This window comes from Enhydra lutris, unplaced genomic scaffold (genome assembly GCF_002288905.1).
Source record: "Enhydra lutris kenyoni isolate GAN:26980312 unplaced genomic scaffold, ASM228890v2 scaffoldscaffold38, whole genome shotgun sequence".
NCBI classification, from domain to species: domain Eukaryota; kingdom Metazoa; phylum Chordata; class Mammalia; order Carnivora; family Mustelidae; genus Enhydra; species Enhydra lutris.
The window spans coordinates 669,970-740,820 of NW_019154122.1; the positions used below are offsets into that span (position 1 = coordinate 669,970).

At 48.7% G+C, this 70,851-nt stretch overlaps 1 protein-coding gene across 1 annotated transcript; it reads left to right on the plus strand.

The window, feature by feature from the left end:
- The first annotated feature begins 15,431 nt into the window (after positions 1 to 15,431).
- On the plus strand, positions 15,432 to 46,866 carry LOC111154717 (platelet activating factor acetylhydrolase 2). The gene is made up of 11 exons (XM_022514577.1): positions 15,432 to 15,463; positions 22,338 to 22,478; positions 23,431 to 23,584; positions 24,141 to 24,237; positions 29,499 to 29,567; positions 29,945 to 30,086; positions 31,047 to 31,160; positions 34,729 to 34,820; positions 36,599 to 36,769; positions 38,534 to 38,688; positions 45,167 to 46,866. Exons 2-11 carry the CDS (start codon positions 22,389 to 22,391, stop codon positions 45,259 to 45,261), a joined length of 1,179 nt encoding a protein of 392 aa, XP_022370285.1. The 5' UTR covers positions 15,432 to 15,463; positions 22,338 to 22,388; the 3' UTR covers positions 45,262 to 46,866.
- Positions 46,867 to 70,851: the final 23,985 nt, after the last annotated feature.

Below are 70,851 nucleotides of genomic sequence, written 5' to 3' on the forward strand. Positions count from 1 at the left end.
CTGGACCAGGCTGACAAGAGCAAACTCTGCCTCTTCCTCTCAGCTGGATGAAGTGGGACCTCTGTCCCCTCATCTCCACGTGAGGTGATCTTTACCGTGAGAAGGTTGTCAGGTTAAATCCAGGCCTATCCCATGGGGTCCCCCAACAAGCGGCAACCTCCTTTCCTTGCTTGCCTTGCCCTGATCTCAGAGGGCCACAGATCTGACCAGGGAGAATGTTTTGCCCTCCGTGGGAATGTTTTGTCGTCCATGGGCAGCAGGTCTGAGGGAAAAGCACAGTTCATTTACCCAAGAATGTCCTCAAAATGGCCAGCACAGGGAAAACCTGGCCTCTTCGCCAACAGTGTCCATCACTGAGTCCTGGACTGACTTTTCCTGCACGAACCAGGCTTTCCCAAGGGGAGAGGGGCCTTTGCACTTGCTGTTTGCTGCTCCCGACATTCACCTTGCTCAGCGAACCCCCCCATCGCCCCGCCATAGGTCAGGAATCATCTCCCCTCCTACAAGAAGCCTTCCTGACTCTCCTCGGGCTGGGGCTGGGCCCTCCTCTAGGTTCTCATGCCACTTCTTCATCCTTCTATCCCTGTCCTCATTCATTCATTCATTCATTCATCCAACAAGTACTTACTAAGTACTCAGTGTGGGCCGGGTTTTGTGCCAGGCCCTGGAGATACGACCCTGAAGAACAATGACAGCTACCTTTCTTTTTACACTTACTATGTCCCACATACAACTCCCAAGTGCAAGTGTATTAGTTCATTGGGTCCTCTCCTGGGTGGACTCTGAGGAAGGTATTGTTATTATCCCCATCTTATAGACAGGAAAACAGAGGTCCAGGCAATTTAGGTAAGTTGCCTAAATTCCCAAATGTTAGCCAGGATTTGGACCCGGGCAGTCCATTCCGTCACCCATTGCACCATCCTGTCCCCTGAGTGAGACAGATACACCCCATTCTTTTTTTTTTTTTTTTAAGATTTTATTTATTTATTTGAGAGAGAGAATGAGAGAGAGCATGAGAGGGGAGAGGACCAGAGGGGGAAGCAGACTCCTTGCTGAGCTGGGAGCCCAATGCGGGACTTGATCCTGGGAATCCAGGATCATGACCTGAGCCGAAGGCAATCGCTTAACCAACTGAGCAACCCAGGCACCCCCTTTTTTAAAAAAAAATATTTTATTTAGGTACACCCTCATTCTTGTAGAAGGCAGCATCCCTGAGGAACACCAGGATCCAGGAAATTACAGGACAAGGTGGGAGGGGAGGATGGGAGTTCCCCAAAGGGCTGCCTCATGTAGTCACACCTGCCCTAACACTTGAAGGACACAGTATGTTTTTTAGAACCACTGTGGCTACCTATGTGGAGCAGACAGGAAACGGCAGAAGTGGAGGCAGGGACTGCCTTTTTTTAATGACTGCCGCCCCCACAAGTCATTCATTCCCTCATTCCACGACTCTCCTTCCTGAGCCCGTACTGTGGGCCAGGTGGGTTCTCAGGGAAGGAAACAAAGCAGACAAAACCTTGCCCTCATGGAGTTCACATTCCCGGGCGGGGAGATCGGCAATGAGCAAAATGTAAATAAATTATCTCATGTTATTTGGCAAGAAAGGCTGTGGAGAAGGGGAGGAGCTGCAGTGTTAGATGGGACAAGTCTGGAGGGACGAGGGGCACACTGAGGGATGCACAGAGAAGCTGACATTGGAGGTGAGGGAGTGTGTGTGTGTGTGTGTGTGTGCAAGGTCAGGTCACTTCAGTAGGGTGGGGAGAAGCCAGGGCACAGGTTCTGGGGGGCTGTGGATGTGTGACAATGTGGGAGACAGGACCTGACTTGTTTTTGAGGCTCGGCTCAGATTCCAGGGAAGAAGTTGCTGCAGAGACAGAGAGAGAAGGGGGGAGCCCTGTTGGCCCAGGGGAGCCATGTCAGGGAGCCCTGATGGTGCCTAGGACCAGGGTGGCAGGGCGAAAGGGGTGAGAAGTCATTGGATTGTGGGTATGTTCTGAGCTAGGGCAAAAGGAGAGATTTGCTGCTGGACTGGATGAGAAGTTCGGCCTGAGCCACAGGACGCTGCATCCATTGAGATGGGGAACCGGAGTGGGGAACCGGGGTTGGGAACCGGGGTTGGGAACCGGGGTGGGGAACCGAGGTGGGGGAGAAGGTCAGGGGTCCGGTTCTGAGACTAGGAATTTTGTCTCATTCACCCTTCTCATCCCAGCACTAGGGTAATAAATGGCCAACAAATACTTGTTGAATGACTGAATGAGCTGACTGGTGGACAAACCTGGGAGGGCTAGGAGGCCAAGGCCAGCCGGTGAGGGGCTTGGCAGGGGACTCCTGCTCCTGCTCCCCCAGCCCTGGGCACCCTGGCTGGCTCCTGCCCGTGTCCACACTTGCATACACACAAGCCAGCTCCTACCTTCAGCCCTGCCTGGGGAGGCTCCTGGGCCCTGGGTTTGTCTGGTCTGTGATTCACAGGGTCGTCCTGTGGCTTGGATGGAGGAAGAGAAGGCAGGCCGTCCTGGCAGTCAGGACTGAGCAGGGCTCATTCTAAAAATTCATCGCCAGGCTCTGCCAAAACTCCCGGGCCTCCATTGTGGAGCTCTTCAGGGCTCATCAAAGCCTCCCCGAGCTCCCATGCTACGCCTGGGCTGGGATCAATGGCCGGCCCAGTAACCCACACTCTGGAGAGAGGAGGTTGAGATAGGGCAGGGAGGAAAGGACCGCAGGGAGAGGGAGGAGGAGGAGGAGAAGGCCAAGGCCAGGGCTCTGGTTCACAGCAGGGAGGCTTCTGGGAGAAGTCAGCCCTCTTGTTTCCCGCAGGGCAGGGTTGAAGCCGCCCATGAGTGGATTGGACACCAGGAGGTGCTCTGGACGGCATCCCTGGAGCTGGAGCACTGCAGTGTCTGCTTTGGGGCTACGGTGTGTCCCACTGCCCGGGGCGGGGGTGCTGCCTGGGCCGGGGGTGCTCCCTGCCTGAGGTGCCAGGTCTCGTGTTGGCAAGGTGCCCAGGCAGAAAATGGGGACTAACACCACTGTGTTTGATCTGGAGTGTTCCCTCTTTGCACCCTGGTTCTGCCTCCCTCCTGTCTTTCCTTCTCTGGAATGGGACTGAAATTTCTAGAAGGAATGTATCCAGTCTTCCAAGAGAAAGGGACCTGGAGCATTAACTCAGGTGCTCTTAAAGCTGTGTGTTCCTGTGCAAGTTACTTCACCTCTCTGTGCTGCTGTTTCCGCCTCTACAAAATGCTGAGTGTAGCACATTCCTGCAACACTTTCTAGGAAGAGGATTCAGTGAGATCATGAAGGGACAACCTTCAACCTCCCATGCCTGGCACAAAGCCAGCACCTGACGAATGCATCCTCTGTCCTCCTCGGACCCCCGGGGAGGTGAGCCGGCCTGCCCCAAGCTGTCCATATGGGGTAGATCAGGGCGCAGATTTGGACTTTCTCCCCAGTGCCCATGTTCCTCCTGCTGCACCTCCATTGCTGTTCTGAAAGAAAGACACTTGGCGCTCCAGGAGGTAATCACCATGGCAACCATCTGCTGCTTCTCATCTGCTGCTGTTTTTTCCTCTAGCTCTGAGCTTTCTGGGTGTCTCACTGCAGAATTCACATGTGTGGGGGGCTGGAGGTCATGGAAGGCTCCAGGGTCTCAACTCTCACTTGCCTGAGCACTGATGACCCCCAAGCGGCGGCACATCCCCACAGGGCTGTATGATAGCGACCCAGCTCCAAAGTGAGTCTCCTCCTGAGGCCTGCCCCCCCACCCCCCACACACACAATGCAGAGCGATTCCTGGCCATAGCGGAGAACTCGCACCTGGAACACAGACCTGGGGCAGACCCAGGGAAGCCACCCAGGGGCCCCGGGGATGGGAGTCAGGGAATGCAGATCTGGCCTCTGCAACTCCCCTAGGTATAGCTGTGTGACCTTGGACAAGTCACATCCTTTTCCTGGACCTTCAGTTTCTCTCCATCACCCTAATATAGTAGTAGGACTAGGGTTTTCAAGCAAAAAGATCTGGAATTCTTATTGAGAAGTGATTCTGACAGTTTGGAAGCCCAATCCTTCCCTTTCTCATCCTGAGAGCACTTGACTTTGTCAGGAGCTGGTCCCCTGAACCAGCTCTGTCATCCTATAGTTTCCTAATGAATGAGAGAAATACAACTTCGACAGGCACTCGCTATGCAGCTGTACGATCATTTTCTTTAAAAAGTTGGAAGAGGGCGCCTGGGTGGCTCAGTGGGTTAAGCCTCTGCCTTGGGCTCAGGTCATGGTCTCAGGGCCCTGGGATGGAGCCCCGCATTGGGATCTCTGCTCAGCAGAGAGCCTGCATTCCCCCCCCGCCCCCGCCTGCCTCTCTGCCTACTTGTGATCTCTCTGTCAAATAAATAAATAAAATATTAAAAAAAAATAAAAACTTGGAAGATTATAATATGATACCTCAGTGAACCTCATTTTCCTCTTCGGTAAAATTCAAGAGAGGAATTCAAGGGAATTTAAGGGAGGGGCCGGGACATTTGATCCCAGTGCCAGGCACGGATGGAACCATGATTCCATTTAAGCATCACGGTAAAATCGCCCGCATGAGTATCTGTTGTGCCCATCGAACAGGTGAGATTAGTGAGGTTCCGAGAGGTGACATGATTGCCCCAGGGCTACACAGCTGGTGAGTAACAGGGCCTAGATTTGAGCCGCTCCCTCCTGCTTGGGAAGTTTATTGCGAAGCTGATTGAAGGAGACAATGCATGGGAAAGGTCTTGGCCAACTGGAAGGGCACACGCACGTGTAAATAATTATTGTCAGCCAAGGCTACCTTCTAACCAGCCATACCTAGACATAGCCCAGGCCTGGGTCCCCACCCCGGGGAGGTGGGTCTCTGCTTCTTACACAGTAGGTGTCTCGAAGCTGGAGAAAGCCAGAAGGGATTTGGGTGAGCAGGCATTGCTGGGCCAACCTCTCACCAGCAGGGCACCATCCTTGCCTGAAACTGCAGGCTGAGCTTTTGGCCCTGGCCATTCCTTTGGGGCCTGTATTCCTGGGACAGGGGTCTCAGGGTGGACTCTGGAGGATGGCAGGACCAGACTGGTCAAATAAAGTACATTTCAAACCCTGGTCAGAGTCATTCTCTTCCCTCCTCCTGAATGTTTCCCTTGAATTAGTCCCTCTCCGAAGGCTCCAAAGCCGGGCTCAGCTTCCTCAAGTTCCTCGAGGGTCCCAGATCAGCCCACACCCAGACTCCTCGACCTCAGCCCTGGGTGCCAAGGGGTTAACCGACAGGCCAGCTTGGCAAGTGTTTACATAGCAGTGGAACCCCAGGTAATTAACAGCCTGCTTTTCAAAGCCAAGGCAGGAGGATTTGTTTCTCCTCTCCTCCCTCCCTAGGGATGCCACTTGGCAGAGTAAACACAGCTTTCTGTTGGCTCTTTGAGGAGATACCCAGCAGAGGAGTGAGAGCTAGGGGCAGGATCAGGCTAGAGGTGGGCTTCAAGGAGGAGATGAAGGGGGCTCAGTCCCATTTCTCTGGGAGTCTTGGCCCCACCTCCAAAGCCTGGCTCAGCTGACATTCCTAAAGATACGATGATTATGGCTGTAATGGATGGGAGCCCGTAAAGACATGGAGACACTGCCTCATTCAATCCCTGCAATCACATTTTCTATTTTCTCACAGCAGTCAGAGGATCTTGTTAAAGTGTAAACCCCATCCCTCCTTGGTAACTCTGTATTAACCATGTCTTTTTATTTTCTGTATTTTGATGCTTTGACATGGGCGACTTGCTGACCCTGGAGGGACTGCCCCTCCCAAGGCTAGCCGGTTCCTGAAGATAATAAGCAAGTGACTCTTGAGCTTGCCTTGAGGCAAGCCGACCAATCCAGGGCCCATATCCCCAAACACCTCCTGGAGAGCTCAGGGCCACTCTCCGCCTACCCTATTCACCCCAGGAACGGTGCTAGACAACAGGGGGGACCGCCCCTCTGTCTCAGAGCCTGCTGACGTTATTCACACCTTCCCCTACCTTATCCATTCCTCCCACAGAAACTGCAATAAAGGCTCTTGCCCAGGCTTTCCCCCTTGCTCCCTCTGCCTCCTGACGGAGCTGGTGCTTTCCCACGTGATCCCCTGGAGCATGGTATGGCCCCTCCTCTTGGGATCTGTGAATCTGTTGGCTTTGTCATACCTCAATAATAAAACCTTTTTTAGAACAACCCCCCCACCACCCCGTGGTTCGCATCACACAGAATAAAATCAGAGCTTCCTTCCACGGCCTAGAATAGGCCGTGTGTGATGTCGTCACTGCCACCCTCCAGGACCTTGTCTCCGGCCCGTATCTTGGACTCCTTACACTCCAGCCCATGGCCTGATTGCTACTTCTCAGACCCAGCAAAGCCACTTCCCACCTTGGGACCTTTCCTTCGCTCTTCTCTCTGCCTCGAACATTCTTCTCCCAGGGTTTAGCAGGGGCTCCCCCATCCAGGGCTCTGTGTACATGTCGCCTTCATGGAGAAGCCTTCTCTGAATCCTGGCCATCACGGAATCATAACAGTAGCACGTCTTGGGTGTTTCCCACGTGCCAGATACCATTTCACACTTCCCGTGTTTTCACTCTTTGAATCCTCATGACAAGCCTCTGAAGGGAGGTGTTATTATTATTTCCATTTTGCAAGTGAGGTCACAGGCTCAGAGAGGTTAAGTGACAGGACCCAAGTCTCACAACTAACAGGCAGGAGGGCTGGGACCCGAACCTGGCAGCCCATTTCCAGAGTTCTGGTGCCCTGAACCACGGCAACTTATTTCCTGGGGCGGAGTCAGTTTGTAATTAGTCGTTATTGTTGCCATTGTTAACAGATGCTGAATTTCATGCTCCAATTTTCTTTTTCTTTTTTTTTTCCACATATGTATTTTTTTAAAGATTTCAAAAAAGTTTTAAAAATTTTTTATTAACATATAATGTATTATTAGCCCCAGGGGTACAGGTCTGTGAATCGCCAGGTTTACACACTTCATAGCACTCACCATAGCACATACCCTCCCCAATGTCCATAACCCCACCACCCTCTCTCTCCTCCTCCCCCCAGCAACTCTCAGTAAAGATTTTATTTAAGTACTTAGAGAGTAGGAGAGAGAGCAAGAGAAAGCACAAGGTGGGGCAGGGGCAGAGAGAGAGGGAGAAGCAGGCTCCCCACTGAGCAGGCCTCCATCCCAGGACTCCAAGATCATGAGCTGAGCATGACCCGAGCTGAAGGCAGACACGTAACCAACTGAGCCACTTGGGTGCCCCCCCTTTTTTTTGTTTTTAAGTATTTATTTGTTTGAGAGAGCAAGCCTGAGCGTGCGAGTGGCAGGATGGGCAGAGGGCGAGAAAGAGAGAGAAGCAGACCCTGCTAAGCGTGGAGCCCAGCGTGGGGCTCCATCTCACAGCCCTGAGATCATGACTTGAGCTGAAATCAAGAGTCCGAGGCTCAACCAACTGAGCCACCCAGGCGTCCCTCTCCTATTTCCTTCCATGGAATTCAAATTCCTTTAGGCAAATCACTCTGTCCAGTTTGCCACCATCATTCCCATTCCACAGCGTCTTACACCAATTCGTTTGACTTGCATGGACCCCGAAGTCATTCGTGTTTCCAACCCCCTGCTCTGGGTGTCTCTTAATCATTCGCTCATTCTCTTAAACAACACCTACTGTGCCCAGTGCTGTGCTAGGCCTCCAGAGAGGAATAAGAGGGCATCCTTGTCCTCAAGGAGCCCATGGCCATGTGAGGACACAGACCTGTCATGGGGATGTCGATGCGTGTTTGGGAGGCACCGAAGATCACAGGAGGGCTCAATCAGGATCCCCCAAAGAAAGTGATATTTGTCTCTGCTGGGTTTGGAAGGCTGGACAGGAAGCAGATAGGACTGGTGCAGTAGGCACAAATGGAAACAGCATTAATCACATGGAGGTGGCTGAGCACATGCAAGTCTAGGAAGCAGGCAGTCCCTTTGCAGGAGAAGGAAGGGTGAATCTGACTGGCTGAAGGAAATTACTCAGATCTTGAAGGGCTTCTGGGCTTTCTGGTGAGGATGCTGGGCTTAGTCATGGAGGCAGAAAGCAGTCCTAGAAGAATTTTGAGCAGGGACTGACAGGGCATTACTTATGTTAGTAAGGGATCCATCCCTATGCACTCCCATTTTCCCAAAGCTGCCAAGAACTTGGTCCTCACCAGGCCAGCTCGTGTTCTGCAGGCTGGCCAGCCTTTACCAGACATTTGATGGGCTTGATGATAACAAGGCTGGGGGCCAGGAAGAATAGATTGAAAGTGGGAAGTTAGGACCTCCTTGACCTCTGGGCTTCCCTGAACTGGGCTAGCCTCCAAGAATCATTTTTGATGAGAGGTTCTGGGAAGCAGGCCATTGCCAAGGCCAAGTAAACACCTGAAGGCATAGAAGGAGCCAGGAAATTGAAAGGGTAATGCCTTCACCAGTTTTCCCCTCCCAGGTAGGGGTGGGCAAGATGTCGAGCTTCTTCCTTTACAGGAAATCCCCTCAGCCTGGCCTCCTTCCTCTGGGCTCCACAGTCCCTGCCCCTCTCAGCCGGCAGTCTAGCCACTGCCTTGGGGGCTGTCCCCTTAGCTGCAGAGTTAGGTCTGATAGAGGGGAAATGTCGGAACAACCTCAGAGACCCCAATGCCTACCCGTTCCCTCCAGCCAGGTACCATGCATAGGAGCCGAACAGGTAGATCTGGGTTTTGGTCCTGGCTTTGCCAGTCATTAACTGTAAGACCTTGGGAAAATCATCCCGCCTCTGTGAACCCTGTTTCCTGATCGGCCAACCGACAATGGCATTACAGACCTCTCAGAATGATTGTGTCAGTGGAATGAGATCATTATGTGGCACTTGGCACAGATGTGATTCTTGCCAGCACTGGACACTCACAGCTGGAGTTCATCAGGTGGAGGGCGCAGGGATGGGTGAAGATGGACATTAGATGGACCACAATGGGTGGCCATGGCAGAGGACACAGCACTTGCAAAGACAAAGAGGGTGACAGGGTGTGGCCGGATTGGGGAATGCGATGTCCCCCAAGCAGTTTGCTGTGCCCGGAACAAGAGGTGGCTGAGAACAAGGAGATTGGACAGGAGCAGGGAAGTTCGGGATGGGAGGGGTGTCGGGTGGGGTTAAAGGGGCTTGGGTCCCATCTTCAGGCTCATTGAAGACTGTGGAATGTGATCCACGTGAACCTGAATTCCAATTCCAGTTCTGCCACTTGGTTGGGTGGTCTTGGGCAAATCACTTAGGCTCTGTCTTAGCTTGAGTCCCCTCAAAAGCAGACCCCTGGGACTTAGGTGCTTGTAGTCTACCTGGGAGGTGATTTCAAGAAGCAGAAATAAAGGCATGGAGAAGATGAGGCCGGGAGAGGAGCTAATACGGGCGGGGCACAATCGTGGGAAGCTTGCTGCCATCAGGCACTGGGTTCAGTCCCCCTGGGGACTCTCTGAGACACAGTGTGAAATGCACCTCAAAATCACCTTGGCTCAGGATGGGGAAGCACAGATTTCCTTGATGGCTGAAGGTCGCCCTTGAGGTGTGGAACATGACACCCTCTCACCCTTCCTGGTTCACAGATGCCCAAGGAAGCCCTTGGGGCAAGGAAGCAAGCAGAAGGAGGAGCTCGAGTGGATGGGCCCTCAGCTTGCTGGAAAGTACCACATTGGCAAGGGACCTCAGAGAATGGATGAGGGGAAAAAAGAGGCAGGCATCAACACTCCTATTACCTTTTGAGCCTCTGTTTTTTTTGTCTGAAAAAACAGAAAGACTATGCCATACTTCCCAGAGGGATTAAATGAAGTAAAGTATTCAAAACTTCCTAACGACATGTCTGACACATAGTAGATAGTTAAGAAATGGTAGGTGTGGTTGGGCTCAGCATAAATGTCAGCTCTTCATAGAATCCTTCCTGGACCATTGTTCTCCATCAAAGCATCCTGTCTGTTTCCTGTAGAGCACTTAATGTAGCGTGTAATTATCTTGGTCTGCTGAGCAGGGAGCCCAATGTGGGGCTCAATCCCAGGACCCTGGGATCATGACCTGAGCCAAAGGCAGAGGCTTTAACCCTCTAAGCCACCCAGGCGCCCCTCAATATCTTTTTGAATGGGAAAAGAATCATTATATTAACAATAAGAGAGAAGGACAGTTACTATTGTTGACCTTTATGAAGCATATACTCCATCTGTTTACAAGACGTTAGACCTTGCTGGATTCATTCAGACTCCAGCTAGGGCCCAAGGCTGAAAAGAGTAGATGTGGCTGTATTCAAAGCAGGACCCTTCAATTCCTCCTACACTAGCCCACTAACTTCCAGCCTGTAAGACAAGAAAGAGCTAAGAGTATTCAAGCAGATCTCAGCCAGGACACGGGTATTTGGAGAGAGCTTGTTTGACGGCAGTGATTTGAAAAGAATGAAGCTATTGCATAATTTTGCCTCTTCCCAAGGTCAGAGTTGTAGAGAATGTAATGAAGTTTAAGCTTTCAAGTCATTTCTGAGGCCCTGGTAGGGGGTCCAGCAATGTGTGCACGTGGCCACATGTTTTACAATGTTCGAAAAAGTACGACATTGAAAATTCTTTTTTTGTTTAAAGGGGGTCTCCCCAAATTGGATAAACACCAAGCCTCACAAAACCTGGATCCTCTTCTGACCCCATCAGTTCCAAGCCATTTAAGTAACCAGTAATCCATGCATGAGCTCACTTGATCCTTGCGTCAACTCTATAATGTAGATGCTATTGTTGTCCTCATTTACAGATGAGCGAACTGAGGCCCAGAACTCAGTTAGTGAGTGGCACATCTGGGATTTAAAGTTCGTAGCCAGGGCACCCAGGTGGTTCAATGGGTTAAGCGTCCAGCTCTTGATTTTGGCTCAGGTCATGATCAAGCCCTGCATCGGGCTCTGCACTCAGCGGGGAGTCTGCTTGAGGATTCTGCCTCTCCCCCTTCTCCCCACTCTCGCATTCTTACTCTTTCTCTCTAAAATAAATAAATAAGTCTTAAGAAAAAAAAAGCTTCATAGCCTATCTCCAGGGCTCAGACCCTTAACTACAGCGCTTTCCAGTGGTCTGTATTTGTTCTCTTGCCCATTTTTCCTACCAGCCATGAGGTCCCTAAGGACACGATGGCAAGTAATTTCTATACACCAGCACACAGCCCAGAGCAGACATCAACAAATGTTGGTATATAAGAAAGAAGCCCCTGACCTCCAGGAGCTGGCCTGGGACTCACAGTTCTGTTCCTAAGCTGAATGGAAACAATTTCACAGAACATTGACATCAGTGGGACCACTATGTCTGTGATGGGTCAAGATACAATCAGGACCTTGGCACCTGGGTGGCTCAGTCAGTTACGTGGCTGACTTCAGCTCATGATCCCGGGGTCCTGGGATCGAGCCCCACATCAGGTTCCCTGTTCAACGGGGAGTCTGCTTCTCCTTCTCCTTCAGCTGCTCCCCCTGCTTGTGCTTGTTCTCTCTGTCAAATAAATAAAATCTTTTTAAAAAGATGCAAACAGGACAATTCCATAATCACCTCTGAATATAGACAAAATGAACATTGAACATTGTCCAAGCTACAAGAAACACCAACCATCCCCTATCCTGGGTAATAAAAGAGACTATTGCTTCTTACTAACGACAGCTGTCACCTTAGTGAATTCTTCCCTCCTTCTAGATAAAATTAAGATCCCCAGTCATAGAACTACCCCTAATTTTGCATAGCACCCAATCCAGAGCAAAGCCCTGCTTCCTTCAACAGTCCCTGAAATCATCTAACAAAAGCCCCAATTCCAAGTCTTTTCTGATACCCTCTTTGTGAGATGGCCCACAGTTCTCGATCATGTCTGCTTTCCCTCACTACAATGAGTACGCAATTTATTCAATTACAGCTCTGTTTCCGGTGTTCTTTTACTGCAGTGGCGTTAACACAAGTATCACCCATTGAGGGGTCATTGAGTGTAAAACATCACTGTCAGAAGTTCCAAAGTGTTGCTCACCCAAAACTAGTTGATAACGATAGGAAAAGAGTGGCTCCCTCTGGGGGATGAGCGGTTATTAACAGGGAAGGGACATGAGGAAACCATTCAAAGTACTCGAAACGTTCCACATTTCAAACTAAGTGATGATTACACCTGTTTTTTGGTTTTTTTTTTAGATTTATTTATTTGAGAGAGAGAGAGTGCCAGGACAAGGAATGGCAGAGGGAGAGGGGGAGAGAGAGAGGGAACCTCAAGCAGACTGCCCACTGAGCATGGATTCCTGACTCTCTTTGGGGGCTCAATCCCAGGAGTCCCAGATCATGGTCCAAGTCGGAACCAAGAGGTGGATACTAACCAACTGAGCCATCCAGGTGCCCCTATTTATTTATTTGAGAGAGAGAGAGAGCTTGTGTGTATGTGAGGGGGGAAGGGGCGGAGGGAGAGAAAGAGGGACAAGCCGACTCCAAGCTGAGTGCAGAGCTTAACTTGGGGTTCAATCTCATGACCCTGAGATCATGACCTCAACTGAAACCAAGAATCAGACACCCAACTGACTGTGCCATCCAGGTGTCCCAACCTACGTCAAATATTTTTTTAAAAAAGATTAAGCTGTCCACTTACTAGTAGTGCACTTTACACACTTTATTGTATATATATATATTACAGTTTGATTTTAAAAAGTATTGTCCAACAATTTTGGCAGGTAGTGCAGAGAACAGGAGATCCAAACTAGTCACTTAAATATCAAGTTAGTAACTTAGCAACAAGGAGAAGGCTGGAGTGGGATGGTAGCCAACTGGAAGGGAACCTTGGGCTGTTGGAGGGCAGGATTTATGCTGAAAGCCTGGAACATCAGCTGCTTGCTAAAAATTTAAAGCATTTGGGATGTTTATCCCCAAAAAAGACGAGACTGGAAGGAAATGCAATTGAACTCGAGCATTCTATTTTGCAACAGGAGTTTGGGCCCAAGACAGATCTTCAATGACAAAGTGACAAAGTCAGTGACAAAGGAGGCTGTGATGTCCCTGTCCCTGGGAAGCTTAAAAGGCAGTTGCCCAGCAAATACCCGCATCATAGGCTGGTCTGGGAGTAGGAGACAGAGGAATGACCCCAGCTGCTCCTTTCATGACTGGGGACTCTGGTTGATCCTTGGTGTTCTGGGCCAGGTGCACAGCACCAATTAATTAATGCCAAAGAGAGCATTCTCCGATGTGTGCTACGCTTTTCTCATTCTGCTGTCACCGCCACTAACCATAGCTTTAATTAAATCCGGGGCTTAATTACCACAGTGCAGTGCGCCGTCACTCTTTCCTGATGACTTTATCGTGGCTCCTGGAAGGATGGTGGCATTGACAGAGTCAGCAGCAGGGGTGAACCTAAAAAAGACCAAAACAGGGACTCTGGACACTTGAGGGTATGTGAGGTGGGGGTGGGTGGGGATCACCTGTAGGACTCAGCACCTGACCTCGGAGACTCACAATTTCTTGCTAAGCCCCTACATGAAAGGTGCGCACAAATATCCCAGCAACTGGCCGGGGCAGAGGTCCTTTGAGACGAGAGGAATCAGGGAAGCTTCATGGGGAGGAGCGCCTAACAGGATCAGACCGGCCACCTGGCAGCATCTAGTGGAGGGAAGAGCATGAGTGAAGGCGTGGAGGTAACAACAAAACCCAAATCCATCTCGAAAATGACGAGGAGGTGAAGGTAGCTAGAGGCAGAGCAGAAGAGAGGACATCCCTGTCAGAGTGAGCGACAATTCTGGGGAAGTAGTGGGGGGCCAGGTTGAGGAGGATCTCCAATGCCAAGCCGAGGCACGGAAACCGAAGGGACCCCATGAGAGAAAAAGCTGTTTTTTGTTTTTGTTTTTCTTCCTTTGTTCCTTTTTGGGCTTCTATTCTTGCTAGACCTGCACCCCTGCCCTACACATGCCTTATTGTATGTATGTCCTCCTTGTAAGGGACATACATACTTTGTCCCTTGTAAGGGACAAAGAGTTAATGATATCTTTGGAGCCTTCCAGCACAATAGATAATATCTAAGGAACTACTAGGCAGAGCCATCTTGTGCATATTCCAAACCCCTGGTGCTAGAAATCTCAACACCAAGACCCCTAGCTCCGAGAATGCGTGACCTGGGATGGACATCTGGACCTTGTCCTTGTTTTGACCAGTTCCTGGATGCCTGAGAGGACACGTGCATGGTACCATGATTGTCAGCAAATCCCCCAGACCCCAAGCAAAGATGAGACTCACGTTCTTTCCCTTTCTGAGTCTCCCAGACGCTTTGCCTGTATCTGCTGTTTCTATAACCTCAACAAACCTCGTTTGTTGTTGAAATTGGGACCTCGTTCGGTAGGTAGTTGGAAGGTGTTGAAAGTTTTTAAGTCGCTTGAATGATCCAAATGTCTTACAGAAGCTTACAAGACTCGAGGACGTGGCTCTACCTACCTCCTCAGGTGTCTCTCCACTCCCTCCCTCACACTCCTGTGCTCCATCCCTCCTGAATATAAGGCATTCTTCACAATCCCCTTCCTGGCTAAGTCTTATTCCCTCAACTCTCAATTTTAGTGTCTCTCTAAGATCTCTAAGAAGCTTTCTGTCACTGTTCCATTTCCCCGAAGCCTGCGCGGGTGCCTCCTTTCAGGGTTCCCACAAACCCCTCTGTTTCCCCTATTAGAGCACGTATCGCTGGTGGTGTAGTTCTTCATCTGTCGGAATCCTCCGCTAGATTGTGATTTCATTTGAGGCTAGGGACAGTATCTTGTTCACCACCGTGTCCCTAAGAACCAGCATAGGGGCTGCAAACGGATGACGGCTGAAAGGGCTGGGCTGGAGGGGGTGGGGGCAGTGATCCCTCCGGGTCCTCCCTGTTCTCTGTCGGTGAGTTTCTGAAGAAGGACAATGGAAAATCCCAAGTGTCAACAAGTATCGGTTGGTAGAAAATGTGCGCTTAACTTGAATGATCAGTTTCATATTCTCACAGAGTGCAAAGTAGGGGTAAATCAAAAAAGGATCATAACTTCCCTCAAACCCCGCACTCCCTGAGAATAAGACGAAGCCATGGGCATTTGTAGGCACGCCCGGGAATTATTTGAGGAATGGTGAGGCGGAGGGTTACTAACCGGAACTATAAACGGTAACCCTCCGCTCGAGTCTTGTAATCGTGGAGGTAACTCCTCAGACCACCAGGGGGAGGAATCGCGCGGCACCCCGAGACTTGGGCGGTATCATTCAACAATGAGGGGACGCGTGGAACTCTGGGGATTGTAGTTTTAAGGATCGCAATGCGCAATCTTGCGCGATGCACCTCGGAAGTTGTAGTTCCAGGCAGAGCGGAGGGGAGTGCTTTTAAGGGTCAATGATGAGTTCTGAAAACTACACCTACCAAAGGGCCACGGGGTTCGGAGTAGTTTCTGGTTTCGGTGGAGTTGACCTTCTCGGTTACTTCTGAGGGTTCAACTTGGCTGGGTAAGTTGGCTTGGAGAAAGCTCTTGTTCTGACCTGAGCTATCAACTGGTTTTTTCATCCTCCAGCCGGGTTTGGGGGCTACTTGTCTCAATCCCAGTAACTCCGCATTAATCCTTCATCCTTTCCTGTTTCCTCTTCAGACACTTCCAGTATCTACCCTCACCCTTAATGCTCCCACTATCATCTCGCGCCTTCACTCCCGGCGCCCCTGGAATCCCACCCTGAGCTCTGGTGGTAGGACCCAGACCCCACAGCCCCACCCGGAGCACACAACGTGACGTCCCTGAAACCTGGGCGTCTTTATGCCCCACGCCCCCCGTGTGCTTCTCTCTTCCCTTCACTTCCCGCTGTTTCATGCTAGTAGAAGAAGGGTCGCCATTCGTTCTTGTCACTGTGGAAGAGCCCTGGACTCAGCAGACCTAGGATCTGCCCGCCCTCCCGCAGCTCACTCGCTTTGTGACCTTGGATCTTGGGCAAATCAAGCAATCTCCCTGGGACTCCGTTCTTCGTTTACAAAATGGAAATGGCAATTGCTCTGTCAGTCTTAGGCTGAGGCTCTTCGGTGGAGCCAATAAGCTAATATGTGTGAAAGGGCTTTTTAAACTGTAAAGCTTCCACAAGCCAGAGAGGTTATTTTTATTAGAATTATTAATGCTCTGGAACACTCTTATCTTGGTGTGTGTGTGTGTGTGTGTGGTTTTTTTTTTTTTAATATTTTATTTATTTATTTGACAGAGATCACAGGTAGGCAGAGAGGCAGGCAGAGAGAGAGAGGAAGGGAAGCAGGCTCCCTGCTGAGCAGAGAGCCCAATGCTGGGCTGGATCCCAGGACTCTGGGATCATGACCTAAGCCAAACGCAGATGCTTTAACCCACTGAGCCCAGGCGTCCCTTTATCTTGGGTTCTTTTCTCTCTCTGCCCACTTGTTGCTCAAGCTAACCCCTTGAATGCTTGGTGTCTCCATTCTCTAAGAGCAGGATATTTCCTCACTTCCTCCAGAGACCAAAGGTCAGAGGAGCTTTAAGTCCCCAGAGAGCTTTGTCTGAAAGGAAGCCCCAGAGAAGTGCTTCTCTTGGACTTTGTCTTGAAATAGCCAGTAATGGAAAGTCCACACAGTTGGCAAAAGGGTGGCTGGTTTCTGCTCGCTGGAAACAGGATCCCGGCAGGAGATGGGACAGCTGCATTGTAGGTACTGTCCATCTCCTGGGCTCTTGTGGGCCTTTTTAGTACACTCTGATTTTTGCTGGGGTGTTTCAGACTCAAGAAGGCTGGGAGAAAGGTTCCACTTTGCCAAAGGGTTTAATACAGAAAAGATGAAAGAGACCTTGGCCCCTTGGCCAGGTATGATGAAATAGCATTGTTAATTAATTTTTAACATTTTGTGAGCACTTAAAATGTACCAAGCCTTAGGCAATATAGCACTTTTCTTATTTATGTATTTTTTCCAAGTTTTATATATTTTCTCAATTTTCTTATTTAAATTTAACTTTTGAAGTGGCTTCATTTTACTTATAAAGAACTTAGGCTTAGAGAGGGCATGCTGTAGTAATTACTGTAGTTAGAGTTACTATCTCTGGTTATAGTGCCTTCTACGTGTCAGGTGTTTTCTATTCATTATTTAATCATCGACAACCTCATGAGTGCTGTTATTTCTGCCGTATGGATAAATTCTCAGAGGCTTAGAATTTAAGGATCTTGCTCAAGATCACAGCCATTTAAGAACTGGAATTCAGACTGTCACCAAAGCCTTTCTTTTTACACTATGCCGTATAGCCTTATTTTTGGATTAAAAAAAAAGGAGAATTGAGAGGATTTAAATCAAAGCCAAGTAAAGGAGCATTTAGTGGGTCCTTACTACATAAGGAAAGCATGAGGGTAGATGGTTCGGCCTACAAAGAAGTATAAAACACAACCTTTGTATAGTATGTGTATCCAAAGAAATGAGGCATAAGTTGTGTAAAAATTAAATCAGATTCATTGAATAAGTTAATTATTGAGACCAGTTTTATGCAGGGCACTACATTAAGCCTTGTGATTGGCAGGAACATGGTTCTAGGTAGCCACGGGGATTGAACCCAGTGAAATCCATCTTCATTTCATTACCATAAAATGGTGGGCTGGAACATCGTATACTCCAGCAGGTGTTTGTTGCGTGGGTGCATCTCTGAATAAAAAGTCCTATGTGTCCTCTGGGCCAGAGGTTCTCAAACCTTGCTGGTGAGAAACATGGCAAGTTTTCAAAAACTGACCTCTGGGGGCACCTGGGTGGCTCAGTCAATAAGCGTCTGCCTTCGGCTTGGGTCATGATCCCAGGGTTCTGGGATCGTTGCTCAGCGGGGAGCCTGCTTCTCCCTCTCCCACTCCCCCTGCTTGTATTCCCTCTCTCACTGTCCCTCTCTCTGTGTCAAATAAATAAAATCTTAAAAAAACAAACAAACTGACCTCTGGGAATGAGGACCCTAAAATCTGTATCTTTGAAAGTTTCCCAGGTGACCGTGACAGTAGACTCAGGAACCTCTGAACTAGGTTCTACTTGGGCCACTTGTAGGCAAGTCACTGATTGAAAACTGCTAGAATAGGTAATTACCCAAGAGCTATCTTAAGGCAGCCGGTGATTGGTTAGCAGGTGAGGGATTCGGACAGTGCTTAGAGTGGAGAGGAGGGCAGGTGGAAGGACTTGTTAAAGCACCGAGATCCAGAGATTTCTGTGGGCCCTCATGAATGGGGCAGGCTTGCATGGGTGGAGAGACTTCTAGACAGGCACCACCATGAATTGTGTGGCTGAGCTGAGCAAAAGAAGGTAGACACACCTGGGCCGATTTCCTTGGAAAATTACATGACATTTATTAGAAAGGACTCTGGATACTGTGGGTGTGTGTCTCTTGGGCAAAATAGGATTTTCCCGTCTCCCTACTTCCTTGGGCATCAGTTAATGTGAGCCCAGAGAAAGCAGATTCATTTTTGTGTAACTCTGGCCAGTTAGCTTTAGTTTGTATTTATTTCCAAACTTAGTTAAGATTCTCCCAAAAACTTTCCAGGACTACTAGAGAGTCTAGTCCTTTCTGTTCAGCAGTTTTAAACTCCACTCATCCTGATTTCTATCCGAAGCACTCTTCTCTATATGGGATAAGACTGAAATGTCTTCACAGAAGAAGTTACTATCATTCTGGTCACCCAGTCCTGAAACCTGACTCCTCTTTGGCTCGTCCATCTCCCTTGCCTTGCCAAATCCACTCATTTGCCAGATCCGTTGTTTCTACTTTCCACTCAGTCAACAAGTACTTCCTGGATACTTCGAGAGAGCCAGGTACTATTGAGGTATTCTAAATGCATTATTTCATTTCACCTCCCTAGCAACCCTACGAGGATGGATAGTTTTCCATTGTACCCATGGGGAATCAGACTCGGTGAGATCAGAGGATCTGCCCAAAGTAAAAAACCTATGCAGCAAAGGAGCTGGGCTCAAACTTGGCTCCTTCAGACTTAATATCACTCATTTGAGGAGTAGATTCAAGCTCCTTGTCTAGCACTAGAGAGACCGCTAGCCTCCATGTCCGTTGTACCTTTTTCTTCTCCCATGTGCTTTCTTACCCCTGTGCCTTGGCTCACGCACTTTCTTCTACTTGAAAAGTCAACCTTTGCCATCTTCCTCTGCCCTCCGCTGCCAAGCTACAGAAGTGTGCTTTTTTTCTCAGAACTCCTGCATCAGATCCTCTTTTCTGCCCCTCTTTTTTGGCAGCTAGAACTCGGAGCTGCTTCATTGTCATGTGCCCTGTGTCATGCGCCCCTGCCTATGTCTTCCGTGTGTGTGCCCTCAGCAGCAAGGGGGAAAAGGTCAGGGTGTGAGACTAAGTAGCACATACTCAGCTTCTCTGGCTAGCCAGTCCACTGACTGCATCCGGACCTCAGTTCCTTCCTTCTTTTCTTTCTTTCTTTTTTAAGATTTTATTTATTTGAGAGAGGGCAAGAGAGCACAAGCAGAGGGAGAGGGAGAAGCAGGCTCCCTGCTTAGCAAGGAGCCCGATGCGGGGCTTGATCCCAGGGTCCTGGGGTCGTGACCCAAGTCTAAGGCAGATGCTTAACCCACTGAGCCACCCCAGCGCCCTGAGCTTAGTTTCTTTTTAAAAAGAACTGCATTGGGACGCCTGGGTGGCTCAGTTGGTTGGGCTGCTGCCTTTGGCTCAGGTCATGACCCTGAGTCCTGGGATTGAGTCCTGCCTTGGGCTCCTTGCTTGGCAGGGAGCCTGCTTCCTCTTCTCTCTCTGCCTGCCTCTCTGCCTGCTTGTATGTACTCTCTCTCTCTGACAAATAAAATCTTAAAAAAAAAAAAAAAAAAGAACTGCATTCTACTACTACTGAGTAGTAGAAAGAAAATCATTTGTTATATTCCTATGTTAAACAGAATGACATACAGATTTTTGGTTATTTGGGGTTTGCCATTGGACCAGACATTTGGAAGTTGGCAGCCAGGAGTTGAATGTGTGATAATAGTTCTGCTTGTGATGTGCAGCTCACTTAACTTCTGAGGACCTGTATGTAGTGGGGGTGGGGGTTGGAGATGATTGTGGCAAGGATTGATAGAAGTGGCTTATAAGGTCTCTTCTTGCCCAGACACACTTGGATTTGAACTTTCTGATCCATTCCAGAACATCTTAAAAAAAGCAGAATAGTGTAGTGACAAAAAATGTGAGTCTGGGACTCAGTGTATTGGTTTAGATGCTTTTGGTTCAGGCAATCGAAATCTAAAGTCATTTGGTTTTATCAAAAAAGGGACTTACTGACTCATGTAACTAGAAAGTCCAGAAGCCGGTCAGGTTTTTCAGGTAGTGTCTGATCTAGAGATTCTTAATGTCTTCACAGATATGACTCCATTTGTCTGATTCTCTCTGCGCTGCTGTCCTCCGTGGGTAGCTCCATCCTCGAGGTAGCAAAGCAGCTGCAACATTTCAAGGCTTCATACCTGCTTATCACTGTAGTTCAGAACAAGAAAGAACATTTCCATCTTCAACCATCAAGGTCCTGGGCTTTACTCTGAATGGACCAATTATGTTATGTGCCCACTCTTCATCCAGAGACGGACCAGGGGACACCAAGGGCTGATCGGTTCAGGTCAACTAAGGCCCAAATCTAGAAGTTAGGGAAGGGGTGTCAGACCCACCCAAGCCACAGGGATACTGCATAGGAGGGCAGGATAGAATGGATATGGAGAAGTTTGGCCATATTCTCCACTGTTAACAGCCACATTGCCCCTGATCAAATTCTGGCTCTGTTAGCTAGATGTTCTTGGAGAAGTTACCGAACTTTGCCAAGCATTGGTTTCCTCATCTCAGTTTTTCAATTAATGATGTATTAAAGAACATAATGTAATTCCTGGGACTCCGTAAGTGTCGTGAGGATGATGATGCTGGGGATGATTAGATTGAAGAGGGAGAGAGCAACGGCATTGACCCCAATTTAGGGAGCAGCCGAGTTATAGGAATGTTTGCTAGTTAGGAACACGCACACCTGCTTGATGAGGCTGCTGCCTGATCTGCTGCCTCATCCTGCTCTTCTCCATCTCTGCCCTTCTGTCCTGTGTAGGAATGCTTTCCTTCCTCTCCCCTGCCTCTAAATCTACCTCAAGGCACAGCCCAAGTGCTACTTTTTTTTTTTTAAAGATTTTATTTTTTTGATAGAGACCTCACAAGCAGGCAGAGAGAGGGAAGGAAGCAGGCTCCCCGCTGAGCAGAGAGCCCGATGCGGGGCTCAATCCCAGGACCCTGAGATCATGACCTGAGACGAAGGCAGAGGCTTAACCCACTGAGCCACCGGGGTACCCTCCAAGTGCTACTTTTATAGTAGTTTGGGTCTGTGTTTGTGTAGACAGGTAACTGAGTCTCCCCCATGAGCAGGATCAGTAGATCCAAGTAGACCTAAGAGCTTAGGTCTGGATTAGACAGACCTGGTTTTGCGGCCGGGAAGCAGGATCACATGGGAGAGTTATTCAGCCAGTTTCCTCATCTGTAAACAGGGTCTTCACAGGCCCTTCTTCAGAGAGTTGTGGAGAGAATGAAATAACGTACTGTATGGAAGGAGCTTAGCTTAGTGCTGACACAGAGCGAGTAATGCACCTTATCCTGGCCTCATGAGGTCACAGTCTGGGTTACAGTCTCTGAAGAAGTTACTGCCATGCTGGGCACGTGGTAGGTGCTAAGTAAACACTTGGCAGTGGGTTTTGTTGTTGTTGTTTTTTTAAGAATTTTTATTTATTTGAGAGCTAGAGTGCGAGTGAGGGGAGGGACCGGGGAGAGGGAGAGAATCTTATTTATTTATTTATTTGACAGACAGAGATCACAAGTAGGCAGAGAGGGAGGCAGAGAGGGAGGGGGAAAAGCAGGTTCCTCGCTGAGCAGAGAGCCAGATGTAGGGCTCGATCCCAGGACTCTGGGATCATGACCTGAGCTGAAGGCAGAGGCTTTAACCCAGTGAGCCACCCAGGTGCCCCGAGGGAGAGAATTTAAGCAGACTCCCTGCTGAGTGTGGAGCCTGACACGAGGCTTAATCTCATGACCCTGGGACTATGACCTGAGCTGAAACCAAGAGTCGGACCCTCCCGTGACTGAGCCACCCAGGCGTCCCTTTGCGAGTAGGTTTTGGGGAGCATGGGGGCTCTTTTTCCCCAACTGTCCATTCACCCTGCTCCTAGCAACAACAAAGCAGCCCTTAAACCTTGGCAAAGTCAATGTAGCAAAGTAGATGACGTGGAAGACGGAGTGAGTCCCTGGCAGGGAGATGGGGTGATAAGGAGCATGGGACACGGGTGACAGATAACACATAGAAGCAACAGGAAGCTAAAAGGAAACCAGCAAGAGGCTGTTCTGTGTTCCGCCCTCAGCCATCAAGTCCGGCTCTGCCCAGGTCGTTGTTTGTTTCAACTGGTGATAAAATGGGGGTGAACCAGTCCGTGGGCTTCCCGCCTGTCACAGGACCCCACCTCGTGGGCTGCGGGGATGTGATGGAGGGACAGGGTCGCCAGGTAAGTGCTTCAGGTCCATCACCTCACATCTCCCCCGCAGCTTCTGTGCCCTGTCAGTAGCCAACCTAACAGGTGTGGTTCTCTGAGTTAGAGCTGGATTTGCTGATAGAGCCCCCAGGTCTGTCTTTCCTGACCTTTTTCTTTCTCTTTCCCATTAGAAACCTCTCAGTAGCCAGAGATGGATTCTTTTGCCATCTAGGAGGAAGGCAGGGGCTCCAGCTCCAAAGGCAGCTCTCAGATCCCCTGCCCAGTCTTGAGAGCAGATGCCCAATCTGGAAAGGTTTCCAGTCTCGTCCCAACCTGAGGGTGTGAGGGGGGAGCAGTGGACCGTGTGCTTGTTGGCCTTTTACTCTCCAAACTGGGTAGGAAGACCTGCTCCTCCTCCTCTTCTCCTACCTTTATCCATTTTCCCTCCTGCTTTGGTTCTGGACTTTCCCTCCACCAGTTCCCAAGTGCTTCTCTGCCGGCCCTTGGACTCCCCCTCTCCCTTGTGAGAGGCACATACTTCCTGTTGACCTGTCACCCACTCCCATGTGAAATGAGTGTGTTGCTGCTTCCTAAGGGCCAGCCTCGAGAACGGGTCTGGGTGACCTCAGATGCTGCCCCACCAGCATGAGGGCTAATCTCATTCCCAGGGCTCCTCCAGGCCTGGGCTCAGGGCCAGATTTAAATCTCTCTGATCCAAGCACTGAAAATATTTCAGTGCCCCCCAGATGTCATTGAAAATACAGTCGGCTGTTTGAAATAACATAAGCCTTACATGTATGCTAAAAATAAAATTGCTGCTTTCCGGATTTTCTGGATGTAAAATTCAGGTATATGAACGGACGCTTAAGTGCCCCATTTTGCTGGCTTGCTTTGCTGGTAGCCCACATACCCCGAGTGTGCCTGTTGAGAAATCTTACCAGGCTTGGGTTCTTGCTCTGAGCAGTTGCTCTCTTCTTTCCTACAGGGAAGTTTCTTTCGACTCTTCTACCCCTGCCAAGAGGCAGAAGAGACCCCAGAGCAGCCGCTTTGGATTCCCCGCTATGAGTACTGCATGGGCCTGGCCAATTACCTGCGCTTTAACAAGCGCTGGGGGGGGTTGCTGTTCAGCTTGGCTGTGGGTAAGTGCTCCCCCCGCCACTCCACATTCCCAGCTTTTTAGTTCTGTTCCTGGGAGATCCCTAGGCAGGCACAGTAAAGCTGGCATCGTCCAGCCCTCTTGTAGTGGGACATGCGTGAGCTGGTGTGGTGTGGAGAGTTAGGAGAGGATTACATACATTGGTTACAGAGCTATGTTGTCCTGGGTTCAAATCCACACTTCATCATTGAAAGTTTCTCCTTAGCTCTCCTCTCTCTGGGTAAAGGCACGTTGAATCATCCACTTCCCCCAAAGGCCCCACCATGAGGAACGCTAGTCAACTGCCTTGGCATCTCAGGGGTTTACCCCATAGTTGTTTGGTACTTCTTTGCATTTATCTTCCCATATTCTATCATATTTGTACTTTCTAAGGAAGAAAGGGGGAAAGTAAAGGTGATTGATTGTCCTGGACTGCTCAGGGGTAAAAGGTGCTTCTCCAGTGTGGAGGGCACATGTCCCCACCCATGCCTTTGCCCAGACTACCCCTGGGATTCCGGCTTCAGGGCAGCCGGAGATAATATAGGACCTGTCTCTGCTAGGATCTTGTCGCCTGCCTGTTAGCTGGAATGGCCCCTTTAAGACAAAGGACTCCGGATACCCTCTGATCATCTTCTCCCATGGCATGGGAGCCTTCAGGTAAGAGCTTCTGTCCCTCAGACCTTGTCATAGCCCTTAACTCATGGCAGCTGCTGAGTCTTCACTTACTCTCAGAGGGCAGAGAGACAGACATTTCCATCTGCCAGCACTGGGTCCACCATCCCATGAAGGCCGTCCCTAAGCCTCTGTCACCTGGTGGGGTCTTTCCAGGGTCTTCCCATCCTTCATGTCTCATGTTCCTGCATGGATAAATGAATAAGCAGACCTAATTGATTACATGTTTATATTATATTTAAAAATAAAAAAACATTTATAAATAAATACTTCTAGCTCTCTTCCCATATAAACAGCACAGAGTCTTAGAAGGAGCTGGAGTATTACAGCCAGACTCGTTCCCTCAGTGCCTGTGGAGGAACAGCTCTGCCATGGCGCCAACGTAGTGGTGACACGGGCCCACTCCCTGCACGCCTGCAGTGCAGGGCCCAACCTGGGAGGCTGTACCCCATGGGAGCACAGGACAGCCGTATAACTCTTGGGGCCTAGATATCCTCTGCGTGGTGTGTGAGGGTTCAGTTAGGCTGGCACCTAGCAAGCGTGTACACACAGTGCTCGCTCTCTGCGTGGAGGACACAGGCTGGGGAACTGTAAGGTCTCTTTTACCAGACTTCGGGAAACTCTGCCTGATGTTTGTAAGGCGGTATCCATTCAGAAGTCTTCCTGTGGAGACTGATTTCCCCACCTTGCTGTGTTATGTAGCTTTTTTTTTTTTTTTTAAAGATTATTTATTTGACAGGGATCACAAGTAGGCAGAGAGGCCGGCAGAGAGAGAGGGGGGAAGCAGGCTCCCTGCTGAGCAGAGAGCCCGATGTGGGGCTTGATCCCAGGACCCTGAGACCACGACCCTTGCCGAAGGCAGAGGCCTAACCCACTGAGCCACCCAGGCGCCCCTGTGTTAAGTAGCTTAATAACCATAATTCATATGTTGCTGTTTAACTTTGTGACTATTCTGTCTCTATGTTTATTATCAACATGTAAGTCTAGTTTATATCCTAGAGTGTCACACGTCGTAAATGTGTTTGTTTTTGCCTTCCCACTCCCCAAACCATTGTCCACACTGTAGCCAGGGAGATCTGTTTGTTTTGTTTTTTATTTTTATTTATTTAATTTTTAAATTTTTTTTTAAAGATTTTATTTATTTATTTGGCAGACAGAGATCACAAGTAGGCAGAGAGGCAGGCAGAGAGAGAGAGAGGAGGAAGCAGGCTCCCCGCTGAGGTGAGAGCCCGATGTGGGGCTTGATCCCAGGACCCTGGGATCATGACCTGAGCCGAAGGCAGAGGCTTTAACCCACTGAGCCACCCAGGCGCCCCTATTTTTTAATTTTTAAAAAAGATTTTATGTATTTATTTGACAGAGAGAGAGACAGTAAGAGAGGGAACACAAGCAGGGGAGCAGGGAGAGGGAGAAGCAGGCTCCCCACTGAGCAGCGACCCTGATGCAGGGCTCGATCCCAGGGCCATGGGATCATAACCTGAGCCGAAGGCAAGCACTTTAACAACTAAGCCACCCGGGGGGTCCCTTGTTTTGTTTTTTAAAGATTTATCCATTTATGTGAGAGAGAGGGAGACTGAGCATGAGCAGGGGAGGGGCAGAGGGAGAGGGAGCGAGAGAATCTCAAGCAGGCTCCCTGCTGAATGTGGACCCCGACATGGGGCTTGATCCCAGGACCCTGAAATCCTGACCTGAGCTCAACCAGCTGAGCCATCCAGGCGCTCTGAGAGAGATCTGTTTTTTGTTTTTTGGTTTTTTTTTTTTAAAGATTTTATTTATTTATTTGACAAGTAGGCAGAGAAGCAGGCAGAGGGAGAGGAGGATGCAGGCTCCCTGCTGAGCAGAGAGCCCGCTGTGGGGCTTGATCCCAGGACTCTGGGATCGTGACCTGAGCCTAAGGCAGAGGCTTTAACCCACTGAGCCACTCAGGCGCTACCCTAGGGAGATCTGTTTTAAAAGCAAATATGACCTTTAATTGCAATACCTAGAGCAGTGCTTGGCAGATAGTAGGTGCTCAGTAAATAGTTGTTGAATAAATGAATGAATATCGCTTCCCTACTTCGTCTCTACAGTAGCCCTTTGAACTTAATTTCAACTCCTGTCAGGGTCGTAGCTGAATTTATGTCCCAGATAGTTTCCAGCCTTGTTTCTTACTACTTGCCCCACTCCAGCTCTCTTAGACACACTGACCTTCTTTCACTTACATAAAGGCACTACGTTATTTTCTGCTTCAGATTTTTATCTGTTCTGTGCTTTGTGGCTGTTCCCTTTGCCTGGAATATTTGCTGTTCTGCTCCTCTCTTCCTCCTGTGCTCCCCACCCCTTCATCTTTGCCTGGCTAATTCCAGATCTCCCTCAAGGTCTTAGTTTGGATGTGGCTTTCTTAGGGAAACCCATCCTGACCCCTGTATTATATTAGTTAAAGTTTTCCCATAATGTGCTTTCTTTTTATTTTTATTATTTTTTTAAATTTTTAAAAAGATTTTATTTATTTATTTGACAGAGAGGGATCACAAGTAGGCAGAGGGAGGGTGGGGAAGCAGGCTCCCTGCCGAGCAGAGAGCTGGATGTGGGGCTCGATCCCAGGACCCTGAGATATGACCTGAGCCGAAGGCAGAGGCTTAACCCACTGAGCCACCCAGGTGTCTGCATAATGTGCTTTCATAAGATAACCTGTACTTTCCAGTACTTAACACAATTGTAGTGAATGAATTACACGTGATTATTCTTTAAGGTCTGTCTTTCCTACTAGATTGTAAGCTCCATGAAGGCAGGAACCATATCTGTCTTCTCTCTCTCCCGGTACCTAGGACAATACCTGGAAAGTAGTAGTTTCCCAATGAATATTTATTAAGTGAATGCAAGGGCTATGTTTTGCTAGGTTTTCATTCATTTAGCAAGTACATGGCATAAGAAGAAGGTGAGTCCTCTGGAGATAAGTCAAGGAATTGCATCCACTTGGGGAGCCCGAACATGGTCTCTCGTAACTGTAGCCCGTGGCAGGAGAGTAAATGCAGAGATGAGGCCGTAAGGCAAGTGGATGGTTTTCAGTGTCGCTTTCTTATTCAGTAAATTTAGTACCTGCCATTTGCTGGGCCTGTGCTGGGGTTGTTTACTCATTAGTGAGTAAGATAGAGTCCCTTCCGTCAGAAGGACTGTAGTCTAGCAGGAAAAAGAAGTCAGAAACATTCTCTCCTAAGCTCACAGGTATTTTATACAGAGAGCAGGTGAGCATATGACTTTGGAGAGTGGTCTTTTAAGAATCTGTATTGAGACTTCGCACGTCAATCGACCTGGGTGACCCAGTTATAAATATTCTTCATTCGTCAGAATGAAACTCCAAGCCAAAGGGCAGGGAGGGAAAGGGACCTGGTTTCCTCCTGTTGCATAAGTGGTTAATTCAGGATCTGAAATCCCTCCAGACCTATGTGTTCCCACCCCAGGGAGCAGTATGTGCATTTAAACGTTCCCTGCTTGCAATGTGCTATTGTTCCTTTGGTTTCCACACAGTCCTGTGAGGTAGGCGGTGGGGGTGTGTATCTTGCAGATGACCAAACAGGCTCTGAAGGGCGGGCTTGCTGAAGGTTACACAGTCTGAACTGGGAAGGGATCAGAGATCTCTCTGGGTCTGCCTCCCTTGGAAAAGTGAGGGTGAAAGGAAATGTAATGTCTGTGCTTCCTGACTTTTCTGAATCAGTTAAGATCCAGGCAAATTGTAATAATAGAAAAACCACCAAGAGTAGTGGCCTAAGCAATAGGAAATGTGTTTCTTGCTCAGCTCAAAGAAAGCTAGTGGTAGACAGAGATGATATGATACTTCCACAGAGTTACCGGAGAACCAGACTTCTTTTATCATGCTCTGCCCCATGTGGCTTCCATTTCTAAGGCTGTCTAATGATGTCAGGGGGCTGCTGTAGCTCCTGCCATTCATCTACATTCCAGGCAATAGGAAGGGAGAACTCTCCTGAGACCTTTTTTTTTTCCTTGAAAGTTCTATCCAGCATCGTCGGTTACATCCCAATGACTAGAACTGCTCTGTTCATTTTAGTAGCTTCTAGCGACATGTGGCTGTTGAACATAGCAAATATGGCTGGTGTAAACTGAGATGTACTGAATTATAAGATACTGGATTTCAAAGACTTCATATGGGGGGCACCCGGGTGGCTCAGTGGATTAAGCCACTGCCTTCGGCTCGGGTCATGATCTCAGGGCCCTGGGATCGAGTCCCGCATCAGGCTCTCTGCTCAGCAGGGAGCCTGCTTCCTCCTCTCTCTCTCTCTCTGCCTGCCTCTCTGCCTACTTGTGATCTCTCTGTCAAATAAATAAATAAAATCTTAAAAAAAAAAAAAAAGACTTCATATGGGATAAAAGAGCTTAATAAAATATTTCATTAATTCCACATTTCTTTTTTAAAGTAATCTCTATACCCAACGTTGGTCTCAAACTCATGACCCCAAGATCAAGAATTAGATGCTCTACCGACTGAGCCAGCCAGGCACCCCTAATTCAGACATTTTGATTATATGTTAAAATGATAATGTTTTGGCTCTGTTAAATTAAATAAAATATATTATTTAAATTAATTCCACCTTTTTTTTAACTTTAAAAAATATATCTACTAGAGAATTTTAATAACTTACGAGGGCAGCATTATATTTCTGTTGCTGGGCTGGAACTTAATCACATAGATAAACCTGGCTACAAGGGAGGCTGCAGATGTCGTACTGATGCCTGTATCTTCAGCTGATAATCAGATTCTGCTACTAAGGAGGACAGAAAAATAAGTGTTTAGGCAGTTGACAGTGTCTGCCATATTCCTTTTTTTCTAGGAAGTTGGAGGCTGGACAGATTGACATGCTAAATTACAGGTGCATATTTGCATATTACAGAAAGGGCCAGAGTGCCTGTCTCCAGGGATCTGACCGGCTAATTTGGGAGACCTACAAGAATACGTAGACAATAAAAATGCAATTGTTGGAGTAGCCAGACTATATTGGGGGTGGGTGGAGGAGAGGAGTCAGGGTCCGTATGGGCTTGAAAACACTATGGATGGATTTACACATGGTTCTTGGAGCCCTGGGGAGACGAGTGCTCTGCTAACCAGAGAAAGCACCTTGAGGAGGGAGGGCTGCTGCAGGTGAAACTTCCTCTCTTCAGTCTTTTGAGATGGTCACCAGCAGAGCATGGTTGGAATGGGGGCTGCAGGGGGCCATTCTTCTGAGCTCTCCTCTCCTCTCTCGCATCTCTAGGACGCTGTATTCAGCCTTCTGCATGGAGCTCGCCTCCCACGGCTTTGTGGTTGCTGTCCCAGAGCACAGGTGAGGGGTGAAGGCCATAATGAACTCTTGGATCCGCTGCCGCCAGTGGGCTGGGATAGAGGCTAGTCCCTTACCCATATATTATTTCTAATCTTCACAATGACCATGCAAGGCAGGTATTCTACTCATTTTCAAGACAAGGAAACCAAAGTTCAGAGGTTCACTTGCTGGAAGGGACACAGCTGAGTTGGGGCCCAAGTCCAAGTCAGTCTTTAAAATCGGTGTTTTTTTCTACTCTCCTGTGTATGGCCCCAGATCTTTCTCCCTGCTAGCCAAAAGATGACCTAGAGTGTCTTGGCGGAAATGGAGGACTTGGCAAAGGGGAAAAGTAAGCTCAAGGGCGTCCTCTAGTTTCTCCAGCGGCACGTGTATTTCAGGGATGGGTCCGCCGCGACCACCTGTTTCTGCAAGCAGGCCCCGGGGGAGAACCAGCAAACTCCCGAGCCGCTGGAGGAAGAATGGATCCCTTACTATCAGATTGAGGAAGGGGAGAAGGAGTTCCATGTCCGGAATTGCCAGGTAGGCTGTGCTTGTGTTGGGGCAGGAGAGTTAATAAGCCTGTCCTCTTGAAACTAACAGTCCCTAAGAAGACTGAACTAAGAAGACTTTGACCTTCTGTCCTGAAATCTCACTCAGAGTGGGTCTGAGCTTGCCATCGCAGAGAAAGGGGGTAGTAATCAAGACTCTTCACAATTGCAGGTGACAGAAACTTAATTTAATCTTGGTAGGCAAACCAGAGAATTGACTGGCTTATACAGGCTGCATGTAAGGGGCGGGACCACTGGAGCCCGACCATCAAGATGTTTTTTCCTTCTCTGTCTCCTCTGCTGGTTGGTCTTATCTGCAGACTGGCTTAGAACCACGAGGTTAAAACCACAGCTCTGGACAGACTGAGTTTGCATATACCTGGCCTCACCACCGGAGAGAATAGGGCTCCTTGGAGGGTCGTCCCCCAGTCGTCACACCTGCCTCAGGCTGCAGAATGGAAAATCCTGGAGGGAGGCTCCTGGGAAATTTTCATCAGAAATAGGTCGACAGATTTGAGGGGGTCACAGTCCTCAAAAGTCAGGGGTAGTGGGTGAATTGGGGGCAGGTAAGCGCTAGGCAGACGAAAACAATAGATGTGTGCTATAAATAGGCAAGTAGAATCCAGTACTGGGTTGATTCAAAAAAACACTCATTTCTTTTGTGTTCAGGGTGCTTTCCTATGTGTTGTCTTATTGGGTCCTCCTGACGCCCCATGGGGAGGGGGGCAGAGTGTGAAGGGCCGTGCTGAGGCCAGTGGACTGTTAGGTGGAGCTTGCGTGAGCTGCTGGGAGGTTGCTGAGCCTTTCTCAGGCCGTGGAGCCCACGGTGCTTGCTGAGCACTAGGTGGGCACACTCTCCCCACACCCTCCCTCGGCTCTGTCAGAGAGTGAGTTTCTCGCCGAACGGTTGTGCTGTGTTCTGTTCCCACCGCCCCCAGACTCTGTGTTGCAGGTGCATCAGAGGGTGAACGAGTGTACCCGGGTGTTGAGGATCCTGCAAGAGGTCACTGCTGGGCAGATCGTCCTCAATATCTTGCCCGACGGGCTGGATCTGATGACCTTGAAGGTATGGCAGCATTCGGTGTCACCTGGAGCACACGTGTTCATCAGGACCTTGGGGTCTGTTCTGTTACACATAACAAAAACCTAACTCATTGGCTTAAACCAGAAGAGAATTTGTTGGCTCCGATAAGTGAAGAAGACCAAACGCAGACTGGCTTTAGGCCAGCGTAGCAAGATCCAGGGTCTCAGACATTGTCATCCAGGCTCTGGCACTGTCTCTTCTTCTCCTGGCTCCCTTCCACTCCACGTGTGGGCTTCATTCTCACCGGACTCTCTCCATTAGGCAGGAACCCTGGTTGCTGGCAGCCCAAGCCTATATTTCAGTGCAGCTTCAAATTTAAAAGGAAAAGAGATTCTCGTGACTTCCACTGTTCTGAGAAGGCTGTGGCCCTGCTTGGGTTACATGTCCCTTCCGGACCAGTCACTGTACCAGAGGGACAGGGTGTTCTGATTGGCCTGCCTACGTTATACACCCACTTCTGGGTCAGGGGAACCTGAGCGCCAGGACTGGCATCCCTATGGGGCCACGTGGATAAGGGAAAGATGTTTCGTTCCCCAAAGGAAGGGCTGTTGAGCAACAAACAACCTGTGTTCTTTTCTAATTCTTTCCTTTGAGGGAATCCCAAAAATCCTTCCAGGAGGATAGAAACTGCCCCAGCTATGGAATCTGGTTCCTGTGCAGATACATTCCCAGCAACCACCCCCATCTTTCCCACCTGAGTTCAAAAGTAGCTCAGGCTCTATTTAGAGAACCAAGAAATCACACAAAAGCATAAAGAAAAAAAGCTTTTCTTTTTCCATGTTCACGTTTGTCTTTCCAGTTCCTTCAAAATGCGTAACACATATGTTTATGTTTTTAAAAACAATAATGTTATTATTTAATACGTGCTGTTTTGTGGCCCTTTTTTTTCACTTAGCATACTAGTCTGGATGTCTTCTTATGCCAGTTAATATTTTTCTATGGCATGATTTTTTGATAGCCATGTAGTATGCCATTGCACAAATGAGAATGAGGGGTGTGTGTGTGTTTGTATATGTACATACCTACATACATATATACATATATATAAATTAACAACTACTGTTGTATGAGTACTTAAAATGATAAGAGCCCCTTACAGAAACTTAACGCAGCAAGCATTATTAGCTCTTTACATAAAAAGAAACCAAGGATCAAAGAGGCTAAGAATCCACCCAAGGTTACACAGTCAAGTAAGTGGTAGAGTCAGACTTCAAACTGGGGCCTTTGATCCCAAAGCCTGTGCTGTGTGCCCCACAGACTTATTAGCAAATGCCTTTTAAAGGCTCTGGTCGAGTCAAGGCCAACCAGGGCACGGTATCTGCCTGGAGGGCAGCTGGGAGCCGACATCTGAAGCACTTCTCCAGCAGAGCGCTGTGTGCTGCCGGCCCTTAGCAGACAGACAGGGTTTAGGGCACTGAAGTGCAGGGTTGCGTGCCTGTGAGCCTGCGACAGGCCTTGGGCAGGCTGGAGTTGAGTTGGATTATCATTCGGAGAAAGACGGCATAAAAACAGCTAAGAACATTTTCACCTAGCAGAGTAAGTTCTAAAAATTGATTACTCACTCTTGTTGGCAAAGCTCTGGAGAAGTAGGTACTGTGCTGGGTTGCCTGTGAGAGTACAGACTGCCCCACGCAGAGCAGTTTGGCAATAGCTATCAGCCGTACAAGCGGGCATATTCTTTGACCTAGCGATGTCCAGTTCTAGGAATGGATTCTGTAGATATCTGCACGTGCAGCTTGATAATATGTACAAGGTTATTCATTCCACTGCTGTTGGTCACGGCAAAAGACTGGTCATATCCTAAGTGTTCTCCAGTAAGGGAAGTAGTAGAATAGATTATGGGACAATGGATATTAGTTTTGGTAATGCTAATTGCTGTAACTCCCAAGTCCCAGATCTCAGTAGCTTAATGCAATACAAACTTACTTCTCTCCCACGCAAAGTTGCAAACGGGTGCTCCTCTTGCAAGGGGTGACTTAGGGATCCAGGCTCCTTTTAGCTTATAGCTCTACCCTTTCCACTTGTGAGACACAAGGCCACTGTGTGCATTAAGCCAGGAGCGGGGAAGGGCATGGAGGTTTGTACAAAACACTTTTTTATGGGCCAGGCCTGGAAGTGGAGATACCGCTTTCATGCTCCTCCTGTTGGCTGGAACTCAGTCCCAAGGCCATGTCCAGCTGCTGGGAAACAGAGTCCAGCTGTATGTTTGGAAAGAAGAGAGACAGATTTGGTGATCAGCCAACCATCTACGCCATGGGGAAACCAGATGTAGTTATAAAAAAGGATAAGGAAGGTCTTTCTGTAACTAATATTATTATGCACAAAGGTAAGTTTTGTGTAAAGAGTGGGGATGTAGAGATTTGCATTTACCTGTGTGTGCATTAGTTCTCCATTAGCTCTCCATTAGCTCTCCAAAGACACTGAAGAAACTGACCCATTTGGGGATACGTGTTGGGCCACTATGTGGAAAGGGAATGTGGTATGTGGGTGACTTATTTATATGCTCCTGATTTTCTGCATATATAAATATATTAACCTATGAAAAAAAGCAGAAGTGGCCATCAACCAAGTTGTTGGTCTGAAGGTACTAAGCAAAGGGAGAGAGTTTAGGTACAGAGCCTCAGGGTGGAAACTGGGGAGAGCAGAGGAGAGCACGGGTTCAGGGCAGAGCCTCGACCACAAAGGCTAGAGAGATTTCCCGAACCCTTCGGCAGGCAGCTGCAGTGGCTTCTTACATAACCGTGCCCTAGAGGCTTCTGGGGACAACTAGAAATAGATATTTGCAGAGCAGGAAGAGCAAGCCGACTCATTCTGCCCGATCAAAGTCAGGACAGATACCCAGAAGAAGTAGAAGCTGGCTTTGTTTCTACACAAGGAGCCCTTGCCTTCAGAGGGACATGGAGGAAGCAGTAGCTTTCCGTTCTGTCCCCTACTTGGCTCCTGTGTCACCCTTTGGTCTGGCTGTAAGGCAGGGATCTAGGGGTTGGAGACGGGTCTCGTTCCTAACGTGCTCGCACGGATGGATCTGTGTGGAATCCATCATTTAGGCCCAGTCATTTCTTCACGTATATTTAGCTGTCTCCCTGGTCCAGGCATCACAGGTGGTATGCTTACAAAAATGAAGATGAGGAGCGCCTGGGTGGCTCAGTGGGTTAAAGCCTCTGCCTTCGGCTCAGGTCATGATCCCAGGGTCCTGGGATTGAGCCCCACATCAGGCTCTCTGCTCAGCAGGGAGCCTGCTTCCCCCTCTCTCTCTGCCTGCCTCTCTGACTACTTGTGATCTCTGTTAAATAAATAAATAAAATCTTTAAAAAAAAAAAACGAAGATGAAGAGCATAATTTTCAGAATTCCTGACTGCAGGAAGTTGTCTGGTCTGGGGATTGGCTGACCGGCCGCTCTCCGTTGGGCACGAGGTTCCTGCCCTACAGGTGGGACCTCACCCGCTGTACAGTGCTTCTGCCTCATTGTCTCTCTACTTCCTGTCTCTGAAGAATTCCTGGAAAAGCAGCCCCACATTTCTGATTTGGTTCAGTTCTCTGCTTTCCTCAGGGCAGCATCAACATGAGCCGCGTGGCTGTGATGGGACATTCATTTGGCGGGGCCACAGCTGTCTTGGCTTTGGCCAAGGAGACCCAGTTTCGGTGAGTGTCCTAGCGACGCTGCTGTGAGCTCTGCGCACTGTTCTGTCATTCAGCAAGTATTTGTCACACAAGTGTTGTGTGCTAGGCCTTGGTTTGGGAGCTGGCAAACAAGAAAATAAGGTCTCTGATTTCATGGAATTATGTTATTGTGGGAGGAGACGGAGGAGTAAACAAGCTAACAGCCAAATCCCCAGCATTCAGGTGCAGTGAAGAAAATAAACGAGGCTGATACGCCAGAGTAATTTGAGGCTTCCTTCAGAAAGTGACGTAAGCCAAGACTTCAGAAGCCAACTGTGTGAAGGTCTAGGGAAGGATCATTCTAGGCAGAGGGAACAGGTAATGCAAAGGCCCTGAGGTAGAAGGAAGCTTGCGGTGTCAGTGTGGGAATGGCACAGTGAGTGAGGGGGAAGTGGTTCAAGATAATGATCAGAGAGATAAACGGGCTAGATCACACGGCCTTTTGGCCAGAGTGAAGAGTTCAATTTTATTCCAAGTACGATAGGAAACCATTAAGGGTTTTAAGCAGAGAAAAATATTTTAAGTTTTTATTTATTCATTTAACTAATCACTACACCCAGCGTGGGGCTCAAACTCACAACCCCGAGATCAAGAGTTGCATATTCTTCCAACTGAGCCAGGCAGGCGCCCTGAGAAAAGTCTTACTTACATGTTAAAGTATTAAGAATACAGTGCTGATAGTTCCAGGAAAAATCAGTGGATTAAGTGTCCAACTTGATCTCAGCCCAAGTCTTGACTCAGGGTCCTGAGTTCAAGCCCTGTGTTGGGTTCCACACTAGGCGTGGAGCCTACTTTAAAAAAAAAAAAAAAAGAATTAAAATAAAAATTTAAAAAAAAAGATCCCTCTGGCTACTGTATGAAGAGTAGATCATTGCAGGACAAGACTGAAAACCAAGAGGCCAGTTAGAGGAAGGCTATTTCAAAGTCAAGGTCAGAGATGATGGATTGGCATTCGGATGGAGGTGGCAGGATGGAGAGATGCAAATTGAGTCAGGATGTTTTAGAATTTGAGTGGGGGAGATGATTGTCCTTTATTGAGATGGAGAAGACTGGAGGAACTCTGGGTGGGGGAGAGGAGCTAATCTTAGGGCCTTAGTTTTTCCCCAGGGCACAGATTGCTGGACATACTGGCCATGTCTTTGAGCTGTGGCACCACGGAAGCTTTTCCTGACCTCCTGTGCTGTGCACACTGTGGGCTCACATAGCTCCTCATGCAGTCAGGGCACTAAGCTCTATTTTGTTCCCTTGTCTGTTCTGTCTCCCCTTGCTCCTTAAGATCAAGAACTGTGTTATGTGTCTCTGTATCCATAGCATGGGGCTAAGCACATAGTAGGTACTCAATGAATGTTGAATGAATGGCCTTTGAGTAACCCAGGTCAGCTGCCTGAGAGTAGACCTGGGAAAAGGTCTGATCCTTGCTGTCAGGGACTTTAAAATCTAGAAGGATCTGGGGTATCTAGCTGGCTTATTGAGTAGAGCATCCAATTCTTGACCTCAGGGTTGTGAATTCAAGTCCTGTGTTGGGCATGGAGCCTATTCTAAAATAAATATAAACAAACAAACAAAACCTAAAAGCATCTTTGGTGACAGGTAAAAGGGACGTCTCTCCAAGATCCCAACTGAAGGGTCTGGGGGTACCCCCTTCCTGGCTTTCTGAGCCTTCGTCCCACTGAAGGAAGAACCCTGTCCCTCCCCCACTGGCCTGAGTATTCTTGCCTGGGTTTCTGCACAGCAGTTCCAAATGTCTGGTCCTGTCGCAGGTGTGCTGTGGCTCTGGACGCTTGGATGTTTCCTCTGGAACATGACTTTTACCCCAAAGCCCGAGGCCCTGTGTTCTTTATCAATGCTGAGAAATTCCAGACAGTGGAAAGTGTCAACTCGATGAAGAAGATATGTGCCCAGCACGAACAGTCCAGGATCATAACTGTCCTGTGAGTAAGCCCCTGGGTCTTGATCAGGATCCCCAGTGTCCTCTCCGTTTGCTACTTGGTGATGACTCTCTTAATTTCTTGTAAATTATCTGTAAGTTCTACCCATTAACACAATACTTAAATACTTCCTGAAATGCAAAGTGTTAATTACTTTAGGATTTCTGGTCTGTCCTCCTTCATCTAGCTCTACCTACAGCAATTCCTTTACTACTTTATATGACCCGATGATGGGATTTACCTGTTGCTTCTGGAAGAAGAGTATTGTGGGATTGTGAGTTGGAGAGGGAAAGTATGGGTCGATGGACTCCAGAGATCTCTAACCTCATTTGGGAATTTTATTGAGTCTTTTGAAGAGTGTAAATACAACAGACCCTTGACATTCACAAGATAGACTTTTGGAGACCTTGAATACTTCAATTCAGATATCGTCCATAAACCATCTGTATTCTCCCCAAGAGAAACCACATTCACTTCCATTACTAGCATCATCAGGTGGTTTTCTCTTGGGAGCCACTTATCACAGAAAGAAAATTTTGAGTGACCTTCAGGTCCGTACCGTAGATCAGAAGTGGCACAGAATTCGGGTGCAGGGCTAAGGGCCCATGGACAAGTCTCCCAACTTGCTTCTGCCCTGCACTCGAGCCTAACAGAGCCTGACCACATATGCCTCAAGGGTCCCAGGTCCTAGTTCAGCAAAACGACCGACAACGAACTACATGTCCCAGGCTTCTGGAATCACTCGGGTAGTTGAAATCCTGAATCCAAAGCCCTGGAATGCTGGGAGTCCCGTAGTCAGTACTTCTTTTCATGCTTCTCTTGGCTAGGCTGTCTTCCTTAGGGCCAGTGCTCTCCTGTCCTTCAGATCTCATGGCTGCAGGGGACTGCATGACAGTTTCCCCAGCCAGTCAGATGGAGGATAATAGTGACCTCTGGAGGGAAAGGAGGCGAGAGCAGTTGGCAAGGAGAACCCAAGGGCGATCGCACTGTATTCTTAAACCGAGTGTTGGGTACCCAAGTGTCCATTATATTATTCTTTCCACTTTTTCATCTGCCTTAACACATTTTTAAAAACAAGTCGGGTTTTCTGCATGATGTCAACTAAAGTTTAGCGTTTAGATTTTCTTCCCTCATTGAATTGACTAGTAAATACTTAGCTGTGAGTCATAGCCCAAAGTGAACCTAGTGGGAATTTCACTTTTGAATTAAATGCATTTGATAGCTAGGAACTTAAATTCTAATCCAAAAGCCCTCTTTTATAGGTGTTTGCCCTTACTTTTTTGATTACCTCAATAAAGGCAGGTGATTCCTTCTCCTGTTTACTTTGTGGCACTATTCTGATGAAGAAGGAGCCGATATGTATTGTGACTATTCAAACATCACCAGGGAAAAGCCACAGTGGTTTATAATAACAGTGGAATGGCAGGTACGGCAGGCCTTGCCTCCTCGCCGCCTTGCCCTGTACCTGCCCTACTCTACTTAACTCAGCCTTTCCCGGCACTGTTAGACGTGGTCTGGGGGTTGAGGCAGCTTTGAAGCCAAACACACCTGCATTTAAGTCCTAGTTCTCTTCCTTCCTGGCTGTGTGACCTTGGGCAGATCATTTCCTCTGATTCTGTCCAAAGGAAAATGCTTCCCTTCCGAGACTGTGGTGAAAACTCAGAGGTGGTGCACATAAAGCCCCTTGCCCATGGTAGGTGCTTAGCAAATATTCGTGTGCTCTCACCTCCAGACCTGTACCAGTTACTCATTTCTTTTTGCCTCTAGTGGTTCTGTTCATCGGAGTCAAACTGACTTTGCTTTTGTGGCTGGTAACTGGATCGGTAAATTCTTCTTCACGCAAACTCGTGGGAGCTTGGACCCGTATGAAGGTCAGGAGGTTATGGCGAGGGCCATGTTGGCCTTCCTGCAGAAGCACCTAGGTAAGTAGAGAACTGGGGTTTGTGGGCAGCCCTGGGGGTCCCTTAGATTTCCTTACCCAGTGGCCTATCCTGACATGTCCCAGGTCAGGCAGATATATGGCAAAAGGAAAAATCTGAGTGAAGGAGAGAGTTGTGTAGAGTTGCAGACAGAATGCTTAGCTGTAAGTTTGCAGACCCTAACTCTTGTCTCTTACTCTTCGAATGACCTCAGCCTAGTCATTTTACTTCTGAGCCTCGGTTTCCTCACTGTAAATGGCACTTTCACCTCTCTCTCTCTCTCTCTCTCTTCCATTACCTGTGTCCTAACTCATTCTCACTCCCCTCACCTGTACTGCAGAGGCGGTTATGATGCCACATGGGCTAAGTTTGTAGACATACTTTAAACAAAACAAAGCATGGAAGGCTTATGACCAGTGTCATCCATCACTGACCAGCTAAGTGGCAACGCCTGTAGAGGTCTTTGGTGCAGCCTTCCACCCAGGGGACGTCTCCTCTCCCTTCGTCCCACTACACAGTCAGGCAGCATGGAGGGTGCACCGCTACGAGGGTCAGCCCCCTCTGCCTCTCCATTTTCAGACTGATATTCTAGTTAGGCTCCTTTTGGTTATGAGGACTGGAGATTCCATCATTTACCTTGAGGAAAAAAAGGAGAGTACCCCTGAAAGTACACCTGGCCACGTGGGAAGTGAAGAGTTAGGGGAACCGAGGTAGCTTAGCAGGACTGACTGCTCTCTCTGGTCTCTTTCGTGGGCTCAGTCTCTCTGTCTCTTCTTCTAATGACATCTGTTTCTCTTACCTCTGGTCTATTTTCTTCTTTTCTACTCTGGTTTTTCTCTTGCTGATAGCATCTCCTTATTCATAGGTAACTATGTTCTTCATAGCTTCGGTCAGCTCAAACCACTCACGGCTTGGTCTCCCTACTTCGTGGCATCCTTTTCCTCTGTGGCTGTCGGTCCTCACTGCCGTATTTTCTTGGGTTTCTTCGACCAGATTCCCAAGAGAGACAGCTTGATCTCCCAGCTCATCTTTACTTAGCAGTACGTTGTAGGCCGGTGCCCCACTGAGGCCTGGAGCTCTCTTGACTGATGTCCTTTTCTAATCCAGCCAGCATAGAGGAGGCGAGGGGCTGGGTGGCTCAGTCGGTTAAGCATCTGCCTTCGGCTGAGGTCATGATCTCAGCTTCTTGGGATGGAGCCCCGCATCGGGCTGTCTGCTTAGCGGTGAGTCTGCTTCTCCCTCTCCCTCTGATCTCTCTTGCTTTCACACTCTCTCAAATAAATAAAATCTTAAAAAAAAAAAAGAAAGAATGGAGGCAGCTACCACTGTGTGCCTCAGACTGATCCCTCAGCGGTGTTGTGCACAGAGCAGTTTCCTTCAGAAGGGAGCCAGGCCACCCCGAGTGTCCAGGGTCACCTCACTCTAGCCTAAGACCAAGATCTGATCCTTTCTGACTCCTCTCTGCTTGGCCTGGTCATCCCCTCGAGGGCCACCCATCGAAGCTGCAGACCCTTTGCACGTGGCAACTGTTCAGGTACTCAAAGTCCCCAGTGGTGTCTTCTCTGCGTTTTCTGTTCGGTAAGCTCGATGTCCATGGTACCTCCACCTGTTCCCCATGCAGTTCCCCATGTCGCCATTTATTATCCCCTTTGGATGCACTGTTTGTCAGGGTGCCTTTTGATGTGTGGTGCCCTGACTTGAACCTGACATGCTGGATGTGGTACATAGAGCAGGACGGTCACCTCTATGCTCTGGACACTAGACGTCTAATTGCATGGCCTGAGTGCCTAACAAATTTGGTGTGAATTCACTTTGCTTTCGTTTTTTAAAAAATATTTTATTTATTGACTTGAGAGAGATAGAGTGAGTGAGAGAGAGCACAAGCAAGGTGAAGGGCAGAGGGAGAAGCAGACTCCCTGCTGAGCAGGGAGCCCGGTGTGGGACTCGATCCCAGGATCCTGGGATTCGTGACCTGAGCTGAAGGCAGATGCTTAACCAACTGAGCCACCCAGGTGCCCACGGATTCAGTTTGCTTTTAAAATATATTTGTTCTGTTACGAATGTATTGATTCTCTTAACTGGAATTTACATATCTACGTACATGTTCATTTCATCTTGCTCCTGTGAGCCATGATGCCCCCTGGGTTTAGAGACCTTAGGGTTAATACTTTAAAGCAGTGCCCTATCACCGCATGGGAGAGGGAATGGATCTGTGACCCTAGACTGCAGTGGGGACTGACTACATGGTCCTCTGCCCACTCTCCCTGGTCACTGTTAGCATCATGTCATTAGCTTTAAAGAGTGAAAGATGGCAGGGGAGGCCACAGTGGCATGATCTGGCTGCCTTTAGAAGTGGTATCTGTTGAGCTAAGATGCTCATTACTGGAGACCAACAGAAGAGCTGGGAAGGAGAGTCTTAGACTGTAGGGAGATTATCCAGAACTTGCTTTATGCCAGGCCTTCACTAAGTACTCAGATTCACCATCACATGTAATCCTGAAGATGGTCCTCTCTGGTAGGTACTCGTTTCATTAAGGCCATTTTATAGATGAAGAAATGTAGCTTTGGAAATTTAAGTAATTTGTCCGCAGTTATCTGGTTATGAAGTGGCAAGGCCAAAATGCACCTAAATTGCCTGTTCCAAAGCCCACATACTTAGCTGATGCCCTGTCCTGCCAGCGACTCCAATGACCAAGGTGTAGCCTCAGTCTTGAGGAGACACAGAGAGCAGGCACCAAACTGATGGAAGGGAAAGGACAGCCAGGAGAGGAAGATCCCCAGACAAAGTGATGCGTGTCTTTAACCTTAACAGATGAGTCTGGTTCACCAGGGAAGGGGCCCAGGTCTTGTAAACAGAAGGCACAGAGGCTTGTGTGGTCGGTTTGGAGAAACTGGGTTTAGTGTGTCTGGCGCCCAGGAGAGTGAATTGGCAGAACTTAAAGGCAGAGAAGTGGGCAGAAGCCAGGTGTAAAAGCCACGGATTTGCTGAAATGAGTGTGGATTTTAGTCCATTGGCAAGGGAGTGTCATGAGTAGACGTGTGTGGGCCGTCCGGCTGCGTCATGGATGACGGGCGGTGGGCCTGTCTAAGAGGCTGAGGGTCCCACTCCGAGGCTCTGGTGTCACTAGGCGAGAAGAGATGGGACAGAGTCTGAAAAGGCAAAGCCTCTCCGTTTGGGGCAATTAGCTTTGCAAAGAGAGAAAAGCATTTTGGTGGCCACATGGTGCATGTCACACAGGAAACCAAAATGGGTTGCAGCGAGCTGTACCTCTCCCCGCTCCTAAAAATGCCTCTGGGAGCGCATCTGCCACTGACCCAGGGATGTTCCTTCTCTTTTATTAAGAAGATCGGTGCTTCTGTCCTATGAGCTTTAGGCAGCTTCTCTCTCCACTCTTCCACTCTCCCTTCTCCTTTCTCTGCAGACCTCTGACACCCTCCCCTCCCCTGTCTCTGAGCTGATGAACTTGGCCTCCCAGCTCACTGGGAGAATGGAAGTAGCCGGTACTTCCTCGAAATCCCAGCACCTCGTCCACCCACCTTTGTGTGGTGCTCTGCTCCATGCCTGGCTACTAGCTCCCAGTCCGTTCTCTAAGGCCAGCCCCACTACCTGCACACCACGTTCCCTTCTCTCCCCCGTGGGTTCAAGGTGATTGTGACAACAGGTTTTTCCTTTTATCTGCAGACGTCAATCTGCCCCTCTTGACCTGGTTCATTTCACCCTGAGATTTCTCTCTCTCTCTTATTTTTAAAGATATTATTTATTTGGGAGAGAGAGGGAGAGAGGGAGAGAGAGACGCAGCACAAGTAGGGGGAGAGGCAGGAGAGGGAGAAGCAGACTCCCCGCTGAGCAGGGAGCCTGATGCAGGACTCAATCACAGGAGCTTGGGCTCATGACCTGAGCCGAAGGCAGATGCTTAACCAACTGAGCCGCCCAGGTGCCCATCACCCTGAAATTTCTCTTAAAAGATACCTACTTGACCCCACTTTCCCCTCCAGTTAGCGCCCCATTTCCATGTTCCTCCTAACAAAACTCCTTGAAAGAATGTCCGTCTTTACTTTCTCTGCCTCTTCTCTCCACATTCTCTCCTAAACCCACTCTAGTCAGGCATTTGCATCCCAGTTCCCTGTGACAGCTGCTTTTGTCAACATGGCCAGTGACCGTCACAGCCCTCAGCCCGGTGGCAAGTTCTCCTTCCTCATCTGCTGCCATGCTCAGCACCTTCTGAGAGAGCTGGTGATGCCCTCCTCCGTGAAACCCCATGTTTGCTTCCAGAATACCCCACTGTGGGTGTTCTCCTGTCTGGACGTCTGCTCCTCCTCAGTCTGCGTTACTGCTTCCGGGGCTCAGGGCTTGGACCTTGTCTCTGTATCCCCTCACGTTATCTATCCACTCTCGTGGGTAAGTCTCAGGCTGACAACACCCCACTTTATGTCTCCAGTTCGATCTCTCGAGCATCAGATCTGTATAACCCGCCACTCAGGGCTTCTCCACCCAGTAGACATCCCCAACAAAACCTGATTCCGAGTTACTCAAGCTGACGTCTTCATTCTTTGCTCCCCTTTCCGATCCCTCAGAAATCCTCTTGGCTCTACCTTTCGACTACATGTGGAACCTCGTCACATGCCCTCACCCCCATGACTGTCACCCTGTCCAAGTTGTCTCTCCCTGCCCTTGCCTCCCCACATGGTCTTTTCTTAATCGAGTGGCCAGAGTGAACCTGATAGAAACTAAGTCCAGTCTCTCACACCCCTCTTCCGAATCCTCCATGGCTCCCCATTTCTTTGAGAGTCAAAGCCAATATCCAGCGTCCTGCTGGCCCTGTATGATGTGGCCCTCGGTCCCTCCTGGCCCCCCCTCCCTGCTGCTCCTCCCCAGGCCGCCTTCAGTGTTGCTGCACAAGCCTCCGGTGCTCCAGGCACACACCCACTTCGGGGTCTTTGCACTGCTGTTCCCGCTGTCTGCGACACTGTTCTGTTTGGTCCCGTGGCTTCTTCCCATCTCCTTTAGGTCTTTGTGCAGATCTCTCCAGTGAGGCCCACCCTGACCACCCTTTTATTTTTTTTTTTAAGTTATTTTATTTTATTTTAAAGATTTTATTTATTTGTTTGACAAACAGATTACAAGTAGACAGAGAGGCAGGCAGAGAGAGAGAGGAGGAAGCAGGCTCCCCACCGAGCAGGGAGCCCGATGCGGGGCTCAATTCCAGAACCCTGGGACCATGACCTGAGCCGAAGGCAGAGGCTTTAACCCCCTGAGCCACCCAGGTGCCCCTTAAGTTATTTTATTTAAGTAATCTCTATACCAGTGTGGGGCTAGAACTCATGACCCTGAGATCAAGAGTCATACATTCTTCTGAGCCACCCAGGCACCGCTGATCCCCCTTATTACGGCCCTGTACCTTCCCTTCCTCCCCTCATCCCCATCTCCCAGGCACCACCACTGCTTCTCTATCCGCTCTGTTTTTTCCCCATAGTACTTACCACCTTTTCCCACACGATATAATTTATTGTGTTTATTGTTACCTCTGCCTATTAGATTATGAGCTCTACGAGGATAACGGTTTCTGTTTTTGTGTGGATGTATTTTTAGCACCAAGAACAGATTGGCCCATCATGGGTGTGCTTGATAGTTTCTGAATTGATGAATATGTAACACTTACTTGTTGAGGAACTCTTCCCTGCCAGGTTTGTGGCAGGGCACTGGGGATCCAGAGATGAAGGAGAGTGGTCCCTGCCTTCTGTCCCAGCTTTTGTTTGTTTGGAACAAAAGCACCATTTGCCTGTTCAGCTGTGCCCTGCTCCCTCCGCCTGAGGCCTTAGTCCCTTTTTGACTGTTCTTGCTATGGTAGACCCATCTGCCTGCGATCCCAGGGCCCTCTCTGGAACCCTATCCGGTGATGGGCTGCCTCACGATGTTGCCATCCAGTTCTCTCCCACCCATCATGGAAGTCCCCTGGCTGACGTGCAAAGATCCCTTCCTTCCTGCTCAACGGCTTCCCTGAGCTTGGACGTGGGCTTTCCATTTTCTCACGCCTTTGACCCAGGTTTGAATTCTGTCTCTACCACTTCTCCATTGGAATGACCTTGGGTGAGTCGGGTAGCTTCTCTGAGCCTCAGTTTCCTCCTCTCTAAAATAGCTAATACAGGACTTTCTGTGTAGGGAGACTGTGAAAATTACATGAATCGGTGTGTGTCTGGCACCGTTTCTAGGATGCATTACCCTTCGGTAAATGCTGCCTTCTGCTATTATTATTGTCCTTACTGGGTTGTTCCAGGTCAAGCAAGTCATTTATGAAGCACACTGATGAAACATTCAGTGGATACTAGTTACCATAGTGCTCTCACCATCACACCCACTATAACCAGTCCTTTCCATATCCCTGGTGCTCTTCTCCAGGATGACCCCTGAAATCCACGGTAGCTACTCTTTGAACTAACCTTACAAAGATTTCCCTAACCTTCCTGTTTTTTTCCCACACAGACCTACAAGAGGACTATGACCAGTGGAACAGCCTCATTGAAGGCATTGGACCATCGCTCACCCCAGGGGCCCCACACCATCTGTCTAGCCTGTAGGCGCAACTCAGTGAAAGGTCACTGAGCTGAGTTCCCATTTGGGGCCTGCCCAGGGACACATAGCCTCCTACCAAGAAGTGGCTGATGTGACCCTCACAGATTAAGAGGATGTAATTACGCTGCTGATTGGATAACTGGGTACTTTGATCTTGGACTTGCTGATCTTAAACTCACGCTGGGACTTGAATCACTTACTGACTTTCTGGGAACTGAACCCTGATGGTGTGTGCGGGGAACAAGCAGTGGGGTAGAGCTGGGGGGCGGGGGGGTTGCTTCAAGCTTTAAGCTGAACAGTATTAACCCAGGGGCCTACTCTCTCCCCTTGGGCCATTGTATCTTCTGCCATGGAAGAAATGAAACCAAAGGATGGAGTGAAATTCCCACCTTCAGGACCTCTAGCCCAGCTTAGCACTACCTCTTCCTGCCTCTCAGCCTTTCCCTCCCCAGGGCCATTTGGTAAGTTCTGAGCACTTTAGGTAACTTTCTAGGACGTGGACCACCATCAAGATTCTCCATTTATTTTCTTGTTCCATGAAACATGGTCAGGACTCAGACTTGTGAGCCCACAGAGGAGGGTGGGAGTAGTGTCCTCACAGCATAGGGAGAGAAGCTGAGGTCCAGAGTGGTATCACAGAAGCTCTGGGTGTCAGGGAGGTTTGCCAGAAATGTACCTTAACAGGAACCCACACAAGTTGGTGGAGATGGAGAAGGTAGGTTAACACCATTAAGTGGCCATTTGAACAGGCCCTTGCCACAGGAGGGAGACGGTTTGGTTGGTTATAATTCAGCCCCCCCGCCCCCCGGAGATATCTAGGAACACTTTGGTCTTTCCTCTTACCTCAGGTATCATGAGCCTCCAACGCGCCCAGAATCAGGGTGCTATAATTGTCTGTTTTCCGGCTCTGAGGCCCTAGCCTCAAATGTATGTCAAGATATAGACTGAATTTCCATTCTGTTCCATTTATAATATGAATGATATTAATACTCATGTTTGCCTAATGATACATTGGAATATTTTCTTTATTTAATCTACATTAGAGCAAGATGGCGAGCCATCTGGAAGTAACTTTTCCTTCTGTCTTTCTTTGTTCGCTTACCACTTATGCCCATGTGGGGAAAAAAACTTTAAAAGGAAAGGAAATCTTCCTGGAGATCTAACTCAAGGCTGTCCGGGAACATCATCCTGAAACTCTCCTCTCCCCTCCTTCAGACATCATACCTCAGCCCAGGTAGGGGACTCCAGATGAGGCAGGAGCAAAAAGGGTCTACACAGTAGACCCAAGGTCAGTGCCACCAAAGCAAGCAGGGACCATGTCTCCCATTTCAACAGCTGTTCTTTCTAAGACACGAAATACCGGGTCCACTGAGACTTGGGAGAATCTTAGGAATTCTGGCAAGACAGAGTATAAAGAGAAAATCCTTTATTAAAGCGCTGGGCTCTAGAATTGTGTATCCTGGTTTTGAGTCCTGACTCTACCACCACCGTGTAAATTCGAGCAAATTGTGTTCTCTTTCCATTCTCAGTTCCCGACTTTCTAAAACGGGGATCTGCACCATGAATTGTTCAGCGGATTAAGCGTAAGGATGTGTGACCCATGGGTTATTTAAAAGTATGTTTCCTACTTTCCAAATATGTGAGATTTTTTTAACTATCTTACAGCTTTTGTTTTCTGGCTTGATTGCTTTGTGGTCAAAGAAAATAACCTTATGGTCTTCATCCTTCAACATTTGTTGAAACTTGCTTTTTGGCCCACTGGAAGATCAGTTTTATAAATATTCCATATATGATTTAAAAGACTGTATATTTTGAAGTTTGGGACTTGCCGTTTTACTCAACAACACATTACGGACTTCTTCTAGGAGAGTGCATACAAGTATTTTAGAGAGCCTGCAAACCCCCGTACAGGGACCAGAGCCCGTCCGCACTCAGAGAACCAGTAGATGCCACTTCTTGTGCCTGGGGCTGGTCCTGCAGGTGCTGGGGGCCAGTGCTGGCAGCATTAGCCCAGGAGACCCAGCAAGTATGTCCCATGTCTATGTAGGTATCGTTAAGAAGGTACTCAGAAACTGGACCAACCTCCCCCATTCAGTTCATGATCTGGTATTGATTCACTTATCCGGCAACACTGGAGTAGGTGAATCTTTATATAATTGAAAATTATCCTTTAAGCCACAAAATAGAATATTTTGAGTGGCAATCTACCGAAAAGATAATGCACACATTTTCTTAATGTGAGCCGACCTCTGACTTTTTAGGATGTTTCTGTTAAGATAAACTAGATTATGTAGTCGTTAACAGCAGTCCCCAAAGGTAACAGGTGTATTTCTTGCCCATGTCCTTGATCTCTGTTGGTTGGGGAAGCTCTGCCTGGCGGCATCTTTATCCGCACTTGGGGACCCAGGCTGGCTGAAAGCTTTTGCTGCCAGCTGCTGTGATGGAGCGCCCACTAGCGCTTGAACCTTCTGCCCAAAAGGGCCACCCACTCCCTGTTTCCATTCACATTTCATTAGCCAGAGCAAGTCATCTGGCCATACCTAGTACCCCACACCACCCGCAGGAGAGCTGACCTATCGGTGGGCAGGTCTGAGGTCCAAGCAGCGGTATCCTCTGGTCTGCAAAGACGTGGAGAGCTGTTTGCTTCGACCCTCTGCGGCCCCAGTGGCTGTCCTCGGAGTTCTCTTGATTGCTTTTCAGAGTCCTGCTGTCTCCCTTGTGGTCGGACTGCCAGCTCTCACTCCTCTTTGCCTTAAATGCGCCCGGCCCTGGCAGTCCTCCCTGATCCCTTCAAGTCTGTGACCTCTGATGAGCCACCTTACTTACAATTGTCTAAAGTAAAAGCAGGTAGTCAGAGAGGGCGTTAGAGACTCTCCTGCAGTTAAAATGCACTGCCTTTAGTGGCTGGACTTTGTAATCCTTTGACTGCTCAGGAGGGATGTCACAAGGCCTTTGGTCCTTTGTCCTGGGTTGTGTTTGTTTTTTTTTTTTTTTAAGATTTTTATTTATTTATTTGACAGACAGAGATCACAAGCAGGTAGAAAGGCAGGCAGAGAGAGAGGGGGAAGCAGGCTCCCTGCTGAGCAGAGATCCTGATGCGTGGCTCAATCCCAGGACCCTGGGATCATGACCTGAGCGGAAGGCAGAGGCTTTAACCCACTGAGCCACCCAGGCGCCCCCCTTTGTCCTGGTTTTTTGTTCGCTTCAGGGGATTGAAAGATACCAGCTAAGTGGGCCTTTAGATAAATAAGGTAATCGTGCATATTGTTTATCATTTGCTGGTAAATAACCTTCTGGTAAATTACCTTTCCAAAAGCTAAGAAGAGGTTTTGGGTTTCTTTTTTTTTATTAAAAGATTTTATTTATTTATTTGACACAGAGAGAGAGATCACAAGTAGGCAGAGAGAGAGGGGGAAGCAGGCTCCCCGCTGAGGGGAGAGCCCGATGCAGGGCTCAATCCCAGGACCCTGGGATCATGACCTGAGCCAAAGACAGAGGCATAACCCACTGAGCTACCCAGGCGCCCCTTGGGTTCTTCTGCATCTTGTTCCCCATCCCATTCTGGGACTGTACCTAGGGAAGCCTCCTAGTGGTACATGGTGAAGCTTCCGTGAGTGGGATGCCGCGTGAGGGAAGGTCAGTCAACACAGACTGGAATGAGATTCCTCATCCCTTCCCCTTCCTGGACTTGTCACGCTGAGGCCGATCGGGTTCTTGCTGTGCCTCCCAACACAGTCCCCAGGTGTCTTTCCTATGTATGTCCTGACATGGCTGCCTCCTTGCCCATCCTCAGGAGGACTATGGGGCTCTTGAAACGTCAGTGGACTTCAACTGCATGTCTGGGCCTTGTGGGGGTCCTATATCTGCTCCCCTTTTCTTCGGGGGGGTCCCTGGGCCTACCGAGTGACAGAGGGACAGGAGAGCCTGCACTCTATACTCAGGACCCATGCTCATTCGGAAGATTACTTCCTGATCTGTCACAACCACATACAGATGCCCAGTGTCCCCAGCCAGTGCCGCATGGCGAAGGGACCAAGATGATGATCGCCACAGCCTGTGTTTACCGGGCCCTTCCTGGAGTCAAGGATTCCGCTCTGGGCTTCACACGCATCATCTCGCTTGCTTTTCACCTGAACCCCCTGAGCTCGGGTGCAGTTGGCCTCGTTTTACGTATGAGGAACTAGAGCCCTAGAGAAGTGACTTGATCAAGAGGTCACAGCAAGAGTTTGGCAAAGCTGGCCTTTCGGCATCAAAATCCAAGCTCCCAATCACTGAGCCGTACTGTTGGTTACACAGTCTCGGTTTTGCACCTTCCTCTGTCTCTAAACTGTCAGGGTAAGAAAAATGTAATTTCATGAGGAATGGAATCAAAAACAGCAAACTCTGTGGGGTGCCTGGCTGGCTCAGTCCCTGGATGGAACAGGCAACTCTTGATCTTGGGGCTGTAAGTTCGAGCCCCACATTGGGCATAGAGCTCGCTTAAGAATAAAATCCTTTAGGGGGCGCCTGGGTGGCTCAGTGGGTTAAGCCTCTGCCTTCGGCTCAGGTCGTGATCTCAGGGTCCTGGGATCGAGCCCCACGGATCGAGCCCCACATCGGGCTCTCTGCTCAGCAGGGAGCCTGCTTCCTCCTCTCTCTCTGCCTGCCTCTCTGCCTGCTTGTGATCTCTCTGTCAAATAAATAAAATCTTAAAAAAAAAAAGAAAGAATAAAATCCTTAAAAAAAAAGTCAAGACTTCAGCAATTTTCTGTAGGAGTATTTAGACTCAGTGGCACCCCAGCATTATCCAGAGATGGGTTGGGGGGGGAAGTGCCCCTCTTCAAGGACTGTGTCTCAGGTGTTTGGTTGGTATAAGCCCTATGACTTCAGGCTGTTCGTGAACTTCGTTTCCTCGTTTACCAAGTGAGAATTCTAGTAGTACTTCCCTCTGCGAGCTGTGGGAACAATTAGGTGAAGTACTGTGTGTAAAGCCCTTAGTCTTCTCAGGGCTTCATCAGCACTAGCTGTGACCAACGCTGTGTTCTTCGGTCCTCCTGACATGCCTATACGGTCAGGTGTCGCTTGCCCTTCCCTAAGTGGACCCCGGTGGGCCTGGCCTCAGCTCTTACTGTTTTCTCAGCTCTTCTCTGGTTTCTCGGGTATTTCCGTCACAAGAAGCCGCCCCGTGCCACCCAGCTGCTCTCACTGTGCAAGGGAGGAGCTAGATGAAGACAGTTTTTCTGTTCTCTTGGCTCTGATTTCCGGCTCCTCACATCAAACTCAAGACCCGCCCCACAGTTCTAGCCTGGTAGGCTCTCTTCGCCACCAGGAAGGGTCTACGCTCTTAGGTTCTGGTCTGGGTTTTAGTTTCACTCCTGATCATCCAAGCACACGTGTCTATGCAGCAGATAGAACCTGGAGGTCCTAAAATGTTGAGTGGGAAACTCACAGGCCTGTGTAGATGTTGGTCGGAGGGAGGAGGACCTGGAGGCAGGGAGTGTGTAGTGGTTGTAGTGTAGTTTTCTGCTGCCTCTGAGGTGGGCATAAAGGGGTTCAAATGCCCCGTGACCTCCTTAGGAGACACCCCCGAGGCCTGACGAGGGCCTGCGAATGACCTCAGCTCTCCCCCTCGCTTGCTGCTCTGATTTCCCACCAGCCCCGCTGTGCCCTCCCCGCTGCTGGTTTCCGGGTCCTTTGAGGCCAGTCTGACCAGAAGCTTACCCCTGGACTAATCCCTTTCCCCCTGCGTCTTGCTGCCAAATCTGCCCTAAAACACTCCTTTTGTATCAAAATGCCAGTCTGGCAAGGTGGTCTGATGGGAAGAGGACCAAACTGCTGGTCTGGAGCCAGGGTACTCGTCTCGTCTCTGTCATGGTCTCTCTTGCTCCGTGACCTTGTGTAGGTGCTTTCCCTCCGTTGACTTCGGTCTCTCTATCTGTATATCGGGCTTTGGGGTTGTGGTTGTTGATCTGGCTGATACCTGAGGCCCCTTCCGTTCTGCCATTCCGGGGCTCTGGCCTGGAGTTGTCAGGAACCTACAGGACTCCCTTTTCCCTGTAGGATGACATCTCGCCTCCTCACTCCGTCTGGTCTTGCCCTATCCCTTCTGTCCTCTGCTTCTTACCATGCACTCTTTTTCCCCAGTCCCCCTAACATGCCCACCCAGTTCCCCAAACCAACATGCATGCCCTTTCTCATGATATTTCTTGCTTGGTGGGGGGGAGGGCTCCCAGCCCTCCTTCCTATACTTCTAAGTACTGCTAATCCTTTAGGCCCCTTTCGAGTTTCCCTCTTCTATAAAAGCCTTCTTGATTAGACTCAACCAACATTTGATCCCTTGGCCTCCTGCTCCCCAGGAGAAACACATCCGTGCCATACTTAGTGTTGGGCTGGATTACATTATTCCAGGAGCAAGACCCATCTGTTGCATGGGAAAGCATCCCCCTGTTGACTGACACAGGGAGCAGGGATCAACTGTCCCCTCCCTGCTTGTCCCCTTCTTGTTCCCCAGTCAGACTTGGGAACAGCCGGTGTTCGCCCAGCCCTCTGATGGCTCCAGCTGCCCCTGCTTCCCTTCCTTTTGGTTTTCTCAGACCCCAGCTGTGGGGCCCAGGGGCAGAGCCAGTGACGACGCGGCCCAGGGCAGCTGGAGTGAACAGAGATACACGGAACCGGGGCGCCCAAGAGTTAGAAGGAGAGCAAAAGTGAGCACAGATCACACTGATACTGAAAACGAGGGAAAGTTTGCCAGCTTATTTTCCCCATCTTGCTTTCGTCTAAAAAAAGAAGCTGCTCCAAAATCCAGTCCTCCTCAGCCTGCGAAGCCAGATGGTCCCTACATGCTCAGCCTGCCAAGTGTGCACGTATAATTACTCATTTGCATGGTATCACACCCAGGTCTGAAGCCAGACACACTTTTTTGTCATTTGATCTGGAGCCAGTGAACCCTTCTGAGCCTTCCTTTTCTGTAAAATGGGGTCACTGATGCCTGCCATGCCCACCTCAGGATTGGGGTGGAGGAAGGGTTTCAGCGTCAGATGCAAGAGCGGCTTTGTAATTTGCAAGGCACTAGACAAATATGTATCGCTATTAATAACAGAAGTGCCATATTTTGTTTTTGCCAGTGTGCCGCTACATAATGAGCACTTGTTTCAGGCCAGATTCTGTGCTAAGTGTTGCACATACATTGTATCATTTAAGCCTAACAACATCCCTGCAAGGTAGTGCATGTTCTCCCCATACCGCAGCTCGGGAAAATGAGGTTCAGAAAGATGTCGTGGCTCAGCCACAGTCACCAGCATGTGATTAAGTCCTGGAGCCAGGACTTGAACCTAAAGTGTCGGGTTCTAAGGCCAGTGCTCCGAATTTCTGAGCATTCCCATCTCACAAAAAGAAAGCAGCTCTTTACCCTATGTGGGCGAAAGTCACCCATGATTTGCTCTCCAGTAAATGCCCTCAACAGTTGGATCATACAAAGAGTCATTTTTGTTGATGGTCCAACTGGGTCCTGATAATGCACCTGGAACGCTTTTCTAGCAGTTTCTAGCAGTCGAGGTAGGCTGGTTCCAACAGTCCATCTGTCATCTGTCCGTTGCACAGAAAGTGAACAGTTCAGAGAACAAACCCATGGGGCTGACCAACTGGCAGAAAAAAAAAATTTTAATCTCTGACATACAGGGTAGATCAATGATTCTCAGCTCTAGACACACATCTGAATCGCTTTGGAACTTTGTGCAAATACGGATGCCCTGGCCATGTCTCCAGAGACCCAGAGAAGCTGATTCAGAAAGTAGAGGGTGGGCTTCAGGGGTGTGTGTGTGTGTGTGTATGTGTGTGTGTGTGTGTGTGTGTGTGTGTGTGTGTGTGTGTGTGTGTGAGTGATAAGCTCGAGGGGTATTCCTGATAAGCAGCCTAGTTTGAGAACCCCTGCTATGGATTTAACATTATTAGCCTATTTTTCTCTTCTTCTTCTATTTTTTTTTTAAGATTTTATTTATTTATTTGACAGACAGATCACAAGTAGGCAGAGAGGCAGGCAGAGAGAGAGGGGGAAGCAGGCTCCCCGCTGAGCAGAGAGCCCAATGTGGGGCTCAATCCCAGGACCCCGGGATCATGACCTGAGCCAAAGGCAGAGGCCCAACCCACTGAGCCACCCAGGGGTGCCCTATTTTTCTCTTCTTTATGGAACAAGAGAAATAGCTGAAAATACAGAATCATTAAATTTTAGAATAGGAAGAGCTTTTTGGTGCATGAGGAAACCAAAGCTTAGAGAAGTTCCTGAGGAAGTTGGTAGAGAATTAAAATCCCGATCTCAGGCTGCTTGGTTGTTTCAGTCTGTTAAGTGTCTGATTCTTGATCTCAGCTCAGGTCTTGATCTTGGGTCAAGCCCTGGGTTGGGTTCCACCCTGGGCATGGGACCTACTTAAAAAATCAAATCCAATCCAGATCTGACTTCCATTCTAGTGCTCTAGATGCTTCCAGAGATGCCGGGATTTTATTGGATTCATGAAGAAGATCCTCAGGACCCACTCACCACGACATCCATGGTTTCCAACAGTCCTATCTTGGAATTTTTGTGTAGAGAAGAAGCCTGGGCTAAAAGGTCTGTGAGAATCAACTCAGATGGCCTTTCTCACATGTGTTCATGTACTCTCAATGGATGGCCCCGTCCTCATGAAACTGAATCTAGAGGGCAAGAGAGGCCAACAGTTAGGCCCCGTGTCATGAGTGCTGTACCAGAGGCTATCTGAGGCTCTGAAGGGGCACAGGGTGATGAGTTCAACTTCAGCAGAGGAGAAAAGCTCTTGGTATCATATACTTGAGCTTGGCATTTGTATTAGTCATCACGGCATAATAAACCCAAATTTAACAGCTTAGAACAACAAACATTATCTCACACTTTACGGCTCAGGAATTCTGGAGTGGCTTAGCTGGGTGGTTCTGGCTTAACATCTCTCCTGGGGCCGCAGTCAGGATGTCAGCTGGGATTACTGTCATCTGAAGGCTTGACTAAGACTGGAGGATCCATTTCCGGGCTGGCTCACTCATATGGGCGCTGCCAGGAGGCCTTACCTCACGGAGCGTTCCATGGGGCTGCTGCTCAAGACATGGCCGCTGGCTTCTCCCAAAGCAAGGGATCCAGGAGAGAGTAAGATGGAAGCTGCAGTGTCTGTTACGACCCATCCTTGGAACTCACATTCCATCGTATCCACAATATCCTGTTATTTTTCGGGCCAGGCCTGTTCAGTAGGGGAGGGGATTCTACAAGGGTGTGACTACCAGGATGTGGAGATTACTGGGGGGTCGTCATGGAGGCTGGCTGCCACAGAATTGAGGATGGATGGAATTTTCCAGATGGCTAAGGGAGAAGGCCTTCTGAGCACAAGAAATAACATGTAAAGATCCAGAAATATAAATAGCAAGGCAAAGCATATTCAGGACATTGTAACTGGTTTGGAGAAAATAAGTGAAAAAATGGGAATATAGGGAAGCTTACTGAAGAAATCAAGGCCTTTTGTGTCAAGTGAAGGAGTTAAGCCTTTATCATTTGGCCAGTGGTTTTCAGATGTTTCCACACGTATTGGAATCATGTGAGAAGATTTTAAGACTTCCAATGCCAAAGCTACACCCATATCAAGTAAGAATCTCTAGGGGTGGACCCAGGTATTCTTAGTTTTAAAAAATGTCTCAGGTGAGGGGTGCCTGGCTGACTCAGTCAGTGGAGCATGCGACTCTTGATCTTGAGGTCATGAGTTCAAGCCCCACATTGGGCATGGAGTCTACTTAAAAAAAAAAAAAAAAAAGTTTCTTAGGTGACTATAATATGCAGCCAAGTTAGAAAACCAGTGCTGTAGGCCACATGAAGTAACCAAAAAGCTTGAAGCAGGAGAGTTAGGTGACCAGACTTCCAGACTCTTCTAGACTCTTCCCAGGGGTGAGGAAGTGAAGCTGTTACTTTCCCTCTCGGCTCACCTCGAAAGTTACCGGTAGAATTAGAAAGGCTCCATCCTCTGCCCTCACCCCTCACTCAGGTAGTCCATGGGTCATCCTCTTTACTACCAAAAATGGAGCAGAAGTATCTAAACTTTAGCAGCCCCGAGTAACTTCTCATCATCCTAAATTGCCTATTTATAAATTTCCAAACCTAGTGTGGATGCCAACTTTCTTACATTAACATAATCACTCTTGAGGATTTTTTTTTTCTCCTGCTTCACACTTTCATATATCCATTTGTCTATCTCTGCACGGTCCTCCCATCCAACAGGAGCATGTGAGTGAGGGCGGGGGTCTTCTCAGTCGGATGGACCTCTGGATTGGAGTCCTGGTGTCATCCCTTATTATCGTGTTGGGTGACTGGACCTCTCAGGGCTGAGCTAACTCATTTGAAAAATGCAATCCTATCTGCCTCAGAAGATGCGTGAGGATATCAGAGGAGGTCCTGCACTTTAAGACCTCTCCTCGGTGCCCGGCACACAGCATGCCATCAACGTTCACTACCGTTCAGCATTCCAAACGACATTTTAATTTTCCGTCGCATCAAACACACCACCCTCCCGTTTGGGTCTACTTAGCAGCTCTCCCCCTTGCCAGGGTTTTGAGCCATTTTTAGTTGTTTTTACAACTCTCCTATTTTACATTTCTTTGTATAAATTGGTGGGATTTCTCTTTAACATTCTTTCCCTAATATCTTAAATGTAGAAATTGAAAATTGGAGAGATGAGGTAACTTGTCAAATGAAGGTCTTACTGATTGTTAGTGTCAGAACCAGGACGAGGGCCAGGTCCCAGATACCCTGAGGCTTACCCTTGTGTTCTTTCTCCCCTGCCACCCAGACCCCGTACTCACTGGAGACTTGAAGACCGGCCCTTCTTGCCTTCTCTTCTCCAGGCTCTGTGATTCAGATCTCCCAGTGTGCCCTCTAAGATGCCCTCTCCCACCCTTTCATCATCCTAGAGGCCCCTCATCAATCCACTCTAATTGGAACAGCAGCCCTGCTGGTCCCCTGGGGGGTGGGAGCAGACGATGACTAATGCTTTGGAGACCTGGACTCCTCTCTTGGCGCCTCTGGATCTCTGTTGGTTGATGTTGTGCAGTCGGATGGGGATGGGGATCCGTCTGACTCACACCTCTCTCTCCTACCTGGAACACGGTCTGATTTCATCAAATCCACCTTTCCAGAACAGTAGAGCTTAAAGGGACCATAGAGATCGTGCTCTAACTAGCACCTGTTATCTACACAAGGAGGAGACAGACGCAGTGATGCAGACTGATCAGCAGCAGATCTGGGACTGGGACCCAGGCCAGGAGACTCCCAGCGTGGTGGTGGGGAGAGGACTCTGGAGCCCGGCAGGCCTGGCTATGAGTGAGTCCCAGCTGTGTGAGCTTGGGCAACAGAGTTAAGCGATGCCCAATTTCCTCTACTGTAAGATGGTGATGCCCGGCTCAGGGATGAGATAAGGAGTGAATGAGGTGATGTTGAGTGTGGAGCACTGTGGTCCATAAATGGTACGCCGCCAGTAGAGCACAGGGGTTAAGAGTCTGGGCTTTGAAATCAGGGAACTGTTCAAATCCTAGACACCCACTCATGAGTTGAGCTGTGCGATCTTGAACGACTTATTTAACAAGAGCTGATACTTAGTGAATTTACTTGTTCCAGGCATTATGCCAAGCGCCTTAGAGATATTATTTCATGTAATGTTCGCCATACTTTATGAGATAGGTGCCGTCAATATCCCTGCCTGTACAACTGGGGACACTGAGGTATGCACCAATTTAATAATTTTACGTTTCTGATTATTCTCGACTTTAAATTCTTTTCTGCCAAGCACACCCATCTTCTTCCACGAATGATGAAGAATTTTCTCTTGCTTTTGAGCTTTGAAACAGGCTGTAGTCTCTTCTATCCCCCCTCTCCTCTTCTCTTCATCAGATTCTGTTCCTCCCCTCTGTTCCAGTGTTGCCGTGGACTTTTCTCTGGAAAAACCCAGCCTGCAAACCTCACACAAGCTGCTCCCCCATCTTCTCGCCCCTGCCTGCTGCCAGCACCCAGGGCCTACTCCTCGGGGCTGTTAGCTTCTCCCACCCAGGTCCTCATGCACACTGGTTCCCCCGTCACACAAAAGAGCCCGTGAAAGACAGGCATCCCTGGCCAATTCAGTTCAACCAACGTCATACTTGCTTGTGTCACTGCTGGACCAGATGTCGGGCACTCTCTCGATGGTTCAGATGGTTCAGCCAGGCTGACAGAGCCCCGTCTGCTCATTCCTACTCTGTAAAAATGAAACTCAAATTTCACACCACAAATGCAGAAGTCTGAAAACACGAATGCCAGCAAAAATGTGGAACTGGGGGGAATACTCATTGGGAATATTCACGTCCTTCTGGTGGCACACCAGTCAGTTGGTGCAACCACTTTGGAAATGCACATACCCGATGAGCAGCAAGTCTACTCCCAGACAAACCCAAAGAAACAAAAAAAAAACCCCAAAAACAAAAACAGAAACAAAAACAAAAAACACCACATACGGAATCACACATACACCACAAAAACCACACATACACCAAAAAAATCACACAGACAACAAAACATCACATACAGATTTCTTTTTTCTTGCAGCACACGAATCTTTCTTCATCGCAAAAGTTATTGTTTCCCCAAAAGCTCCTAAAAAAAAAATCCTGAATTTTTTAAAAAAATCAAATTTCCTTTAAAAGTTTATTGTAAAATATACATAACATGAAATTTACCCTTTTAATCCCTCTTAAGTGTACAGGTCTGTGGTGTTAAATGCATTCACATTGCATAACCTAAAAATCCCATGTTTCTTGAGGAGCACAGGTTTAAATACCTAGATGGTACGACCCAGTGAATTAGGAACCACCTATGTTGTCAACAAAGCATTAAATAAGCTATGTTTTAATTTATCCCAGCATTTAACTGCCCCCTTTTCTTATTGACACAAAATTAAATGTGCTGCTTAATTTTTTTCTTCCTGATCCCTGTGCTTCTATTTTTTCCCCAACTTTGTATTATGAAAAATTTCAAACATAGAGAAAAGTCGAAATCATAGTACAAAGAACACCACCTGTAAACCCACCACTGGATTCAATAATTTGAGACTCTTTACTCACGTAGTTCCTAAAACATCGCCATCATGGGTCTCTTGGGTTAGTCCTCTGTTTCCTGTATCCCATTTGGGTCCATTTCTTTCTTGACTTCCTTTTCCCTTTTGCGTGAGTATGCACACTGCTTTGAAAGGTTGTGTGACAGGGAAACGTGGAGTCCTTTAGGACCTCAGAAGTGTATGTTAATTTGGCTGGGGAGAAGATTCTAGGTAAAAATTCATTTTTTTCCCACAGACCTTTGAAGACCTCACTCCTTGCAGCATACAGTACTGTTGGTAAGAGACCTGATGCCAGTCTAAGTCTTGATCCTTTATCTCTGGGAACTCTAGAGGCCAACTTCTATCCTCAGAGGTCAGGCACTACACCAATATGTGTCAATCAATCTCTTTTTGATTGAAAGACATTTATGAATAAAGACTTGGTTGATTAGTGTAGATACATAGCTGGTGTGGGTTCCTCTGATGCCTGGGAGGTATTTTTTCACAGGGGATCACTTTTCTCTATGGGAGGTCTGATTATATGGGCTCTGAGAATAAGGGCCTGTCAATAAGCAAGCCTCCCATCAGACAATCTCGGGATCCCCAAAGTTCTAAAATAAGAAGTGGAACAGTGTGTTAGTGGTCTGTTAATTATAATGGACAGAATATAGGCATGATCCCGCTTAAGCAAAGACAATTCATTGGCTTAGGAAGTTTGACTAGGGTTGCTGACTATCTGCATGGTGGCAAGATGGCTGCCAGCAGCCCCACACCGCCATCATCTTTATAGTCCACAATCCCGGAGGAAGATCCTAGAGTGTTCTCTCCCAGGCACCATATTATTAGACCTGTGGAAGGAGGCTGACTCTGCTTGGTTTCTGTACCTTTGTCTTAGACCACTCGCTGTGGACAGGAGATAGGTACTAGAATTGGCCAGGCTTGAGCCGTGGCCCACTTCTGTTGCCTGGGGCAGGCATGACACTGTGACTCTTTACCAGAACCACATGGGATGGCAGAAGGGCGGGCAGCCCCGCAAAGGGCCGAATTCCAGTCAGGCAGACCACCTATATCCTCATAAGGATTCTAGGGTTTTTCATTCTCATATAGAGCTGTCTCTTTTTCCCTTCTGGGACCTCTGGCTTTTTCACCTGAGAACCAGCCCTCCCTGAGATCTCTAGCTTTGTTCAGAAATCACTTCCAATACCTTTAGCAGATTTAAAAGTGGCCATTCAGGGGTGCCTGAGTGGCTCAGTGGGTTAAGCCTCTGCCTTCAGCTCAGGTCATGATCTCAGGGTCCTGGGATCGAGCCCAGCATCGGGCTCTCTGCTCAGCAGGGAGCCTGCTTCCCTCTCTCTCTCTCTCTGTCTGCCTCTCTGCCTACTTGTGATCTCTGTCTGTCAAATAAATAAATAAATAAAATCTTAAAAAAAAATAAAATAAAATAAAAGTGGCCATTCAGCCCTGGAATGCATTGACACAGCACTGTTCATATGAGGACTTCTACCCTAAAAACCGAATCATTAAATTTGTAACCTTTTTTTTCCTGTCAAGCTATACAGGCAAAGCAGACATCCTCACTTCCCCTCCAAGCCCCGCCCAATGCCAGCTCTCACTTCTGAAAGTCAGGAATGATCTGCAGTGGAGAAGCGGTCAGAGAACGGTAGAAATCAGGAATGGAGTCAAGGTTGGATGTGGAATGAGAGGGGAAAGAGGAGGGTCTGAGAGAAAGTAAGGGTTGGAAAGGTCTTTCAGAAGTTACTTGGTGTTTTTTTTTTTTAATGATAATTTTCTCTTTTGACTCAGTTCTATCGAAATGTCCCCCATATCGAATTGGCTTCGCCCAACTGCCCTGCTCTGAGGCCCAGTTGGAATGAGACTCAGATCAGCTGACTCCCAGGCCAGTACTCTTAGCAGATGGTGTACAGTCTCCTTGCAGGGAAGACCCAGACACAGACAGGGCAGATTCCTGACAATTCCTGAGGCTCTGCCCTCATTTGTCTCCCGTGGGTTTCTGCCTGAGCAGATGCTCCACCCATCCTGTGTCCCGCTCCCCACACCCCCTTCCTCTTCCTCCTGGGTTCAGATCAGGAAGGTGAGTGTGGAGCAGGCAAGGGTCAGCTAACTGGTGGCTCCCACCTCCTAACCCCTGCCCTTCTAGTCTCTCCGGCCTCCTTGTCTTTCATCAGTGAAGGCTGAGGCTCAGAGGATGCCCCCACTTCCTTGTTCCCCCCTGTTCGCAACCAGAGCTCCAGAGCTTGGAGACTCCCTCCACACCTCGGCGGTACCTGGGAAAGCCATAGGCCTTGGTGGTCCCCACAGCCCTGGAGTACTGGGGCAGACAGATCAATTGTTTCCCAGGGGGCAGTCCCTCCTCAGGTGGGGTCTCACCCTTGAGTGAAAATTTTTGGTATTTAATTTGGTTTCTCTTCCCTTCTTCCCCTCTTGTATTCCCACCACCCCCCAACACACACACACACCCGCCACCCCCATTCTTTGAGTAAGAGATGCTCTCCTGTTAACTTGGGCTGCCATAGCAAAATATCACAGACTGAGGTGCTTAGACAACAGACATTTTTTTCCCACAGTGTTGGAGGCTAGGAAGTCCCAAAACGAAGGTGCCAGCTGATTTGGTTCTTGGGTCACTCTGCGTGGCCTGCAGACAGCTGCCTTCTCCCTATGTCTTCACAGGACCTAGAGAGAGCAGTCTCTTTCTCTCGGTCTTCCATTCCTCTAGAACCACTGATTCCATCATGAGGACGCCACACTCATAATCCCATTGGAACCCTATTACCTCCCAAGGGCACCGCTTCTCAATGCTATCACATTCCCAGTTAGAGCTTCAACGTATGAATTTTAGGGGGACACAAATATTCAGTCCATGTTGAGGATGCAGCAAGATGCTTGCCTCCGAACCCGGAGAGGGACTCTCACCAGACATGTTATCTGCCGGCGCCTTTAGCTTGGACTTTCCAGCCTCTAGAACTATGAGAAGTAAATGTTTGTTTTTTAAACCACCCACTTGGTGGTGTTTTGTTATAGCAGCCTGAACAGACTGAGACTGTTACCATTGGGGAAACCTAGGCGAAAGGTATAGAGAATCTCTCAATATTACCTCTTATAACTCCATGTTAATCTAAAAATTAACCCAAGGTGTGACTGGGTGGCGGCATTCTGTTGAGTGTCCGACTCTTGGTTTTAGCTCGGGTCGTGATCTTGGGGTCATGAGATCGAGCCCCGTGTTGAGATTCCATCTCCCTCTCACCCTCCCCCTGCTCATGCGTGAGCCTGCTCTCTCTCTCTCTCAAATAAATAAATCTTTAAAAAATAAATAAAAATGAACACAAAATAAAAAGTTTTAAGGAATGTATTATAGTGGACATCTTCTGGATGTACCTGTATATCTCAACTTCTAAGTATTTCCTTTAGGTTGATTGCTATGAGAGAAATTATTCATTAAAAACTATTCATTTCAGGGTGCCTGGGTGGCTCAGTGGGTTAAAGCCTCTGCCTTCAGCTCAGGTCATGATCCCAGGGTCCTGGGATGGAGCCCTGCGTTGGGCTCTCCGCTCTACAGGGAGCCTGCTTCCTCCTCTCGCTCTGCCTGCCTCTCTGCCTACTTGTATCACTCCCTGTCAAATAAATAAATTAAATCTTTAAAAAAAAAAAAAAACTATTCATTTCTACTCATTAACAGAAAAGAAGAGCTCTGGATCTCAGCACACTGGGGCTTCCTGGCTATCACCCAAGAAGCCTTGTAGGCATAGAAAATTGATCTGTATGTCAGCAGAGGAGGAGGGGTTAGCCATACTCACAGATTGTTCTATTAAACCCAGAATTCTAGCTCACTATTTACAATGAGAAACGTCAGCGAAAGGGACCAGACTCCCGGTCTCTTGGCCAGAGCTTTCACTCCCTGTAGGCCCTCCACTGGCAGAGTCAGGGGAATTAGGTGACATGATTCAGATGTTAAAGATACCAAACTACACACATTTCCATAGTAGGACTAAACCATGGCCACCAAGGACAGATGAATAGGTTCTTGGCCCCGGACATTCCTCCCTAAGCAATGCTTGAATAGGGACAGCCTGTATTTGCCATTTGTGCTCCCAAGGTTGATTAACCCCTGTTCCGGTTAACACATTGTTTCTTTAGGTATATAATTAAGTTCTAGTGAATTACAGCCAGATCTTGTTGACCCTGGAGCCCTTCTATCTCATTAAAGCATTTTTTCTTAACCCCTTATTCAGTAGAGCTGGAAGGCTCTAGAAGGCACCTAGCCCCTGTGAAATTGTCTGCAGAATTTTGACATTTGACAGAAATTTGACATAGTCAAATGTGCATTTTTCTGGAGAGGGGTTGTCATTTATCATTTATCAGATTTTCAGAAATGGATATCAATTTAATAGTGAACATCCGTGGCTCCCATGTTCCAGATCTTGTACTCAGGGTTTCACATACATTATCTGGTGTTATCCCCACTGAGTCAAGAAACTTGACCCAAGTTACCAATTTGGGCAAGTTAAGAACTACTTTCTTCCTTCCTTCCTTCCTTCCTTCCTTCCCTCTCTCCCTCCCTCCCTCCTTTCTTTCTTTCCTTCTTTCTTTCTCTTTTATAAAGATTTATTTATATATTTGAGAGAAAGACAGAGACAGAGAACCCAGTGGGGAAGGGCAGAGAGAGAGAATCTTAAGCAAACTCCCAATGCGGGGCTTGATCTCCAGACCCCGAGATCAGGGCCTGAGCTGAAAACCAAGAGTCAGAGGGTTGACCGACTGTACCACTCCGGCACCCCAAAGAATCACTGCTTTCAAGTGACTCTGAATCTTTTCTCCGGTATACAGTTGATGTCTGTCCTACAGGGAAGTCTTATTCCCACCCCCCCCCACCTTTTTTATCTTCCTAAATGAAGAAAGAGTTATTGGCAGCAGCACACCCACGTCCCATGCCAGATGAGGCTGTGGAATGGCTTTGTTGATTCTTCCTAGAGACTGAGCCCCACTGTCTGTCCCAGCATCTCTGGTTACCTGTTTTATTCTCTTATTCACAGATCCCTGTGCGTGCTCCAGTTAGCTCGTGAACTAGTGCCTCGTGTCTGCATCTCGCCCACCTTGGCATCTTGGATAACACCTTCTGCGATCCTTTCTTCCCAAAGGCAGGCCCGCTGTCTGTTTACTCTCCCTTTTACTCCATCAGAGTCTAGAAACTTTAGATTTTCCAAAAGACCACGGGGTTGCTTTTTATCAAAAGCGGTGGGCATTTCAATGTTAGTTTTCCAGTAGAAAGTCAGGCAAGAGGCTTTTCAACCTTTGTTTATTTGCTAGATATTCCTTAGTCTTCTAGGTACAGTTCTAGGCCCTACGGATATGGATAAACATCTTTGCCTTCGTGAAGCCTAGGTTTTAGGGGAAGAAAACAGATAGTAAAGAAATAAGTAAAAATATAGTAGGTCAGATGCTTTTCGGTGCTGAGCAGAGGAAGAAAATAGGGGCAGAGCATAGAGAGTGCCAGGGACGGGGCTCCGCATTTTTGCTTCGGGGGGTCAAGGAAGACCTTGCTGAGAAGTAACAAGTGAGCAAAGGCCTCTGTGGTGTCGTGGAGAAAATGTGGGTTTTGCTGCCAGACAGGCCAAGTTCAAATCCCGAGTCTCCACTTTTAACTGTGTGGCTTTGGGCTAGACCTTTGCTAGACCCGGCTTTAGTTCCTTCCCTTACAGCACGCAGATCCAAGGACCTACTTCATGAGAATGCTGTAGGATTGGAACCAAAAATATCTATAAAATGTCTGGCACCGAATACATGAATGGGAACCACTGTCCTAGCTTTTGTACATGATCCTGAGGGTCCATCCAGTCCAATGCCCCCTTAGTTTCAGAGGAAGATCTTACTTGGATCCAGAGTCCCCAGGGGAAGGTCTAGAGTCTCCTCCCTTCCTGAATGCGGCACCAAGAGAAGGTCTGAACCTTCTCTAGTGATGATTTGGATGCAGGCCGGTCTGCAGCAGGAACATGGACACTCCTTCCTGAAAAGAGAGGCTTTTTGTTCTTAAGGAATAGTCCATATTTCTCTCTTCTCCCTGCCTGACAAGGGTGTGGTCTGCCATCCGTTCCCTGATTGCAAAAAGTTCCACTGATTCCACACCCTTGATCTATTTCCATCTCTCTACCACTTGTTTAAAATAAGGAGCTCATTGCTATTCTGCCCACGGCTGCGTCTAAATCATAACTGGGCTGGGAGTTGAATACATTTTTCTCTCTTCTGCTAAATACCACTTTTATCTTTCCGAGCCCGCAAGCCCTCGGACGACAGTCGGCTTTAGCAGTCCAGGTGAGGGCCCGAGGATCCCTCCCCAGCTCAGAGTGAGCCTCCCTCCCCATGACCTGTGCGTCTCCCCCTGAAAATCCTCCCGCACCAAGAGCTAGCCAAAGCCACCTTCCGAGCTATCCCCTCCTGTTTTTGCTGTCCTTCACTCCTTGGCGGGCGTGGGCGCTCTGTGAGCCTGTGAGTCTCCCGTCTGTCCTGTGAAGGCTTGAGCCTCAGCACCCTCTGGTCTCCCGTCTCCCCCCTTTTTGGACTCCTGTTATAGGAGGTAGAAGACTGGCAAAAATGAGGGATTCAGGGAACTCCGAAAAGCAATTTCATAAACACGACTTAAAGGCAACTTTTGATTCTGAAAAGAAATGATGTCATACTCTAAATTCAGCCTGAAACTCGTGCTTTTTCATCTCTAATCTTTTCCCTTCTAAACCTTAACTCCTCCCACGTACCTCCTCTTCCTTCCCACGAGAAGGGTCAGCATTATTATCATCATTTTATAGACCATCAAATCAGCCCCCCCTGGTGAGAGAGGCAGTGGCTTGGCCCAGATTAGCATGTGAGGCTCCCCCGAGGACAGACGAGCCTGGAGTGTCCCTCCACTGCCTCATTATTTTAATCGTTATGAATTTTTCCATATTACAAGTCCCCGTGCACTTGTGATAAGAAACCCTTGTTCCCACCGTTGCAGTCATGGGGTCTAAAGAAGAAGGATAAGTGTCCTGTTCTGTTGTTGGGAAAACAGAGAGTCACTGGGAAAATAAAGAGCGAAGACCCCAGAGAAAGTTGGGAGGACCGGATAGAGGCTCAGGGCCGGGCTCTGCCTCAGCTGCAGAAATGGCCTTCCAAAGGACAGACTTCCCCAGCAGGGGTGGTGGGTGGCCGGGTACAGGCTCTGAAGCAAGTCAGCCTCTGTTCAGTCCTACTTCTGCTCTTTCCCAGCTGTGTCTCCCTGGACAAGCTATCTTGCCTTTCTGAGCCTCAACTTCCCCATCTGTAAAATGGGAATCATTACATTTCTACATTGAGATATTGTTGTAAGGATTACATGAGAGGATAAGCAAAAAAAGTACGTAGCACAGTGTGCGACCACCAGTAGCTGTAATTATTAAATGCCTTCAGTGCACTGGGCGCTGTGCCAGTCACTGGAAATACATGAATAAGGTAGATTCCTCGCCTTTGAGGAGTTGACCATCTGGTGGACAGTAGAAGAGGCGAGCAAACACGTACCACACTGGGCATTGGGAGTGGCACCGTCTGCAGCAGGGACGAGAGCTCTCTATCTCTAAGCAAAATTGTATGTGTGAGGACAGAGACTGAACCCATGACCTTAATAGTGGACATGTAAAAAAATAACAACAGCAAGTAGCAACTGGCCATTTCCGGGGAGAGGGTGTAAAATGGCGGCCTGTGATTATCATTTCCTCCTCGGCGGGTCTAGTGATGAGTGATGGAAGCACTGAGCGTGGCTTTTCTAGAGCCTTAATAAAAGTAATCGTCCCTCAGGCCCTGTGCGTACCAACCCCTCCGCCAACCAAGACCAGCGGGGTCAGAACTAGTATGGTGTGGGCTCCCCACCATTCTCTCAGAGTTGAAAATAAGTAGCAAAATGGCCAGAGGGCGATTTGGGAAGAGGCTGCTGGCCAGAACCCGGGAAAGTCTACTAAGCGGATCACCAGGGCGCCCAGCTGGCTCAGTGGAGCACGCTCAGCGTGCGACTCTTGATCTCGGGGATGTAAGTCTGAGCCCCATGTTGGGTGTGGCCATTACTTAAATAAATAAAGTGATGGCAAAGTAAGCAGATGGTTTTTCTGAGGTCAAGGAATTTAGGAAAACCTCTTTTTGCAGGTTTAGGTTAAAGTGGAACCCTCTCCACGTGCTTCCCTCAGTTAGCCACGAGCGTGACAGGAGAGGTGGGAATGATACGACAGAGGGCAGTTGGCCCTGTCGCCCTGCCAGCGGCTTCTGCCCACACACAGGGCTGCATCTGAGGGCATGTTCCCGCGCAAGCTCAGACTTGAGGTCTTGTCCACCATGCTTTGTTTGCCCTGTCAGTTTTGTTTTTCCCCTCACATGCATATGATACTTTAACAGGGCATGAATTCTTTTCAGCTCTGGAAACCCGCAGATTCTGTAACACCTCTGTGAAGCAAGTACTTGTCACTTCTTAGGAAACTGAGGCTCAGAGAAAGTAAACAACTTATCCAAGATGAAATCGCTAGAATATGGAAATCCCAAATCTGGAACCCAACTCTGTTGGCTGTGCGCCCGGTGCTTCCACAGTTCTAGATACTTCCTTCCCTAGGGCCGTGGGTTTGGGTTTTTGCTAAGAAGGAGAGGATCCCACAAAGGGCCGAAGATCAGTGTGGCCTCAAAGCTCCCTTCCTTTTCTCCATACTCCCTTTCATGTGGGAGGTCACAGGGACATCAGGAAGCCAATGGGGTGTGTGTGTGTGTGTGTGTATGTAATGAGCCCCAGCTTCAAAAGCAGGAGGTCAGAGCTTTCCTTCAACTCTGAGCCATCTCTCCTGTGACCTTGAGCAGGTCACTGCCCTTCTCAGAGTCTTGGGGTCCTTCTCTCCTGCGGGGAGTCTGTGCCCTCTCCCTGCCTACCTTGGGTATGATGAGAATCAAAATAACAAGTAATACCAGAAATGCTTTGAGAGTATGAAAAGCGTGGTAACAAGTGCTAGGCACGATTCTGAACATCTTCACACGAACATGAGGTCTGGAGGCCCTCAGACTGTTTGCCTCATGCATTTGCTCAGTGCTAGAAAAAAAAATGCTTGTAGAATCCTTCCCCTGGGCCAGACACTGAGACACTGTGTTCAGCACTGGAGACCTGAGGGAATCTCCAGGCTCTGGGGAATGCAAAGGGTGAAGAGACAAATCTAGACAAAAAATGATGGAACCTAGACATGAGGAGTTTAAAATGATGTCCACAGTCAAGACCTCTCACTGAGGTGTCCCAAGGTGCTGTGGGATTTAGAAAGGGGTGTGGTGAGCACCAGTCGGGACCAGAGAAGGCCCCACAGAAGGCAGATGAGTGGGAAGGTGGTAGGGGGGCTGTGTGGAGCGTAAGGAGCGTACACGGTGTGTGGACGAGTCTGTGGGTAGTGCAGTGTGGTTGGAGCATGGGCTGGTCAAGGAAGCGTGGTAGCTCTTTCTTATCGTCAGAATGGAACCCCAGGGTCCCCCTGGAGTTCTCTTTGCGCTATGTTTAGGCAGGTATGTCTGTGTGTATCGGGTTGCCTTTCTGGGTTACAAGAAGCCCATGTAAATGAAACTCAGTGACGGAAGTTTGTTGTGAGGCTCCCCTGGATGGGGAGAGATTTTCTGTTGCTGTTTTAAACTGTCTCAGCTGTTGGGACGCCTGGGTGGCTCAGTTGGCTAAGCAGCTGCCTTCAGCTCAGGTCATGATCCCAGCGTCCTGGGATCAAGTCCCACATCGGGCTCCTTGCTCATCAGGGAGCCTGCTTCTCCCTCTGCCTCTGCCTGCCATTCTGTCTGCCTGTGCTTGCTCTCTCTCCCTCTCTCTCTCTCTCTGACAAATAAATAAATAAAATCTTTAAAAATAAATAAATAAATAAATAAAAATAAACTGTCTCAGCTGCTACCCGGCCATGCTCAGGATCTCCTGCTTCCAAGTGCAGAGCTGTTCAGTTATGGCCTGAGCTGTAGGGTCCCCCTGGCTCCGCTGGCTGCCAGTGGTGGCCGTTCCGCAGAGAGAGGCCGGGTACCTTGGTTCGCCGCCAACCGACGCAACTCGCCCCAGTATGTGGGGTTTTCAGTCCAGCCCCCATGGCAGGAGCTGGTTTTCACTGGGCCCAGCATCCACCAGGCCATCCCATCCTGGGTCCACAGAAGACTGGTTTTGATCACAATCCGCTACAACTTCATACAGAGAGAACTCAGGACGCCTTCCTCAGAAGCGACTGTGAATAGGGCAGGTCACTTAGCTTTCCAGAATTCATCTCAGGGAAGCCATTTCATCTGCATAGACAGTGTTATTTATCCTGTGAGCCCTTTCCCATTGGGACATTAGGGCCCAAAGTTACCATCCCATGATTTCTTTTTTCTTTAATCGATCCTGATCTTGTCCCAGTTTCCCCTACAGAAAGCTGTGTGGATTTCTGTCCTGGGCAGAGAGGGTTGGAACGGAGGAGGAATCTTTACAGATCAGAGTTCCACCTCACAGATGGGGAGAGTGGGGCCCAGAAAAGGCAACAGACTTGCTCCAAGTTGCACAGGAAGTTAGCTGCAGGGCTAGGCCCAGAACCAGGTCCTCTGATACGTGTCAGATTTTTTTGGTTGGGGTATAAAGGTGCTTTGGAAGCGTTCATGAACCCATCTGCTGTGTACGAGGCAATAAGCCATATCCTGGGGAGACACGGCCATATAATCCCTGTCCTCTAGGAAGTTACCGCCAGGGTAGCAGAGCACACATAGAAAAAGATAGCTGTTTGATTTCAAACGGCCCTGGGGGGAAGCCAGTAAAGTGAGGCAAATTTGACTATGTCTAGGGGAGAGATCTGTAAAGCTCCGAAGGCCCACCTAACCCTCCATGCACTTCTGAGAGAGGCAATCATCAAGGTTTTTTGTTTAGAAAAGAAAAAAAAAAGACTCCAGTCTTGTTGGAACCACACAAGCCACAGCAGGACTTCTGGACCAGCCACAGGCCGGCAGAGAGCAGTAAGGAGCTTGAGGGAATGTAAAGGAGTAAGACGGGGGACCTTACGACAAGTGAACCTGTTCCCTAAGCCATCTGTTTTGGCAGATCCCTCCTAGCAGCCTGGAGCTACTAGGCAGCAGGATGGGGGTCTCTGAAACACAAGTCACTAGTGGGAATAAGGCCACTGGGCAGGAGGCTGTTTGTCTTTCCTCCCTCTCAGTGGGTGGAGTTTACAAAGGACACACAGAGTATTTTTTCTGGCTGGCCCGGTGTCCTTCCCATGAAATGCCTAGGGCATGCTATCAGAGGCTCCTGGGAGTGGCAATGGACTGGCTTCCAGAAAGACAAGTTAAAACCCTGCTCCAAGGTAAGCTCCGGAGCCTGGACCCTGGCAAATTAGTCTTTTGGCCTGGTTGCCATGGAGACAGACAGGCAGCAGCTGCGCCGGGAAAGGGACCAGCAGCTTCACCAACATCTAGGATTCTGAGACAGCCATGAAGGGGGAGGGGGCTTGACACTGCCCTTTCTCCCCCAGATACAGAGGCTCCTGTCTGCCCCCCTACCCCCCGCCCCAGTGCCCAGACTCGGAGGATCTGGTGAGTTGCCAGGGTCACAAAAGGGACCACAGCAGTGCTGGCTCCTGAAACCCTGCTTTTCTTCCTTCTAGGCCACGGTAATTGTCTCCTGCTCAGCTTTTAGAGCAAACAGATCTTCCAGAGCTGAGCTCCTGGGCCCTGGGAAGGTTCCCTATAGCTCCCTCTTGGAAGTGAGTCCCAGGGTGTTGGCCACCGGAGACCAATTTGGCCCCATCTTCTGTCGCAGTCTCTCTGGAAAACCTGGCAGAGGCCATGTGGGGATGTGACCATCCATTGTCTGGGAAAGGAGCTTGAAGCTGAGCCTAGAGGGAACTCGGCAAATGATGGGGTTTATTGTTCCCTCATTTGATGCTAACTGATATCATTAATGTGTGGCTTCAAGCCCTATCCTCCCTCGCCTGGTGGAAACCAGTCCTTGGCACTCCCTTCCTATGGGTTCTCTCTGGAAATTGAAGGTGGGAGAGCAGGGGCCTGGGATCCAGGTCGCCTGTGTCCACTTTCCCGGCAGAGCTGCCAAAAGGTTGGGTCTCAACGTCCTGGTTTCCTCCTCTTGGGTAAGAGGAGAAATGAGCCTGGTATTGTCCAGGGCTTTGTACGCCTGGACGGTGCATGTGACTGGGGTTGTTACCTAAGAGAGCCCTAAAACAGGGACAGAGGAGAGCTGGAGAAATCCAGAGGACTTTCGATGTTGCTGTTGTAATTATGAGGGTAGTTCATGTGCGGGTGTGGAGAAAAAGTGCCGGAGTATATAAAGTAACATTGAGAAAGCGACCCATCACTTCCAGCCCCAATCCCTCATTCCTGCTGAAAACTACTCATAATTTTGTTGTCTATCATTTTAGATCTTTCTCTGTGCACACACTTTCCCCCATATTAGATTATGTTTTAATTACATAAATGATACGAGAACACATTATCATTATAAGAGAAACA

Excerpts from the sequence above, each read along its gene's own strand:
- LOC111154717 (XM_022514577.1), top strand. The coding sequence starts at position 22,389 with ATGGGGGTGAACCAGTCCGTGGGCTTCCCGCCTGTCACAGGACCCCAC. Across the intron at positions 24,238-29,498 it reads CATGGCATGGGAGCCTTCAG|GACGCTGTATTCAGCCTTCT; the intron begins GTAAGAGCTTCT and ends TCGCATCTCTAG. Across the intron at positions 31,161-34,728 it reads TGGATCTGATGACCTTGAAG|GGCAGCATCAACATGAGCCG; the intron begins GTATGGCAGCAT and ends TGCTTTCCTCAG.